The sequence below is a fragment of the Homo sapiens genome, chromosome 4 (genome assembly GCF_000001405.40).
Source record: "Homo sapiens chromosome 4, GRCh38.p14 Primary Assembly".
Lineage (NCBI taxonomy): Eukaryota > Metazoa > Chordata > Mammalia > Primates > Hominidae > Homo > Homo sapiens.
The window spans coordinates 155,170,773-155,242,861 of NC_000004.12; the positions used below are offsets into that span (position 1 = coordinate 155,170,773).

The following is a 72,089-nucleotide window of genomic DNA, read 5'->3' on the forward strand; positions in this document are numbered from 1 at the left end:
ACAGGGTTCACGAGTGACTTTTTAATCATGTTCAGCACAAGAAGCGGCAGCATGATGAGGCTGCTGAGGCCACTCAGATGAGCACTTTCAGAGATCTCAGTGACTTGTGGATCAGGCAGCTGCACCATGCCCCACTGTTTTGAAGCACTGTGGAACCCGACTCCCTCCTGTCTGAGGTAAACAGAAGCAAGGCTCTTCTCTATGACAGAGATCAATCACCAGAGCAGATATTTTCCATACATTTCCCAAAGCATAGCCTGTAGAGCACAACTTTCACAACATTTTAATAGATGTTCCATAAAATAAAGGGTTTTATGGTCAAATGTGTTTGGGGAATATGAGAATGACTGTAATTCATAAGTTTTTACATGGGGTTTCCCTGGAGATTTATACCATCCTGTACTGTAATAAAAGGGATGTACTATAAAAAAAATTCCTACAGTTCTTCAATCATTGAATGTGGCCAGAGGTTTCCTCTAAACACAGTTGGGAGAAATGATCCTGGAATTAGAACCCTTTTATTGTAATAAGTAATAAATATTTTATATAATGTTTTAACATTCATTTGAACATTTACTAGAAGTGTTTCTAGAGAAGAGATTTCAGAAAGTCACAGTGTTGACTCAGCACTGACAATTGCACAGCATTCCATTAGCGACAATGAACATGATAGGAATAATGATGATTATTATTAACATTAATCAAGAGTTTATTATGGATACTGTCATAGGAATTTACAAAGGTTATCCCATGTGATCGTTTTATAGATAGGAAACTGAGGTTAAGAAACTTGTCAATATCACATAACCGGTAAACCACAGAACCATGATTCAAATCCACACTGCTTGAGTCCAGGCAGAGAAGCTCCAAAGCTACCAGCCATAAGTGGCTAATGGAACATCTTAAACCCTTTATTTTATGGAATATCTATTAAAAGATGTGCCTGGTTTAAAGTGAGATATACTGTGGGATTTTGAAGACCTAGTATTAAAAAAACCCCTAAATATCCCATAAATAATTTTTATATCAGTTACATGCTTTTGAAGCACTTTTTGTGCTATTAGTAACTTTGTTATCCATTATGAGTTCTATGAATCATAAAATAAATGGCATAAAGTGAAGCCTTAGAGGAGTAGATAACACGTTTCAAAACACTCAACCTTACCACAGCACAGCACACTTTTGTGGATAGTTTTTAGTAGTTCGCCCAAATAACCAATAGCAGAGAGTGGTGACCACTGTCTCTAATGCTAGCTTTCATTGCATGAGATTATCCAGTGGCACTCAGAGCATGAGGAAAATATATATTGACAGGGCACAGTAGAAGACTTTCTGTTTAAATATTTATAGTAAAATATTTCATAAATAGGTAGCACTACAAAACGTCAGCTCTATGCCAGGCAGTGAATAATACATTATGTATCATGGAAACTAAATCTTGGATTGGTTAAATAATTTGCTTAAGTATAAACAGCAAGTAAAAAACAGAGCAAGGATTTAAACCTAGGCAATTACACCCAGTAAAATCTTCATCCAGTGCTTCTGATCCCTGGTACTCATTAGAATCGCCTGGATAACTTTGAAAATATATAAATATTTTGGCCGTATATGAGACTAATTAAATCACAATCCCAGGAATTGGGTCTCAGGCTTATTTCTTTCTTTCTTTATTTGTTGTTTTTCACCATTGTCTATATCTCCATGATCAAAATTACCCCAATCACAAAATGATTTATCTGAGGTCCACTGGATTCTAAACATCTCAGTTACCCCTCATCACCAGCCCCAGTGAAAGCCTTCTTTCTGTCAGGATAAGATGTGTAAACCATGATCCCAGCTGGCCTTCTTGAATCTACTCCCTACCTTTTAAACTCCACCCACATTATTTTAAATTTATTTTATCTTTTCATTTTTTTTTCTTTGCTTTTTAAACTTCATTAGGTTTTTGGAGAACAGGTGGTGTTTGGTTACATGAGTAAGTTCTTTAGTGGTGATTTCTGAGATTTTGGTGCATCCTCCCCTGAGCAGTGTACACTGTACCCAAGGTGTAGTCTTTTATCCCCTCCCATCCTTTCTCCCAAGTTTCCAAAGTCCATTGTATCATTCTTATGCCTCTGAGTCCTCACATCTTAGCTCCCACTAATGAGTGAGAACATATGATATTTGGTTTTCTATTCCTGAGTTACTTCACTTAGAATAATGGTCTTCAACTCCATCCAAGTTGCTGCGAATACCATTTTTTTCCTTTTTATGGCTGAGTAGCACTCCATGGTATGTGTGTGTATATATATGTATATATATGTGTGTGTGTGTATATATGTGTGTATATATATGTATATATGTGTGTGTGTGTATATGTGTGTGTGTGTTTATGTGTGTGTGTATATATATGTATATATCACATTTTCTTTATCCACTTGTTGATTGATGGGCGTTTGGACTGATTCCATATTTTTGCAATTGTGAATTGTGCTGCTATAAACATGCATGTGCAAATGTCTTTTTTGTATGATGACTTTTTTTCCTCCGGGTAGATACCTAGTAGTGGGATTGCTGGATCAAATGGTAGATCTACTTTTAGTTCTTTAAGGAAGCACCACACTATTTTCCGTAGTGGTTGTACTAGTTTACATTCCCACTAGCAGTATAAAAGTGTTCCCTTTTTACCACATCCATGACAACATCTATTATTTTTTGATTTTTTGATTATGGTCATCATTGCAGGAGTACGGTGGTATTACACTGTGGTTTTGATTTGCATTTCCTGCAGGCATTTTTAAAGCACTCCAGAGGATACTAATGTGCAATGAAGATGGAAAAGCATGGCTTTATGCCATATATTGTCTCACTTATACCACAAAATTTTGGTACACCTCCAAATTCTCTTAGCTATGCTCCCTTTTCTCTGTTTTTTTTTTTAATTTCATGGTTAAGAAGGCATAAAGATTACGTATTGAGGAACCATATTCATTCAGATAAAGCCACAGACACGAATTCTCATGGAAGCCTATCAAACATAAACAGGTAACTAAATGTGTTTTTCTCTCTTTTAAGCAGTATCTTTTAGTTTTGATTAATTTGGTTTTACTTCCTTTGTGTTGCTTAAAAGAAAGATTTTATTTCTCCTGCAGTCTAAATTCATGCATGAAAATGTTTCTACCTCCAGTGCTTATGTACTTTAATACATGTTTTAATGCTTTAATAAACAGCATTTAAACTGTTTAGGTCATTTTGGGATTAAGTTCAACTTAATCATTTGTTCAAATGTTAGTATGAGCTGCAGTTTTTTGACATCTGTAGGTGATTCATTTACTCCATTTCTGAGCACTAGATAACTGGATTTTTCTGGCTTTCTGATCAGAGTTTTTGCATTGATCTTTTTCAGAAAGACTCTGGGATTATAACATGGAAATAGTGAATTTCTGACTGCAATTGGTGTTGAAAAAGCTAAGAACCAAGTTTCCCTTAAATAATTAGCTCCATACTCAAAAGAATTAAAGTGTATATACCAGGTACTGTTATAGGTATCTAAATGTTGTCTCATTTATTTCTCATAAATATTCTATTCACATTTGCCAAATGCTATGATTTCCATTGCAACAAAATGGGTGAGAAGAAGGTCTCCTAGGCATTAAGTGATAGAGCTCAGATATTTGGACAAGGAAATTTGGCATATCATTGGCTAAGCTTTATATATATATATATATATATATTTTTTTTTTTAAATCTCTACTTTAAAATCTGTTTTAAGTATTTGGATCAGGATATATTTCACTCAGTAAACAGCCTAAGAAGAGAACTTTTACTATATAAGGCATAAAGGAAGACTGTAGATTTAAAAATTACATTTTGGGAACTAAAATTATACATCCCCATTCTGGGAAGATAGTTCTTTTCCATCCCTAATAACTCTGAGACACAGCCATGATAGAAAAGAATTTTGGGAACAAGTGTAAAAAGTCTGAAAGTAGGTTTGAGGAAGTGCAAATTTGGAGAGTTCAGGAAAGAAAGGATGTGAATGTAAATTTTCTGATATTCAGGCATTGCCATGAATCAAATAATTACTTCTGATAACATGAAAATTATTACACAATACTAAATTTGACCATACTCATTTTTATTCATTATGACTCTTTTACTACAAGGATGTAAAATCGCATTTAATAAAACTGAGTTATTCTGAAACTATTCTCTAATGGAGAGAAAATTTTAAAATCTTTAAAAATGGATTTGGATCTTAATCTTCTATATGAAAGGGAAAAGATAATTCATTTGTGAAGCCTTAGGACCCACCTTGCTCTTCTATCATAATTTTCCATAGTTAGTTTGAGAGAGTCTTGCACAAAATATGACTGAAATGTGAAGCAGCAATTTTAGTGTATCATTAAGGCAAATTTCGCCAACCGAGTACCATTTGCAAAAAAACAAGATTCGGTTTTGCCATTATGATTTCAGGGAGTATGAAGAAAGAAAAAGAAATGATGCAAGTTCAGTATAATCTGCTGAAGTATTTGTAAATACACAGGGGAGATACAGTCAGTGAAAACTGCATGTATTTAAAGTTTTTAAAAGTGGAATAGAAAATAAGGTCGACTTACCTGAACATCAGTTAAACCCCAATGAAGAAAGAAAGTTCTATCTGTACTATCTGTATTAAAACCAACCTCACTTCTGCTGTCTGGTCATGCTTTTCAATATCCAAATCTTAGCCTAGTCTTTAGTCCTGTTTTTCTTGGTGTTGCTAAGAAAATGGAAAGATCATTTTATTTTATGTGTAATTAGCAGATTTTAATGTTGGTAAAAGTAGTTAGTTGCAATATGCATATAATAGCGATTTGTCAGTTTTTATGTATAATTTTTGTTAAAAGCCTATTCTCAAGTGTAGTGTCAAACAAAAATGACAAGATACTAATCTACTAGCTCATCTTTGCTCACATGTCTGAGAAAGTGATGTGTACTAATTTTCTGTTTGTTCCAAGTGATAGTGGTTAAACTGATCAGTTCAAGCAAAATATAACAATAAAGAAAAAAGAAAAGAAATAAATAAAGAAAGAAGGAAAGAAAGAAAAGAAAAAAGAGAGGGAGGGAGAGAGAGAAAATTTAATGGGTCACACACACCTGGGAAGGGCCAAAGATCATGCCATTGAAATGGGCCCAATCATCTCATAGAGCTGATATTTATGGGATTTTTTGAATAAACATACAAGTTAACCTTCCTAAGTTTAAAACTTGAAATGTACATCTGTCTCATCTGAGTTCCTACCTCAGGAAAACAAACTTCAGCCAAGGAAATAAAACTTGTCCGATCACCACATCCAGACAATGAGATGTCAGACATCTTATCCATCATGTTTGCTTCCTTACCCCTCTCTAATTCCTGTTTTCCCTGCTATAAAAACCCCCCAATTTTAGTTGGTTGGTGAGATGGGATTTGAGACTGTATATCCCTTCTCTTGGCTGTAGCACCCTATTAAAGCCTTGTCTCAGCGACTGGAAGTCTTTGCAGTGAGCAGCAGGACCTAGTGAAGCTCTGGCATTTCACGAACACCAGCAGCCCTGCCTCTTTCCCTCCATCTCTCAGTCTTGCGTTGAACTCTGTTGGCTTTCTTCTCGGGCGGGGTCTTTCCATGTGGTAGATGGCCACTGGCAGATCAAGGAATATAATGCTCCCATAATGATCATACAGCCTTGTTTGCTCAGGATAGTATGGGTTTGTGCCCAATGTGTTAAACTATTAAAAGGTTCCCTTTCTTCTGTTTACATGATAAATTAGGTGGTTACCCTACCTGATAGCCGGTGCAGCCACCATATTAGGATACATAAACACAACTTCAGCTTTGTGTCCCCACAGATCTTTAACATTTACTCAGTGAGGGTAGTCTCTTCTGCCCTTGTGTAGTAGTCTGTTCATGCTGCTTTGGCAAAACTGCACACACTAGATAATTTATAAAGAATGGGAGTTTATTTCTCACAGTGGTGACGGCTACAAAGTCCAAGATCAGGGCACCGGCAGACTTGGTATCTGGCGGGGACCCAGTGTCCCTTCCAAAATGGTGCCTTGCTGCTGCATCTTCCAGAGGGGTGAGCTGTACCTTCACATGGCAGAAGGGACAAAGCGGGAGGAGGATGAACACTGTGTTCCCATGGCGGAAGAGCAGAAAAGGGCCTAAGCTAGTTCCTTCCAGCCCTTTTTATCACATAATCACTTCCTAGAAGGCCCCACTTCTTAATACCACCAGAAGAGAAATTAAGTGTTAACACATGCATTTTGGAGAGGACACATTCAAACCATAAGATTCTGACACTGGCCCCCCAAATTCATGTCCTTCTCACATACAAAATGCATTCATTCCATCCCAGTAGTCTCCAAAATGTTAATTCATTCCATCTTCCACACAAAAGTGTAAAGTCCGTGTTCTCACCTAACTGTCATCAAGTCAGAGATAGGTTAGACTCAAAGGTGTGTTTCTTTCTTAGGCAAATTGCTCTTTAGCTGTTAACCTGTGAAATCAAACAAGTTATATGCTCCCAAAATACAAATAGCTAGGCAGAAACAGGACCCACACTTCCAATCTAAAAGGGAGAAATAAGCCAGAAGAAAGGGCTAATGGGTACCGAGTAAGTCCCCAACTCAACAAGGCAAACAACATTAACTCTTAAAGCTTGACAATAATCTTTGACTCCATGTCGAACCTCTGGACACACTGGGGTCCCCACCAGTTCAACTTAAATGTTTCAGCTGTCACTCATTTAAGCCCCCTGCCTACAGTTTTCCCAGGCTGGTGCTGCATGCTGGTGGCTCAATAGTTCTGGGAGTGCAGGCATAGCCCTGCTCCCATGGCTCCACTGGATATTGCCCCAGTGGGGTGTCTTTGTGGTAGCCCCAACCCTGTGTTAGTTTTCTGCTTGTGCTTTCTGAGGGATCCTTCAAAATCTAGGTGAAGGCAGTCATACCTCCCCAGCTTGTGCACCCTACACACCCATAGAGTTAGCACCACATGTATGCCATCAAAGTTTACAGCCTGTATCTTCCAGAGCAGCAGCCTTAGCCACACCTAGGTCTGCTTGAGCCACCACACCAAAAACCCCTGCCTTTTATCACCACCACATTGGAGGTTAAGTTTCACCATAAATTTTGGAGAGAACCTACCTTCAAACCATAGCACCTGGTTGGAAACTTACCTCATATGGCATTTCTGCTTACTCTGAAGTTATAAGCAGGTCTATGGTTCTGTGTAGTCACAAAACAGTCTAATTTTAGTTATAAGAATATTTCTAGTCTAAGAATTTAGTTGCTTGCTTTGAGGTTTCTTCAAATATTCTTCCTCCCCTCCCACCAAGCTAAGGCCAGAGGTTGGCAGCTACTTGCCTTTGAAATACTGTGAGATCATCTGCTCTTGTTCCTCATTCACACCTTTCCTTGTATCTTAACTACTGTTTAAAAACTACCAAGATGAATGTCAGGGGAAGATGAAGCTGTGTTAGGTTAACAGCTCTCCTGGAAGAGGCAGTACCCAAAAAGTGTGGGTTTCAAGGCAGCAAAATGTGGCAGTAAATATTTATCTTGTTATCAATTTAACTCCATCTTTGCTCAAGATAATTTTAATTCTTTTAATTTTATTGAGACTCATTTTACTGCTTAGCATGTGCACTAGCTTGACGTATGTTTCATATACTTCTGAAAATATGTACACGAAGTTATAAAGTAAATTTTTATATAAATGTCAATGAGGAGGAATTTGTTGATACTGCTGTTTAAGTCTTCTATAACATTTTGGTTTTCTGTCTACTTGTTCTACAAGTACTGAGAGAAGAGGTTGAAATAGGCAACTATATTTGTGTATTTGTTTCTTTATCATTTTACTATTTCAGTTGTTCATATATTTTGAAACTTATTTGAAGCATATTAAGTGTGCGTGCATTTAAAATTGTCAAATCTGAATAAATAGAATGCTTTATATTTATTAATGAAGTCCCCCTTTGTCTATGCTAAAATTACTTGTTCTGAAGTCTGCTTTGTCTGATATTAGTTTTCATTAAATTTGGAAACCCTGCAGATATTTCTTCAAGTACTTTTGCTGTTTCTCCCCTTCCTCCTTTTGGAACTCCCATTGCCCAAATGTTAGACAACTTGATATTTCTTCACAGGTCACCGAGTTATTGTGTATAATTAGTGCTTTTTTCTCTATATTCTTCATTTTTGCTAGTTTCTATTGCTTTATCTTTAAACTCACTATACTTCTTATTTCCTGCAAAGACCAATTTGCTGGTAATTTCATTTAGTGATATTTTTATTTTTAGTACTGTATTTTTCATATCTAGAAGTTATCTTTTTCATATGTGCCATTTTTTCTCTTAATTATGAACATTAATGTTTCCAATGACAACCCTGAGAATATTCAACATAATTGCAATAGCTTTCTTAATGTTCTTGTGTGCTAATTCTATCATATCTTTATTTCTGTTTATGTCTGTTATCTGACATTTCCTGGTTATGGGCCATATTTTCCTGCTTCATTGTATGTCTACTTATTTTTGACCGGATGCCAGATATTGTGGATTTTTCTTGTGTGTGCCAGATTTTGTTGTATTCCTTTTAAGTGGTGTTGAAATTTTTTGGCAAGCTGTCAAGTTACTTGAGGGACAGTTTGATTCATTTGAGGCTTGCTTTTAAAGCCTTTTAGAAGGCTTGTTTAGAGTAGTCACTACCCTTGGGTTTATTTAGCCCCCACTTCTATGATATGAGCAATTTAGGATCTTCACTGACTGCCCTGTGTATACAGTGAGTCTTTTCAACTCTGGTTAGTGGCAACTCATATATTTTCTGCCCCGGTATGAACTCTTGGGAGTTTTCATCTCTGGCAACTGCTGTTTCCAAGGAATTTGTCTTATGTTGGCTCATGCGAGCTCACTTTCTGCATATATAGTTTGGGTTTTAGTCAAGACCCAACAGGACCCCATGCAGATTTTGTAGCCTTAACTGCAAAGTTTCCTCTTTTTTGATATTCTATCCCACAAATTCTAGATTGCTTGATCTCCCTAAGATCTGGTCTCCATCTCCTCAAGTCAATAAGACCAGTGGAAGAATCTCACTCTCTCTTCCATCATCTTGAAATTTTCTCTTGGAAGAAAGCTGATGAGATCATAGTATTCATTTCAGTGGTTTGCTTTGTCTGAGAGACAAGTCCTATACTTTCTATTGTCTAGTATGTAAACATAGTTTTTTCTATATTTTATTTTGTTTTTTTTTTTTCATTGCTTACAACAGAGGGGTGATTCCAGACACTGTTACTTTCTTTTCCTATTTTTTTCTTTTTCTTTATTTTTTCTTAAGATGGGGTCTTGCCATGTTGTCCAGGCTGTTCTCAAACTCCTAGGCTCAGGCAATCCTCCCACCTCAGCCTCCCAAAGAGCTAGAATTACAGGCATGAGCTGCTGCACCTGGCCTGAAACTGTTACTTTCACATGGAAGCAGAAATGCTGCCATCAGTAATTTTAAAAATAACATTCCTGCTATGAATTTTGTATTTTTTATAAACTTTAGATGTGCAATTAGGAAAAACTTTTTTCCTTTAACACAAAGAGTGCTAACATCCACTTGTCATGAAAATTTGCTTGAATGCAGTTCATTACACAGATGATTTTCTACATCTTCCCTCAACTTGAAACAATATGATTGCTCAGTGGAATAGATTTTTTTACATATTCTTTCATTATTATACTTCTTATACCAGTTGACAAGATAATTTTTACCAACTTGCATGGCTTACACATTTTGTGATTCTGTTATTTTGTGATAAACAATACAGTTTTATCCTTCTGACTATTTTTTTCTAATATTCCAGGGAAAAATTGAGGTTTCCTAAGTCTTCCCTTAAATCTTGGAACTCTAATATATATATTTGATGACTATTTTTTCTTTGCAAAGTCTTCCAATTAGGCTTCATGTTTTTTACAGTTTTTGTATTAGAGTAGGCATGTTAGTAACTGTCTATTTGTATGAGAAATAAGAGCATCCAATTTTAAATATTTTCTTGATTTTAACATTTTTATTTATATTTGACATTTTAAAACATATTTATTTATTATATATAAATAGATTATATGTGATAGTAATGTCTATACATTCGAACTGATGAAATTACGTTTTATTGGTGATTCAAGTAAAATAAATAGTCTGAAAGTCAGTGATGAGACTTTATCAAAATGGTGAGCAACTGTTAGTAAAGTTGAAGACATAAACAAATTATATTTTTCCTTTATTTGTATTACTAGAAAAGTCAGAATGAATAAAACTGTGCAAACATACTTTGTACTTTTTACATGACGTGGAGGTCATTTCCAGGATCAGTTATAGGGTAATTGTAAGCTCTTCACATGCACAATTACCCGGTAGTGCATTCAAAAGTTACACAGCACGTGGATAACTTCTTATAGTGAGGAACTGCCCTGATACTTCAGGATATCTAGACTCTTTTGATCTCATTCACTAAATGATTGTGGTACCCTCCAATCCACCCATCACTGTGGCTTCCAAGAAACCCTCACACATTTCTGAAGCACAGAATTTAGGATGTTATCACCAGTGGTGTGAAATATTCAAAGAGTTAGGGAGAAATAAACGTTGGAATACATATAGAATATGCCAACCATTCACCTATCTCTTTAAGGATCTTCTGTAAAAGAGCATTAAAAAAAAACCTTACTATGGTCTGGATGTTTGTGTCCCCTCAAAATTCATATATGAAACCCTACCTTTAAAGGTGATGGTATTAAGAGGAGGAGACTTTGGGAGAAGATTAGATCATAAATGGGATTAGTATCCTTATAAAACAGGCCTAAGGGAGCTTTTGCCCCTTCCACCAAGTGAAGCCACAATGAGATGTTGTCACTTATGCACCAGAAAGTGGGTCCTCACCAGACACTGAATCTGCTGGCACCTTCATCTTGGACTTCCTAGCCCCTAGAATGGTGAGAAAGTTGTCTACAAACTACCCAGTTTATGGCATTTTGTTTTGGCAACCCAAATGGACTAAGATGTTCCACACCAAGACATTGACAAATACATTGGTGGGACTAGCACAGACTTCCATAACACTCATGGTAGTGGGTCTTTGTAGAGGAAGGATGAACATGAACAGGTTACCATTAAAATGGGCTCTCTGAATTCAATGGGGATGATGGAATGTCCCAGTGGAAGGAATCCAAAAAAATACAACTTGACTGTCAGGTGCAAAGTGAGTGTGGTTTCCCCAATAAGCAGTAGAACTAAAGGAATAAGCAGAATGGTTTGTTTCACAGAGAAAATAACTAAAGGCTAATTAATCATGGGCTCCTCAAGACTAAAAGAGTTATCAACCATCTAAGTTATTATCTAAGTTAAATTATATAACTCCTCGATTCCAACCACATTGCTCCATCCTACCCCTCACACCACCACCAAAAGGAAAAGCGTTTTTAAAACTGGGTATAATTTGAGTCAGCTACCATGTTTCTGGAGTCCACTGGTCTTAGCTGTATATATATTTATCCTTTTCAGAATTTAAGACAAATTGCACTAACTACCCCTAAAAGCAATATGCATCTGTCACTTGTGGGTGTCTTTGGATTTCAGAGGTAACACAAAACTGCATTTGGTCATGTTTCCCAAACTAATTTAGTGATAATTCAGAAATTTGAAATGGGGCCCAGAGAAAGAGAAGTTTTGGTGGCTGCATCATGGAATACTGCAAGCTGATGTCACTTGGTTCTTTAGAGTCAACAGAGCGAATGATGTTTAAAGTGTCAGTGCTATGCAGAGCCTCTCTCAGGCCACAATAGGAGAATCACAATGAAGTTCTCTTGGGTTTTAAACCAAACTCCTCTTGGTCGAAAAATATTATTTTAAAATAATAGATTTTGACCAAGAATTATTATTCTTGGTTTTAAATAGGAACTTGGAAGAGAGTGACCATCTGAACATGGGGCACAGAGAGAACATTCAACCCAAGCTCTCTGTCATGAGCTGTTCTAGGTTTTTGTTTGTTTGTTTGTTTTTTGAGATGGAGTCTCGCTGTTTCACCCAGGCTGGAGTGCAGTGGCGCGATCTTGGCTCACTGCAAACTCCGTCTCCTGGGTTCAAGCAATTCTTGTGCCTCAGCCTCCCGAGTAGCTGGGATTACAGGCGCCCATCACTATGCCCGGCTAATTTTTGCATTTTTGGTAGTGATGGGGTTTCACCATGTTGGCCAGGCTGGTTTCAAACTCCTGACCTCAGGTGATCCACCTGCCTTGGCCTCTCAAAGTGCTGGGATTACAGGCATGAGCCACCATGCCCAGCCGAGCTGTTCTAGTTTTATTAATCTGTTAAACCATAAGTTCGGGTATTCCTCGGAGCACTCCATCATCAAGTAAATGTGTTAAAAGCAATTCTGTGGCCTGACCAAGTAATGAATATACAAGTTGTATAACAAGTTGTATAAGCAATCGACTCACACTCTCTCTGTGCGGTGCCTACTTTGCTAAACAAACGCCTCCATTTCAGTGCACATTTATGACCTCATGGGAGAATTCCTTATGACCTCAGGGCTGAGGAGGAAATATAGGAGTTTTATTTCCAAATGACTTTGCATAATAATCTGGTTCCAACCAGAAATGAAATGCTGTCGTTTTCACCAGCTAAGGAAGACTCCAAGAGACAGCCTGGAAGGAAATACACTCCAAGTTGAGCAGAACTTCAACTGGAACAAATGGTTTTCACTGTTTGTTTGTTTGTTTTTCTGGAAGAAGAGATGGCCAGAGGCATGGATCTACATACATTTATGGGCAATTTTTAATGATTTTTTTAAAAGGATTAGAGAAATGAGGATAAGGAGACTTGCAAGAAGAAGGCATCAACAGATGTTTTACAAAGGGCCTAGAGTGTGAGGAAATGAGTGAACCATTGGAACCACTGGAATGCTTGCTCCAATATTGAAAGCATCCAGCAATTATGTGGACAAGACCTCCTGCTCTGCACAGTGCTTGCTTACTGGGTTCATGAACAAAATGACAATAGTGGTAGGGATTACACATGGACTCAACAACATGGACTGCCCTGCAAAACACTATACCCTCAAAGGCCCTAACCAAACCCCAAACCTATATACTAAGCAAATCAACAAGCCATTTACTTCACAGTGAAAATGACAACTGTAAGTTCCATCCTTAGTAAACTCCATCCCCTCTCTTACCTACAAATGTGTCCATGTCACCCTTCTTCCTCCTGTCTCCGCTTTAGACTCAGAATAGGAGCTGTGCACCCAGTTTAGGGATAATACCTCTCCTTTACTCTTGATGATATCTTGTTCCATTTTATTCAAGGCTTAGCTATTATTCCTTTTACTCTTTCTATAGGTCTTTTTCAGGTACAGTGAAGTTCCATCTTATTTAAGAAGAACCCTCTCTTGACACTGAACCCCACCTCTAGCCTCAAACAATTTCTCCTTTCATGCCCAGATAAGTCCCTTGACAGACTGGCCTACCCTGATTGTCTCTACTTTCCCAAGTTGCTTTTACCCTGAAAATCCAAAGTTAATCTTTGTACCTATTCTTACTAGACTAGAGACATATAATATCAAGTAATTATTAAACCCAGAGAAATAATTTCTACGTGGAGATGTTTTAAGTTATCTCACATTAGACTTTGAGAAGCCCATACTACCTGTATTTATTCCAAGGCTAAAAAACAAAGCTAAGTATACTCTCTCAGCCTATAAGTAAAGTTGGGTGGATTTCTCTGTCCTAGAGATCCTCCAAAGTACACACTCTCTCTACCAGGAATGACCCATGAAGCTGGGGCCCCCTGAGCCATAAAAAAGGTCTGAGACCTATTTTCTTCCATTGGCTTTTCAGGCAGTGGTTTCATATACCAAGTACAGTCATTATTTCTTAGTGTTTTCTTTGTCATATCTGAATAACTGAGAATCATTCTCAAATATTGTGCTGCGCGATAGCCTTTATTGCACAATCTATTAGTCTAATTGTGTCTGGCAAAATGTAATACAAATTATTATTAAACCTATGCAAGTAACTGTATTGTCATGAAAAGTAAGGGAAAGCAGTCAAAATATTTGTTTCTGAATTCTGTCAGTGAAAATCAGATACTATGGAAAAGATATATTTCATTTTATTTTTAAATACATAGTCTGCTAAATTATATATATATTATATATATTTATAAAAAATATTATAAAAACAAAATTGGAATGAGAGAGAGTAAAAATCCTGTTAGGTACAACTATATATATATATATTTTTTTTTTCCTGAGATGGAGTCTCGCTCTGTCACCCAGGTTGGAGTACAGTGGCACAATCTTGGCTCACTGCAAACTCCACCTCCCAGGTTCAAGCGATTCTCCTGCCTCAGCCTCCCGAGTAGATGGGACCACAGGCGCCTGCCACCACGCGTGGCTAAGTTTTGTATTTTTAGTAGAGACGGGGTTTCACCATATTGGCCAGGCTGGTCTCAAATTCCTGACTTTGTGATCTGCCTGCCTCAGCCTCCCAAAGTGATGGGATTACAGGCGTGAGCCACCGCGCCCAGCCAACATATATTTTTAATAAAAATTCCTTCAATATTTCCTCTAAACATAAAGACATATTATGATAGTGAGGTCATTAAAACACCTCCAAGGTCTTCCAGTCTATTCTGTAGTCCCTGAAAAATTTATAGTAGCAACATTTTACCTGTACAAAATTATCATTTGATTTAACATTTCTCCCCATAAAGTTCTTATAATACTGTTAGTAGTAATTAAGAAATATGGAGCATAAAAAAACTAGTTATTTCCATATCCCTTTCTTCATAACGCAAATAAATGATTTTTTGACTCCCTGGAGAAAATCTCTAAGGTAGTTTTAAATATTAAAGAAATGCATTTTTTTTTTTTTGTAAATGGAGGATCTAATTTTGGTACAACAAAAATCAAACAAGTTGTTGAAAGTTTCTTGTCACTTGATTAAGAGAGAATCATGTGTGCCTGGTGGGTGAATAATAACTGCCTATCTATTTAATCAGTGTGTATTATAGTTTTTTAAGAAAGCATAAAAGGCAGTCACACCATCTATTGTAAGAAATATTAACTTTTTCAGGGGTGAGTGAAATGTGTTTTTTTTGGTTTTGTCAGTAATCAAGGACATGATAAAGCATATACATCATGTTTACACGTCTGAAAAGTGACAAGAGCAACAGTACACATTCATTAACAAGACCAGAAAGTATCGCCACTCTGTATCATACTAAGACTAAGAATCAAAGGGACATGTGTTAACAACTATGCCTTATGATCAAGCTGTCAGTGTTCCTTCCTACTTAAAATTTACCCAGGGATCCAAAGATTATTTATTAGTTAGACTTAATATTAGTCCAAGGTTATACAGTTAATTAAGAATCTTGGATGTCATGTTTTAAACTAACACATTAGAAAACATGATTCTGCCTATATAAAACAATTTGTCAGACTTGTGACTCAATTTAGTTTAACACAGCTTTATATTAACCATAATGATAAATCATATTTTAGGTTATTTGATTAGTAAAGCAGTGTAAGAAATTTAGTAAGTTCAGATGAACTAGTGTCAACTAATGTGAAAACAAACACAAATCTGAAAATCACATCAAGAAAAAGCCATATAGCTGTGTTCATTTTTTAATTTTTTGTTTATATTTTTAAATTGACAAATTGAAATTGTATAGATTTACGGTGTACAACATATTTTAATATATGTTTGCATTGTGGATTGGCTAAATCAAGCCAATTAACATATGAATTACCTGATACGCTTGCTAATTTTTTGTGTGTATGGCAAGAGCACTGAAAATCTACTCTCTTAATAATTTTCATGTATACAATATAATGTTAGTAACTATACTCATCATGATACACAGTAGATCTTTAAAATTTATTCCTCCTAACCGAAATTTTGTGTCCTTTGACCAACATCTTCCTGACCACTCCCAGCCTTGGTAACCACTGTTTTACTCCCTGTTTCTATTAGTTCAAATATAGCTGTGTTTTTAAATCAAACTCATTCAAGTAATGTGATTTATCTAAGAATTTACCTGGACTGTATAAACTTGGGTTCTTATATAAAAATATTTCTTGGCTATCAGTTAAAAGAAAAAATTTCCTTAAAAGTCTAACACATATAAGTATGAAAAGTTCAGCTTCTTTATTTTCTACAATTTTGGAGAAATATGAGATTTATGTCAGTCTTATTATTCTCTATGAAGTAATTAGAACAGAGCTCCTTTAATTAGAGGAACTTCAGAATCTAATTAATTGGAACCTAATGGAAGTAGGAAATAGTTTATACTGATGCAACAGATAAAGGTTTTTCTCAGTTACAGATGTGCAGGCACACAGCTTGCAGCTCCACTCTCAGCCGTGGGTAAATTAATCACTGAAACGCACTACATCAGACCTCAGAGAGATGTCCTCCTTTCTAGTGGCCACAAAATGATTCCTTAATTGATTTGTGTGAACAGATAGAATAAAATAATAAGAAAGTAAACTCTCTACTATTTAACATGCAACAGAGAATAGATCCCCATCATCTTGGCAGGAATCACCAAAAGGTCAGATCATAAATCTGGTTTTCTGGTCATTGTCGCCGTTATTGAGGAATAACATTTTGTATGTGCAAATGGAATGAGACTCTAAGAAAGACAAGAACCAAAGACACAAAGAAACAAACCAGTAGATATAAAACCTAGAGAAGTGCAGAGGTAAAATTTGATTGCTACTTCAGGAGCAGCGTGAGAGAGAGAGAGAGAGAGTCTTGCCCTTACACAGTGCAGTTTAATTGGCTTCATTAAGTGAATTCACTTGGACATCTTGGCAGTACCTCCAAAGGATAATTTTCAAAATGTAAAAATAAAATAAACACATGGTTCATACAAATATAAACAGCATGTGTCAAATATTTTCTTCATCTTATTGATGAAAGAGTAAAATGGTAAGGTGAGTTCAGAAACTATTCATGGCTCAGGTCATTTGTAGTTAATTTCATTACAAATAAGATTGTCAATGTAGTTGCAAAAAATGTTTAATGTCGTACAGAAAAATAAGCCACAACCTTTATCTTTTCCATGAAAAGAAATTGCAACTGCAGTGGACAAAAATATGCAAGTTAATATGTAACCTAAGTCTAGGACTTTTAATTTGTTGTCAACAGTGAGCAGAATGAAGAACATTCTCCTAGATAATGCAATAAACCTTTGGTGGGCCTGGCGAACAATGCTTCTGAATATCATTGAAAAGACATGCCATCCACTTTTTTTTGAGGCCCTATTCCACATAACACACCTCATAAGCACTATGAGTACAACAGATCTAAAACTAAATCCATTATTATTTTTCAAAACATGTTTCTCTTTTTTACTTCCTCTTTTGGTTAGTGGCTTCACTATACACTCAATGACCATGTCCAAAGCTTGATAATCAGGCTCTTTCCTCCCTAACCTCATTCCCCATACAAAAGAATCACCTGTTCTATGTACATTATTTTTTCAAAGTTTTTGAGATCTTCTTTCTAAGCTTAATCCTTGCCAAATTTTTGCATCCTAAAGTCTCTGATTCAGTGTTTTCAAACTTGTGTGTTCATCAGAATCACATGAGGTGCATTGTCTGTAGACTCTAAGATGGTTCCTGATTTCCCCTGTCTCCCAGTATTCAAGCCCTTGTATAAATCCCCCATCTTGAGTATGGACACCATGTGAATTGCTTCAAAACAGTCAAAAGCGGCAAAGGTGATGGGAGGTCTCTTCCATGATTATGTTACATATGAGTAAAACTTTCCTCTTGCTAGCAGACTCTTTCCCTTGCTGACTTTAATGAAGTAAACCTCCACTTAGAGAGACCTATGTGACAAGGGACTGAAGAAGCCTCCAGGCAACAGCTAGCAAGGAGATGAAGCTCTCAGTCTGACAACCCACAAGAAACTGAATCCTGCTAGCAGCCATCTGATCTTTGAAGCTGATCCTTTCCCAGTCAAACCTCAGATGGGACCCCATATTTGTCCAAAATATTAACTGTAGCCTTGTGAGATATCCTGAAGTAGAAGACGTGGATAAACCATGTCCTAATTCCAGAAACTCTGAGATAATAAATGCTTGTTTTAGCTGCAAAATTTGTGGTAGTGTTTTACTTAGTAATAAATAACTAATAAGAGAACTTTTAAAAAATACAGGTTCTCAGACCTCTTTAAATGTGGGATGGGGACCAGAGACCTGCAGAGCTTTTTTAAAGCACTTCATGTAATTCTAATATTACGATATGCCTTATTTGTGAATCACTGTTCTAAGTCACATCCCTTCCTCCCATAAAATGTTTACATTGCTACCAGAATGTTCTTACTAAATCTCAGAAATGACCACACTTTTTGTGTGCTTTAAACCTCTCAATGACTGTACATTATCAGTACAATAATGCAACTAGCTGGCCTGGAGTACATCATCTTCAATTATGCAGATATTATGTACCTCCTCAGTATAATCTTTTACCATTTCACCAAAGGCATCCTGCACTATATGGAGCCAGTCCCCTGTGTCAGCAGTAACTACATCTCCATGAATTTGCTAGTGTTTCCTCTGCTTAGAAATTCCTGTCCTCTGTCCTAGCCCCCATCTGTTTGTATCTGGTAGATACAAATAAAATGTTAAATCTTCTGTGAATCATATATGTATTATAGGACTTATCACCTTGTGACATAATTAATTTTTAAAATGTATCTCTTGTCCAGTGGATGGTGGGCTTTTGCATGGGCTAGACTCAAAGTTATGAATCTTTTAAAGTAGCATTTTTATAAGTTATATATCTATTGTATACATAGAGCAAAATTCATGCTACAAAGTTATTGTTCAATATAATATAAAATGAATAAAAAATATATTTGCTCAGCCCTAGTTGCTTATAAAATGCCATACATACCATCTACAACCAAACCAGGAGTAGGGACCCTACTCCTATGTTTCCTAATTCAATTTTTTATAAATCAAATAATATAGGCGGCTTTCATTATTTATAGGAATTCTTCAGTAATTCCATTGGAAAGCAAAAAATCCTTCTGAGAGCATGTTACAATGTTACTTTTGCATATCCTTACTCTTTCTTTTCTTTAAGTTATATTGAGCTATTTGTCTTTTAAAGCAGAGTTCATCCGTATTTAGTGATATCAAATTATACATTTGAACAAATGCTTTTCTCTCTCTGGAAGTCACTGAATGTACATCAGGGCTAATGCTTAGATTTTTAAATCCTGGGAGAAAGAGAAAATGCAGCTCAGGCCCACATGTAGATAGACACTTAAATGTTTTTAAAACCAATGCAATGACTCTGCAAGAATTGCATGGGCAACATTTGAATTCAAGTAAAATTTTAAAAATCCATGTTTCAAGTTAAATAAAAGGTATACCTTTCTGATGCTCCTAACTGCTAGGAAAAATGCTAAGATTAAAGAATGACTCTATTAGTTGAGAGTGAGTTAGATACCTGTTTTCAAGTATTGCATCATTTCCTTGGAAAGGTCACAAATATGGCTATTTAGAGTTTTGAGTTTTTAAGAAGAACAGAATATAGAAAACATATTTTGTAATCAGAGCATAGATTAAATAAATGATCAACCACTCAAAAGAAAACAGGTAACACAGTTTCAAAACCACCTTTCTCTTATTTTTGGCTTTCCCAAGCCTCAACTTCCTGTACTATATTAGTGAGTAAGGGACAGATAGAGTAAAATAAAAGGAGGGTGTTTATTATATATTCTTGTTCTGTTCTCAAGTACTGTCATGTTTTAAATTAAATACTTGAAATGTATAATTTCTGTACAAAATAGCAAATGCAGTTGAAGAACTAGGATAAAATCATGATAATTACTTCAGAAATTCATTCAATGACGTAAACCAGAATTGCCAAATATCAATAGTAATTTACCTGGAATTTACCTGGGTGCACCTTCAGAGCTTTAACGTATGAGGTTATGTCTATATTCGTCAAATGAAAAGGCAGGCGATTCAATATCCAAGCATCTTTCTTACTAAGGGGAAAATAAGCAAATTGGTAGTTTTTCTATGTTGGCTCTCTCATTGTTACACAAAAAGCATTTAAATAATTACTGTTTGTGTTTCTCACTATATGTTTCCAATTCACAAACTTAATTATATTTTCAGAATTTAAATTTCATTTGTCAAAAAATAGCTATTGTTTCTTAATTATCACAGAATTTTATTGCTGGAAGAGAGTTTTGAAGTTATCTATTTCATTGTTTCTCAACTAGATGACTACATGTTCAATTGGAAATGATAAAGCACATTTGCGTTTTTGAAACCCCTAAACTAAGACAGCAGAGAAGAGGCAGAATAGAAAGAGGTGAAGAAGAGAATGGAGATGCATTCTCCCAAATTTTGAAAGAAAAGAAAAAGACACAGGCACTTAATACTTTGCTGAGTGGATCTTTGTTTGGTTAATGCGAACCTAGCTCCACATTTCATTTTCAGGTGAAGTGAGGACCATAAAATCTCACATTCTTTGTCCAATAGGAGGTACAAAAGCACAGGCATTCCCTAGCCAAGCAAGCTTTCCACCTTACCACCTAAATGTAATTCTCATAATCTTGGAACTGTAGCCTAACCAGAAGACTTTTCTTTCTTTCTCTTTGCCCTTTTCTAAACTTATGTGAAAACTTTCCCATTTTTTCAGACATCTGGCAAATGCATAGTGAGGTACACTGAAGTACCATAAATCTAGATGCCAAAACACGTTTCACATTAATGTTTTCTACTTCTAATGGGAAAATAAAATTTATTAGAGGTAGATACTTATGTTTTCTCCTTCTGTAACTAAGTGGCAAACCCTTATTCATCTTTCAAATCCTTGCCTGAATTTCATCTCTACATTCTCAGTTTTCCTATGGAACATTAACCATGCATTTTACTTTGCTGGACTAAATTTATGGCTTGTGGACTTTCTAGTGTACTTATAACATTGCAACTTATTTTTCACATGTCAACACTTTAACTAGACTTTAAGCCCTTTGGAGCGAGAACTGTCACTCTTACTTCAGGGACTGGTAAAGTGGCTGTCACATACTACATACTCCATAAATATTTTATTTTAAAAGGTTGTTTGATTATTTGTAGGGCAATATGGATTCTAAAAATCATTTATGTTTGGTGAATTTTAAAGTCACCACTTTATGCATCATTGTATGCAAAATATTATTTTCTGAGTGAATTTTCTGGCGATACTTTCATCTTATCTTTCTGAGTTCCAGTATTTATAGCATTTTTCTGTAAGGTAGGGGTATCAGTGTTCAAATCCATTTTACCTTAATCATGAAACTGCAAAATAATTCTGGATCACAAGTGCTGTCTTTCAAAACAGGATTATTATAGTGTTCAAGACAGCTGCCAGAGATGAATGCACTTGCTTTGTTTCGTTAGCTGACCTGTTGATGTAACCTGTGGTTTTATATTTAAGAAGGCATAAACAGTTTGCAATTTTGTATCTGTTAGAACCAACTCCAAGAGGCTGGCAAATAGAAAATAATTTCTATTTGAAATTATGTCACTTGTCTGATTTGGGGTGAGAATATATTAGTGAAGACATTGTGAAAAAAAAGGCCTAGTAGCTTGCTTATGACCATTCTAATCATTGCACAGGATAATTTGTAATGCTCAATTTACATTCTTGATCTAGGTATTTATAATAATTTTCTAAAACAAAAAAGAGTCCATTTCAGTCTGCATAATATGCAATTTTCTATAGACATTCCTTGCTCTTAGTAAATATATTTAATATCTCACACACAGTTTTAAAATTTTCAAAATTAATTGCTTAACAGCTTTCAATTTCTATACTCTATCATTGGTTTAAATACCCATCAATGAGTAACCAAGAGTTTCATAAATGTAACTTGAAAATATGCAAGACTTCAAGAGAGGCACAACTCTTACGACTAACATTATTGTGAGAATAAACCATTTTCTCAGCTCCAAACCTCAAGACAGCTAGTGTTTTCTAGACCCAGTCTCTGGAAGTGAGGAAGAGGAGAAGGAATCATTTCTGTGTAGGCTGTAGAAGGACAAGGCCCAGTGCTGCCTGTTGTGGGTAATAACCCATTTAGATTTCCATTCATCTGGAATATCTTTTCTGGTATGAGTGTCCATTTTAAGTAGGCAAGAATGGAGTAGTAAGGGAGGTCACAATAGTTTTAAAAAAATCTGGTGTTTGAGAGTAAAGATGTTATGAGAAGGGATTGTAGGATCAAGCAAAGGTATTTAACTGAAAACTGACGAGTAGAGGAAGGAGGCAAGATGTCCATTCAATAATAATAGCCAATATTTTTTGAGAGCTTACTCTGAGCCAAATGTAGAACTCTTTAATCCTAGAGACTATATATATATACGGTCCCATCGAATCCTTACAACAGCTTTATAGGTTCAATACCATTACCCCTCTTTCACAGATAAGGAATATGAAGCCCAGAGGACTTGTCCAACTAATTTGCCCAGAAGCCTAATGGCTAATGGGTGGCATAACAGGTATTTAAATCCAGGCAGGCTAAGTCCCCAGCCCATTTACACATAATCACGAGGCCACAGCTATCTCTGTTAGATGTGTGAGCCATTATTTATCCAAGGTGCAAGCAGGAATTAACTTCAGAAATAAGGGCTCGCCTGAGAAATGGGATCCAAGGAGAAATGGAAAGATTTGTGTCCTTGAGTCAGAGGGAAATCTACTTTCCTTAGATGGTGGGGTGGATAACTTGTACCTAGAAGAGGAGATGACAGCAAGAAGGAGAGACTTGTTCAGTATTCTCTCTAAGAGATGTGAGGTCCACCTAGGCATGGCACTGAAGGAACAGAGAGTAGGACATTAAGAGGGATGAATAGTTCGTGCATCCATAGTTTTACCTGTTAATAGGAGGAATATTTGGAACACTCACTATCTTTTCCTACCTCTCTAGTACATACAAATGTATGAGAAACATTTATTGACATCTGTGTGTAAGAGGCACTGTGCTAGATGCTGATGATACAGTGGTGGATGAAACAAACATGGAAACAAACACAGATGAAACAAACACAGAACCTGTCTCGTGTTCTCAAGGTCTAGCTGGGAAATAGGTATTCATCAAAGTGTAAAATAATCACATTAAAATGTGAAATTGAAAGTGCTACAAGTGTCAAAGAGAGACACACAGGACTAAGAGCTCTCTGATAAGGAAATTTAACCTGCTTAGCATGTTAATGGACTGTTTCTCTAGGGAAGTGAGTCTCTGACTTTTTAAAAAATATACATACAGTGTTTGTTTGTCAACTGTATCTCGACAAAGCTAGAAAAATGGAAGCAGATGGCACACATTTTCGTTTGTGCAAGATGAATAATTCCTAGAGATCTACTGTACAGCATAGTCTTTATAGGAAATAATAATTGTTTTATATATTTTTTCTTTTTTAAGTTTTATTTTAGGTTCAGGACATACATGTGCAGATTTGTTTCATGGGTAAATTTCATGTTGCTGGGGTTTGGTGTACCAATGATTTCGTCACCCAGGCAGTGAGCATAGTCCCCGACAGGTAGTTTGTTGACTCTCACTCTCCTCTCACCCTCCATCCTCAAGTAGGCCTCAGTGTTTTTTGTCCCCTACTTTGTGTCCATGTGTACTCAATGCTTAGCTCCCACTTATAAGTGAGAACATGCAATATTTGACTTTCTATATCTGCATTAATTTACTTAGGATAATGGACTCTACCTACATTCACTGCTACAAAGGACATGATTTCATTCCTTTTTATGGCTGTGTAGTATTCCATGGTGCATATGTACCATATTTTCTTTATCCACCACTGATGGGCATCTTGGTTGATTCCACATCTTTGCTATTGTGAGTAGTGCTACAATAAACACATAAATGCATGTGTCTTTTTGGTAGACAATTTATATTCCTTTGAGTGTATACCTGGTAATGAGATTGCTGGGTGAATGGCAGTTCTGAGTTCTTTGAGAAATCTCCATACTGCTTTCCACAGTGGCTGAATCAATTTACATTTCCACCAACAGTATATAAGCATTCCCTTTGCTCTGCAACCTCTCCAGCACCTGCTATTTTCTGACTTTTTCATAATAGCCATTCTGACTGGTGTGAGATGGTATCTCATTGTGGTTTTGGTTTGTATTTCTCTAATGATCAGGCATTTTGGGCATTTTTTTCACATGCTTTTTGGTCATGTGTATGTCTTCTAACTACAAAGTTAATTAAGCAAAGAGATGTATCCCCAAGAATTTACAATGGATAACTTATATCTACAAATAATTTTATCAGTGTAAACTAAATGTATTTTAACATTGAATCTGTATGAGCAACAGGAAATAAAGAACTCTGCAGCAGCTTCTGAAGAACATAACATGTCAACCTGAATAATTCAGATGACATTCTCTCTCTCTCTGTCTCTCTCTCTCCTTCATATGTATTTATCCCTTTATTTATTGGCATATTTGCAAGATATTCACCCGTTAAGTGCTTCTTAAAATTAGGTATAAATGAAAAAATATTTGGAGAGTTTGATAATTGCAGATTGCATCTCTCATGCCAAGAGATTCTTTGACCTTAGTGTCCGGGGCAGAGTCTGGGAATCTACATTATTGACAGGAACACCAGACAATTTTGATGAAGGGAACCAAATCCTAGCACCACAGTTAAGAAATATAGCCCTAGTTTTTTAATAATCTATTCCATATTTGTATTTTATCCACTATGCTTATTTAAATATAATCTTAGTATTATAATATAACCTATATTTTATTCCATCTATTAATATTACCATCTTAGTGGCATATAATATAATGTACAATCCACTTAACAGAAGGCTATATTTACATTTTCTGTATGCATTCCCTGTTTCAGGTAAACTCAGTTAGGTAATTGGAATCTCCAAACAAAACGATTTCTTTATCAAATTTAGATGTGCTAGCAGACCAAGAGCAAGATGAATGAACCACTCAGAGGCTTTACTACAGCTATGTTTAAAACTGCCATGAAATACAAGAAATCACAAAAAGATGCCAGAGGACAGAGCTGTTAGAAGATTATAAGATTGTGTAACATTTGCTCTTAGTTATTAGTGTTAAGAAAATAACTCAGTGATGATAAGGAAAGTGTAGAATGGATTCCAGAAAACGAAAGTTTTATTCAAGTGTCATCTACATGTTAAAGGATTAAATTGAAGGTCTTAGTAATTATTTCTAAAATGAAAAAAAATCATAAATGCATTGCCCATGCATGATAATATGGTCTTCAGAAGCTTAGGAGATCTTGCTGCTAAAATCCAAAAATGGAACTAAACCAAAATTACACTCCTTTTACATCCTGGTCGGTGTCTAACATTTTATAGTTTGAGCATTCTTCTGACAGCTTCACTTTTTCTGCTTCTTCTTTTTTTCCCCAATATGGGTTACTGACACCTCAGCATGAATTACCTTAGAGGCTTTCCTGAGAGTAGGTTATCATGGAGGGAAGGAGAGGATAAAGCACCGAAAAGAAAATTCACATAGTTTACCTTTTAAACTTTGAAGGAGTCATCAGTGATGGCAAGAAAGATGCTGAAGAGAATGGCCAAATGCTAATATAATTATCTTGAACATAAATGATATAATCATGGGCTCAACGGGACTGAAATTGAGATTACAGATTGAAGCCAAGGCAGTATGGAATGGCAGGAGTGACTGAAAGTAACTAGGGCTCAGAAAGATGGTCCATGTCTTTTTGTGGATAGGATTTGAATTATGTCTGGAATTGTTTTGAGTAGTAGTTTGAATTAGGGAAGAGAAAAAGGTAGCTGAAGAGCCTTTTAATAAGGGAATAGGGAAGGTGTGCAGGTGCTTGAAGGAGAGAGTCATAGTCAAGAGTGGTGAGGCTGAAGTAACAGAATCACATGTGGCCCTGTGAGTGCCTTCCAGATGTACCAAAGAGGACTCTCTGGGGCCAGAGGGGGGATCTCATCATCTGTATACTTATAAAGCACCTCCGGTGATTCTAATGTGGGCCTTCAGTTCAAAGGAGCTCATCTAGGCTATAGAGTTTGAGGGAAAGAATTGTGTGGATGGGACAGTAAAATTCCTATTTATTTTAAGAGATGTCATGAATTAAATAGCTAATAGGTTGAGTTCCACACTTCACTTTTCCAGAACTATCTCTGTTAAAAGAAATTTTACATAATATATATTATTTTCATTGCTCAAAATACTAAGGTTCATTTGGGAAAATTCAAAAAGAAAGATGAAGAAAGAATTAATATAGTACTCATGCCATAAATATAGTTAACTTTTGTATATATTTACTCTGAGTTTTTTTCACTGTCATGTTTAAAAATATGTGATTATAATTTACATCCAACTTCATATCTTGCAGTTAAAATAAATACTTTTTTTGTGGTAAACATGTTTCATTTTATATAGGTTTTCAGTAATGAGTTTAGTAGTGAGGTCATATATGAATGACTATTAAATTATTTGTAGGTATCATATTTCTGAATAAACCTAAGGTCACAAATGGGAGTGTAAACCTACTTATAATTTATGCTATTGTGTGACTTCTCTACTTTTCCTTATGTGCCTGTATGTCCCCTCTCCCACTTCTTCCTTCCTTCCTTCTTTCCTGCCTGCTTTCCTTCCTTCTTACTTTCTTCCCTTCTTTCCTGACTAGGAGGAGCTCTCTGTCATCCTTGCTAGAGTGGGATGAAGCAGAACAATTCAAAGAACTCCATAAAATACTGACGTATGCATGCCTGCACATATATACAAGCTTTTATTAAACCCTCTCTATAAGTGAAAAAAAATAGATTCCTAATAGTAACTTTCACTGAAAAACATTCTGGGGTAATCATATGTTAAGGAACTAACATGAATAGCTAAATTAAATGGTTTCTCCATAAGTGAGCAAAATATAATATGTATAGACATGGTCTGAGAGCAAAAACTTCATGGTGCCCCCCAGGCCAAAAGAAGCACCTAAGACTACATCTTATCAAGTAGATAGGTCCATTTGAAAAACACACATATAAATTGAAAAAATTGTATTATTTTATTCTTAATAAACACAACTACATACTAATGAGATATATGTGTGCCTGGCGGGCTCTGCACAACTTCTCACGCCACTTCTACTCTCATTTCCTCTTCCTCTCTGACTTTCCACATGATAATTTCTTTGTATCACAGCAACTATTTCTTAAACCAAGCTTCATAAAAATATGTCATCAAAAGGTATGTGGCACAATTTCATACTGACCCTGTGAAATAGCTCAAGCTGTACTTTGTGCAGTGCCTAATAGATATTAAATGTTGGTATCTAACAGGTATTGATCATGTCTGGGCTTTCCTCTAAAATGTCAAATACCCCATGAGCACTCATGTGAATTTGCTGTGGTTATCTGGGTTACATCAGTGCAAAATTGGGAACCATGCACTTAGCATCATCTGAAAATTTTAATTTGTTCTACATGTTTCATAGTTATATGCCTGATGAAAGCATTCAATAGCATGAATATGAATAAATAACCCTTTTTCAGTGGAGTCAAACCAAACACCAAATTGGTAAATTTCACAATTAATTATATATATGTATATAAAATATATATATCTTTAAAAGTTATATATAAAACATTTAAAATTAAGTAATATGCCTATGATATAAAGTACTACATATTTTTATATATCAAATATATTTTATAAATATATATCAAATATCTTATATAAATATAAATATATAATATATTTGATATATATAATATATTATATATAATATATATATTTGATATATATTTTTTTTCTGTTGGGGAAAGCTAAGTGATTTCACTGACTTTCAGTGTCAGATGCCCTTGTCAAATTTAATATATGCCTCTTATTTTACAGTGGAGAAATCTGAAGTTCAGATAGATTAAATGACATTTTCAAATCACATAGCAAGTGAACCACATGTTCAAGACATTGCTCAGATCTTCTAAGACCAACTTCTATGCATTACTCAACAATAAGGCCATGTGTAGAGTACAGGTAGCTCTCCACACTTCCTTCCTCCTGGGCTATACTACCCAGTGAAAGTAGTGTTGAGAATGTGGCAGTTAAATATTGAAATTGGTTACTAGGAAACCTTGCATTGTGTTCTTGCCTAGGGTTTTAACAAGCTTAAATACCATTCAGTTTAAGTAAACCAATACAAGAGTAAATCTACTTAAAACCTACAGTCTGGAAGTAGAAATTGCCTCCTAGTGTAATTTTTCCTTTTTACAAATTGTTTATGTGTACTGAACACCATGTTCATCTAAGTGCACACATTGTAAATACCCCTTCTATTTTCATTGTGTATTCTTACCTATTGGGCTTCTACTGGCAGAGAAATTTTTAGATTTTGCAGTCTCTGGCTCTGCCTTTACTGGAAAATTGCTCTTTAATGTGTGTATTGAACAAACAAACAACATCTAAAATAGAGTATAAGGCCCTAGGAATACAGCTAACAAGGGACATGAAAGACCTCTGCAAGGAGAAATACAAACTACTGCTCAAGGAAATGAGAAGACACAAACAAATGGAAAAACATTTCATCCTCACAGATAGAAAGAATCAATATTGTTAAAATGGCCATACTGCCCAAAGTAATTTATAGATTCGATGCTATTCCCATCAAACTACTATTGCCATTCTTCACAGAATTAGAAAAAAAACTACTTTAAAATTTATATGGAACCAAAAAAGAGCCCATATAGCCAAGACAATCCTAAGCAAAAAGAACAAAACTGGAGGCATCATACTACCTGACTTCAAACTATATACAAGTCTACAGCAACCAAAATAGCATGGTACTTGTACCAAAACAGAAATATAGACCAATGGAACAGAACAGAGACCTCAGAAATAACACCACAAATCTGCAACCATCTGAACTGGACAAAAACAAGCTATGGGGAAAGGTTTCCTTATTTAATAAATGGTGCCAGGAAAACTGGCTAGCCATATGCAGAAAACTGAAACTGGACCCCTTCCTTACACCTTATACAAAAATTTACTTGAGATGGATTAAAGACTTAAACGTAAAACCAAACCCCAAACCATAAAAATCCTAGAGAAAATCTAGGCAATACCGTTAATGACATAGGCATGGGCAAAGACTTCCTGACGACAACAACAAAAGCAACTGCAACAAAAGCCAAAATTGACCATTAAACTAAAGAGCTTCTGCACAGCAAAGTAAACTATCATTGGAATGAACAGACAACCTTATACAATGTGAGACAAGTTTGCAATATACCCATTTGACAAAGGTCTAATATCAAAAATCTACGAAGAACTTAACCAAATTTATAAGAAAAAACAAACAACCCCATAAAGAAGTGGGCAAAGGATCTGAACAGACACTTCTCAAAAGAAGACATTACGTGGTCAACAAACATATGGGGAAAAAAAGCTCAACATCACTGATCATTAGAGAGAGAAATGCAAATCAAAACCACAGTGAGATACCATCTCATGTCAGTCAGAATGGTGATTATTAAAAAGTTAAGAAACAATAGATGCTGAAGAAGCTGTGGAAAATAGGAACACTTTAACACTGTTTGGGATTGTAAATTAGTTCAAACATTGTGGAAGACAGTGTGACGATTCCTCAAGGATCTAGAACCAGAAATACCAATTGACCCAGTGATCCCATTACTGGGTATATACTCAAAGGAATATAGATCATTCTACTTTAAAGACACACGTACATGTATGTTTACTGCAGCACTATTTACAATAGTAAAGACATGGAACCAACCCAAATGTCCATGAATGATAGACTAGATAAAGAAAATGTGGTACATATACATCATGGAATACTATGCAGCCATAAAAAGGAATGAAATCATGTCCTTTGCAGGGACATGGATGAAGCTGGGAGCCATCATCCTCAGCAAACTAATGCAGGAACAGAAAATCAAACACTGCATGTTCTCACCCATAAGTGGGAGTTGAACAATGAGAACACATGGACACAGGGAGGGGAACAACACACACTAGGACCAGTTGGTGGTTTGGGGGTGAGGGGAGGGAGAGCATTAAGACAAACTGCTAATGCACGTGGGGCTTAAAACCTAGATGACGGGTTGATAGGTGCAGCGAATCACCATGGCACAAGTGTACCTACGTAACAAACCTACACGCTCTGCACTTGTATCCTGGAACTTAAAGTAAAATAAAATAAAATAAAATAAAATATAAAACTACAAATGCAAACAATATATATACTGCAAGGCAAAGGGATGGGTAATGATATTTCTCTTAGACTATCATCAATTCCTTCCCTCCATTGTATATACGTGCCATTTTCTCATTCACAGGTAGAGTATATTCCTCTTCTCCCTTTGTATATAGTGTGATCTTAGAGACTTGTTTCCCCCAAAGGATCAGCAGAAGAGATGTTCTGGGCCTTGAGAGGTCATAAGAAGCCTTATAGTTTCTGCCTGGGTCACACAGAACACTCTCTTTTAGAAGCTTTTCTCTTTGGAAAGCTAAAATCCATGTTATAAGTCTAAATACTCTGAGACTGTCATGTGTAAACAGGGGGAAGCATGAGCTTCCAAGTACTATCACCAACTCAGCTCAGGAGCCAGGACATGTGAGTCAAGTTACCATCATTCTTCAGTTGATGCCACATGGATCAGAGATGAACCGCCTAACTGGGCCTTTCCTGAACTTCTGACCCACAAAGAGCAACATAAAATAACTGTTTTAAGCCACTGAGTTTTGGGGTAGTTTGTTAGGTTGCAATAAGAAAGCAGGGTAGGATGATCACATGCCCTTTTAATGTCACGTTGGAGCATCATCTTAAGACCCTAAAGGTCAGTTGACTTGCCAGGTTAAAGTGACTTATTTAGTTTGACTTATTGTGTGCCCTAGATTACAGTCCAGCCCCATAAAGTTTGATGCAAACTTATAGAAAATTGTGAAATTTTATTTTTCCCAGCAGAGATGCAAATAATTTCTGCCTGGTGAGAAATATAAGTCCAAAAGTTATGGCTTTATAGCACAGCAGGATATCTACCACTTTTGCATTAACACATCAGTCTTATCCAGGATTCTTCCTTTCACTGACTATATATGCATTCACATTTGGGATCCTACTTTGAACCAGCTTTGTTGTTGTGCCGGTTCCCTTTAATTTATCAATTAAATAGATCTTTGACATATACTCACTATATATTTTGTTTGAGAATAATGTCTTTAACTTTGGAAATTATACTTTGACATATGTAAAAGATTGTTCTTCACCACTGGGTTCTACATTGACTCAGTATCACATATCCCAGTTAAATGCAATGGAGAAATATATTTCATAAAGAAGATGGTATCCCAATGCTGGCTAAAGCCAAGAAGTATTTCTATCTAGGTTTACAAAGGGTTGGGGTACCTCCTCCATAAAGCATTTCTCTAATTCTTCCCATACACAAGATTCATTTAAAACAAAAACAAAAACAAAAACAAATGACCATTCCTCCTTGGGGTCTCAAAGCTGCTGTCAGAGTCCACTCAGAAATCTCAATCTGTTTAATGTATTTCTTTATTTAAAAGCCTGTGTACCCTTAACAGACTAGAGACAATCAATAGCAGGTCTGTGTACAATTCATCTTTACACGGACAGTGTCTAGCATACAGTCTCAATAAAGATTTCTTTGTAGGAGTGGTGCGTAATAAAATCGTATATGGATTTTATATAATTCCTTTGTATAATAAAAGAGTAATGAGTCATGAATTAAATGCTACTTGCATTATTCATTTCATGTTCTGAAATTTTTATTTTGAATAAAACATTTCACCATCTCCAAAATGCTATGTGAAAACTGTATATAAATCTTTCACTTCCCCTTTCTCAGGAGATATCAATAGTAATTTAGCATGAGAAAGAGCTTTGATTTTACTTGTACTCTTTTTAAAAAAATTAAAACTTAAATTTGTTTTCAGTGTATGATTCAAAAATATATATCAAATTATGTCTCTATATGCTACAAGGATAAACACTTATTAAATAAAATTGAAATTTCTAAAATGGTGCATGTTTCCTCTTTAGCCATGGGTCTTCTGTGCATGTTTCAGATAATCAAATGAAAATTTGCATTGATTAAATTCTGAATTCCACTTAAAAATGTCCCTTCCTTTGTTCTTAGTTAAAATTCAAACTGTGAATCATTTGCATTTAAATACCCTTTTAGATTTGGTTCCTTACTAGTATCAATATCCATTTGGATGATTGCTAAAAAGTAAAAATCTCAGCAACATGCTGCATATGTTGCTTATAATCCTGCTTAATTGCTTTGAATTTGCAATTAAAAACTCAAAACAAAAATAAAAAGCCAAATCCACAGAAATAAAAATCATAGCAAATGATATGCCCAGTTTAGGAAGTAGCATACGTTTTACTTTGAATGACTACTTGCTTTTCTTGAATAAGACACCTGCCTTATTCATATTGCATACAAATATTTTAAGAAATTTAGCCTATGAGATTTGTGAAGTTCACGATTTGATGACCATTTCTTGCCCATTCAAACTTTACTGGACTACTCGCTACAAATGAAGGTCAGAGAAGGAAGTCAATTTTTCATCAGAACAAACTTGATTAGATTGACTAGTTTTTCAAAAAGTGAAGTTTTTTTTAAAAAGACTATTTTAAAGTAGTACACTTATATAGACTTTTTTATATGTGTATTTGATGCAGCCCCAATTATATCTGTTCAGGTATTAACTCCTTCTGCTCCTTCTCCTCCATGAAAGGAAAAGCAGGCATAGATCCAAACAGAAATATCCATATGACCTATTGAGAATCTATATTATAACCAAATGGCCATTAGGATATCTAGGTTCCATAATTTTTGCTACAAGGCAATTATTGAAACTTTAAATACTAGTTCTACAAGAGGGACTTAATAAGCTTAAAAATATTCACTAAACGTATCAAGCATTTAAATAAAGCAAGACAATCAGTTTTCAATATACTAAATACCATAACTACATGTTCAGCTAGTTTGATTATTAATATTTCCTAACTAGGAACTCATTAGTCTTTGTTTGTTTAACCTAAGAAGTTAAGTACATGACTTTATTAGCTTCTCTGAGCTTTTCTTACATTACTGGAGTTAAGATAATTCTTCCACTTCAGCTGGCTGTGCTCACTTTTTGGTCCTGTGCTCTTCCTCCCTTCCTCAAATTTCTTCCTTTTGGCCAGTGGCCTGATTTGTGGGTTTACTTCTTTTCTTTGGGAATCAGCTTCCACATTCCAGCGGAACTGCACCACTTTGTTCTGTCTGTGGCTTAAGTCAGGTTGATATGGCTTACAAGTTACTCAATAATCTCTCAGGGACCGCTGATATTAAGGTGAGGGGAAAAAAAAAAAAACGAAAAAGCTAGCTTTCTGGCAGAGTGAAAACAGGAAACCCTGGAATCCAAAGAAACTTATTCTCTTGTGCTTTTTTTTCCTCCTGATTTAGTTTCCCCACTTCAATCTTCCCCACCTGGGGCCACTGAAATTTTATACTGAACACTTTACGTGGACTCCATGTTACCTGAAGTATTTGCCTTTTCATGGAAGAAGTTTCTTGGTTTTCCCATCATTCAATTTAACCTTTGTGGTTAAGGTTTATGTAATGTGAACTTGGCTTAAGGAAAAAATTTTAAAATACCTCGCTCTTACTCCCTGCTGGATTTATGTGAAAGAAATAACTGGACAAAGGTACTGCAAATATATCCAAGATCATTTCTCACAGTTTTGTCCATAACAACAATAACTCATGAGAATATAATCATACAGTTTATGACTAGGCAACCATTAAAGGAAGGATGTATATTTATTATATTAAGGAAATGGAAATATGTTTTTGACATATTTTTAAGCTTAAAAGTTGAGAAGGCAGGCTACAAGTTAATTAAAAGTAGAGATTTTACACCAATATGCTGATGATGGTCATGCTGGATGATGAAATTTTAGACTTTATACAGTCCACCACTTACGCTCCCTATGTGGTTACAGTTGTCATTCTGTATACTGGGGCGGGGGGCGGGGAGAGCAGCTATTGGTTTCAGGACCCCTGCATATGCCAAAATCCTTGCATATTCATGTCTGGCAGTCGGCCCTGCAGAACCACATATATGAAAAATGGACCTTCTGTAAAGGCCATTTCACATCCGCAAACACTGTATTTTCCATTTGTGTTTGGGTGAAAAAGATCTGAGTTTAAGTGGACCTGTGCAGTTCAAACTGTGCTGTTCAAGGGTCAACTATATTTAGTTTTACATTCAAATTAACTACAACTCAATAAAATTTAAAATTTCAGTTCTTCAGTTGCACTAGCCACACGTCAAGTGCTCAATAACCACATATGTCTAGTGGCTACTGTACTGCACAGCCCAGATACAAAACATTTCCATTATTGCAGAAAGTTCTGTGGGACTGCATTGTTTTAGATAATGCCTATTTCTTCTATGATGTTTTTGTTTATTCTAACTTTTACAATGATTATAATTTTTATAATCAAAATAACAATGAAATTATTTATACCGTGGGGGAAGCATCTTTGCTGTTAAAATGAAATTACAGTGCAGGAAATCTATATCATGATTTTCTTTATCTAATAAGTATGTATCACAAGTGGTCCTCAATACTGATATTATTGAACTTTTTTAATGGAGAGCTTTTCTGAAATTTCATCTAGCTATCTAAAATATTTGGATTGTTCAGTTATTCAACAAATCTCTTACTTCAGAGTCTCCTTGGGAATATCTATTCAACCAGAAATGGAAAAGAAAATTACTTATTTGGCAACTAATCTTTGGCTGTATTCCTTTTGTATTTCTGTGCATTGAGAAATGGTCTATGGGGTAGGGGAAATGGTAGTAGAACTATGTTTTAAATATCTAAGGAGATTTGTCAGACATCAAATACTAATATAACATGTTACAATATTGGAGGCCCATGATGAGTCAGGCTGCTATCTATCTATCTATCTATCTATCTATCTATCTATCTATCTATCTATCTATGATTTCTTATTTATTTTGGCCTGTCCACTAGGAGTTTTGGATTTTTAAAAATTAATTTGGTTTATTTAAAATTCAGAAGATTTTTAACAATATGGATTTTGCTTCTCTTAAAAATCGTATCTGACAATACTGAATCAAGATTTTTGCAGGCCAGCTGAGTGTACTCTGAGAAGCAATCTCCCCATTTAGCTATAGCATGTGTTTTTGTGCTCTTCAAGGTGTTATGGCAATCAACATTTTCCACTCTCTCCTACAACCTAGCATGCTGGTCCATTTATGTCATTGGCCCTAACCATGCAGGCATCTGAGTTTGAGTCTGTTGTCTATTTGAAGAGCAGTCACAGCACATATTCTGGTTAGAAATGGAATTTCCTGAGCAACTAAATGATTTGATACAAAAGAAATCAAGCATCAATAATCTTGTCCTATTTCAATTTGGATTAATCGATATTTCACCACCACTTCCACAAACTCCCAAACTCCTGTCAGTGTCACAACTGGGTTTATGGACATTCATCAGAGTGGTTCATTGTTACTACAATACACAGGATATGTATGCACATTTAAGGATATGAATTAGACTGTGATGCACAAAAGTGTCATAAGCTAATTCCCACAGCTCTCCTTGATAATATGATACACTATGAAGTGACTTTCATTTCAGTTTATCAGTTTCTCATCCAATTCTGAACTTTATTAAAGGACATTAATCATAGAGACCATTTACTCTTTTGAGGTTGCTGACTAGATGTCTGTGGAACTATATGAATCTACTAAGACAAACACACGTCTATAAGAGAGTGAGGCAAATAGTTGGTTATGGCTGCTAATACGCTTCTGAAAGGCAATTTTAAAGAAGATAAAATGTGTTTTGTGCAATCAATGTCAGTGAAATCAGTTGAATTTTCCAAAGCAATTGCTCTAAAAGACAACACTCATCTGTTTTGCTGGATATTTGATTTGTTTTTGTGGTCGTTGTTTAAATCCATTTCTACTCTTTTAAAGTTATAACTTATTGGTATATGGTTCATTCTTCACCAATGCAGATATATTGAGAAGAATGGAACCTGTCACATATAACACATATTTGGGCAAAGAGTACTTTCTTAAGGAAAAAACAAACAAAACAAAACAAAACAAAAACAACTACTAAAAGACTTTAAGTGGAACTGTGTAGAACATGTTAAATATTTCCATTTCTGTTTACCTTTGTTTCTAGGTATTTGAAAAGCCCAGGCTGCTTTGTTTTATAAACAATTCCTATACTCCTGTGGGCATAATTCTATATTAACTGAAGATTAATTTCAGGTTACACTGTAAAAATGCCTTACAAATGCAATACTATTAGGGTGTGGAAAACCCTGAAGGAACTGAAAATCCAATCCATTTGAGGGAAGCCTTTAATTAACATCTTGGAGAATATGTATTACCTTTTTAAACAGATAAATATTTTTTTTCATTTTAGAGTAGCGGAATCTAATCTTAATCTAATCTTTTAGGAGTATATTTCAGAGAAATTCCAAGCACACCAGTATGACCATCCTTATTTCAGAAATGACAATGCATAGAGGAAAAGTAATGTGTGCAAAGCCTCCGAAGAGGATGGTTAAGTAAAGACTTAGGTTACCAGTATCAGGCTTTCGTTTTTGTATGTAGGTAGCTCTACTGCCTCCTCTTAAAACCAACAAAGGAAAGAGAGACTGGCTGCAAACTTTTAGAAGGAATGGCTTCGAATAGGGTTCCTGGGAGGAATCCCGAGGAAATAGACGCTGCTGCTCTGCTGATTGTCTCCACTATCCTGTTTTGCTCCTACCCACTAATCCAGCCTGGGAGGCTCTGGGCATTAGCGGAAGGCTTCACCACAAGGAGACAGGAGCGAGTATTCCATAGGCATGCGCTCCTAGTGGCACGAGTGGCTTGGGTCAGGATCAAAGAGTGAAGGATTCGGAAGTCAGCTATCTGGAGAGAGAGAGAGAGAGATTGTGTTTTATTCGTGTCCCATAGCTTTCCTATCCTATCCCTATCCTAGCTTTTAACCTGAGCCAGAGCTCACTACACAGGTTCCTGGCTATCGAGTCTGAATCTGCACTACTCAACTTATAAACTGTCTGCAGACACCTGTTAGGGAAATTGCTGATCATGGGCAGCAGGATCTGAACTCGCTTTACCTTCTCGTTTGGAGCACAGGGACCGCCCAGCTAGAGGAGCACCAGCGCACTGCGCCCCAGCCCTGGGCGAGGGTGCGGAGGATTTGTTCTCGGTGCAATCCTGCTGGCGCTTTTCCGGGGTTCTGCGCGGATCCAGCTCCCCATCTCTGCTCCTACACACACAAAAGAAAACAACTCTCGATTGGAAGTTGTGGAATTTTCTCAGCCCCTACGAGGCGCGGGGATTCTCCAGCCCCGGCCCTCCTCCCGCCAGCCTGAGGTCTCCTTCGCTCGCCTGCCTTGCTAGGGACCGCAGTCCCTCAGCCGCAGCTGGGTCTGTCCGCCCCGCCTTTGCCCTCGCCTTTTCCCGGGGCGGATTTGGTGAAGTCGGCCTCAAGTCCAGGAGGTCTGTCTTCGCCGGGCCAGCTCTCGCGGAACTGGGGGGTAGAGAGCAAAGGGAGAGATTCGTGGAAGGGAAGGGAGGTAGGGGTGGCGCAAACGCCCAGAGTATCAAACTTGGGGGTGGCACAGTAGGTGACAGCAGCAGCTGCAGGTGGTGGCTGGGGACCCGCGAGGGGGCGCCCCTCTGGGTAGGGTCTGGCTGAGCGGGCTTGCAAGCCCGGGAGGCGGCTGAGAGACCCTGGACACTGTTCCTGCTCCCTCGCCACCAAAACTTCTCCTCCAGTCCCCTCCCCTGCAGGACCATCGCCCGCAGCCTCTGCACCTGTTTTCTTGTGTTTAAGGGTGGGGTTTGCCCCCCTCCCCACGCTCCCATCTCTGATCCTCCCACCTTCACCCGCCCACCCCGCGAGTGAGTGCGGTGCCCAGGCGCGCTTGGCCTGAGAGGTCGGCAGCAGACCCGGCAGCGCCAACCGCCCAGCCGCTCTGACTGCTCCGGCTGCCCGCCCGCGCGGCGCGGGCTGTCCTGGACCCTAGGAGGGGACGGAACCGGACTTGCCTTTGGGCACCTTCCAGGGCCCTCTCCAGGTCGGCTGGCTAATCATCGGACAGACGGACTGCACACATCTTGTTTCCGCGTCTCCGCAAAAACGCGAGGTCCAGGTCAGTAAGTGTAATTCCTAACTCTGATCACCTCCTGGGAACAAGAAAATCCCTAGAGGAGCGCTCGGTTCCTATGAAGAGGGACATGAGGAGGTCCTCATGAGTGTATGGACTTTTTCCTCCTCCTTTAGGCGGGAGGTGGCGATTTGGAGGATGTAATACCATCCCCATTTTCTACTTTCTCTAGATTTTCCCTTTTCTGTTGAAGATTATTTACTATTTCCTTGACCCTTCTTTGAGATAGGTCATTATCTTTCCAGAACAGTAAGTTGTTATTGTTCCTGCCTCTTTAAAAATCAAACACTTGTCTAAAGCAGAAGGTCCTATTGGATTCTCCAAAGCCGTTCAAGAGGAGACACATTCATTTAAGCGTTTGCTCATTTTCCATCAGAAAGGCTCACCCACTGGCAGGAGCTTTTGGTGGCAGGGAAAGAGGCAAAATTAAAAGCTTTGAGACTTTTTGCAATAGGTACACATCATTTAAAATTCAGTGACATGAAATGGAGATGCTGTTTCCAAAGAAAGGCTTCCCACACCCTTTGGTGAATATTTTCAACTTTCTACTGATTAGCCAAACAATCATGTCTTGTATGTAGCATTCTTGAAACTTCCCTTCTTCCCCCTCCCCTGCCCCCATTCCTAGAACTAATTAGTGTAGGCAAATGCAGGGCTTTTGATTTCTGAGACTGATTTCTGAGATATTTTTCCCTGGGAAAAATGTTCTGGAAGACATTGTGCTTGATAAGATGTGTAGGTTTACTAAGGCCAACCTGTGACAATATTGTTGCAAAAAGCCCCCACAGATTTAAACATCTCTCCTCAAAGCATGAACTGGTCTCTGACTCAAATAACTTGAGGTTATTTGAATCTCGGGTGGTGGGCTGCTGGGGGAAGTCCTGAAACTCTTTTCCTATTCTGCAAAGAAATGTTTCTATGACAAAGTTTCTAAGGATTCCCTTATTCAGGAAAATTGTACCAGTAAAAGTTCTCTTTAAATGTCTTAAAGTAATGTAAATATCTCATTTTGCCTTATTTCAAAGAAAGGTTATTCCCTTGTCTGCTTGCTGTTTCCTTTGTGTGCTTTTGATGGCAACTTCCTCTGTGTACCATTTTCCTTTCCCACTTTTCCAGAAGTGCTGTCATGAAATGATGCATTTTCTGCTCTGGGTAATGTTTTGACCTGGCTGAAGGGAGTAACCTGCTTAAGCACAGCTAACACTGTCTATATTCTAAGAGCTTGTAGATCAACAACCATTCCTACAGAGAAGTTGTAAATAAAAGGGCTTCAAAATTTATAAAACAAGACTGAGAAGAAAAAGCAAAGCAAATCAAAAAATCAAGTATACTCTTCCTCCTAGTAACCTTCAATCTCATGCTTCCTCTCAATTTAGTCAGGTATAACCTCCAAACTCCAGCCTCTTGGAGTCTCTTTAATTCTGTAAATGGCTAAATGGCTTGTCAGGATTGAGTAACTGTACTCTAAAACCAGTCTCTTTCTTAGTCTAGGGGATATGGTGTGGGCTATCAAACATACACTCCAAGATATGAATGATTTGTTTCAGATTTCTCTAATTACTAAGGAGTGGAGGCACATGTGAAAAGAGGCTGGGGCTCCTTGGAATGTTCTATGTGAAATTTATGCAGAGGGAGCAGGAATATATCAGTACGGCAAACACCTGAGTACATGGAAACTCTCATGTCTCTCTGTATAGTAAGGCTCCTGTGGAAGGGTGAGTGGTGAGAGACAGAGAGTGAGGGAAAGATGCGGAAAGAGAAAAAAAAGTGAGATAAATGGAGCGGGAGAAAGAGAGTTGGGGGAGCAGAAACCTTTGAAACAGAAAGTTTTCTTTATGGGTTATACTGACAATTTAAAATGTTATAATCAGGAATTAATTTAACAGGGTCTCAGGACAATTTTTTTTTTGTATAAGCAGTTATCTGATTAAGAATAAGAAAATAAGCATATGGATGTTATGTCATAGGGAAGAACCCTACATAGGCAGTTGTCTTCAGTAAAGGAAAGGATCAAAATTATACTTTCCATTTGGCTGACATTGATTATTCAGTATAATTGTGCTTTCCTTTAGCTTTATATTTGTTCTGACAAATTGCTGAGTACCTTTAATATGCTATATAGTGTGCTAGGGATTAAACAATGGAGGAAGAAGGTCTAGGTTCTGTCTTCAAAGAGATTGCTGTGGTGGGTAAACGAAGGAAAACAGTCACAACGTGGCATGTGGTACATGCGGCATTAGAAGTGAGCACAGGGGCTTGGGGTAACTGAGAGGCTTCCCAGTTTAAAACGGGGAGGGCAGAGAGGCATGAAAAAGGCTCAGGTGTTACTGGAATTGGAAGTAAGGCAGTATGACAGAAGTGGACAGTATATATTGGGCTGTCAGCAGAGATGAGGCCAGAGGGATATGCAGGGATGAGTTCAAGAAAAGCCTCGAATGTCAGGCTAAGGAGTTGGGATTTTCTTCTATAGGCCAGTGTTGTCAACCTGTGGGTGCAGATCCTTTGGTGGGAGAGCAAATTAATGAAAGCATACATGTATGTTATTATCAGATCATGCAAAACAGAATCTATTCAAGAATGTAAAAAAGGAGTAATTTAATTCAGATAGTTGATTAAACAAGTGATGGAAGCCAAACAATGGATGTTGAGACTACCTAGGGATTACCAAGAGCAGGAAGTCATTACTGCCTCCAGCTGGATGGATATGAGGAAGAGGTAGTGTGACCAAGGCCCCCGGAACAGGGACACCCTCTGGAATCAGAATCACAATAGGTCTGTCCTATGAAAACCAGAGCTACAGAACTGCTGTAGAGGCACTGCCAAGAGCAGAGAGGGAGGAAGAAGAATATAGTGGCTTCTCCCTTCCTGCTGCCTGCCAGTGCCTCCCACCGACCAAACCCAGCCAGAATCCCAAGGACTTGGAGCTTGAAAATGTATTCTGTGAGAGTCAGCCCTCCTGTGGTACAGAGCAGAACAGAACAGAGGAACAGTGAGGGAAGGAGCTGGGGGGCACATAGGCCCAGCCAAGCATTATCTGTGGGCTGAATAAATATATGACTTTCCTACCAATGGTGTTAGATGCTATTAATTACAAACACATTCATTGAAAGGTTCATAAAAACAAATTCATAAAAGAAGCTCTGAATGAACAGTGGCAGCCTTTTGTGATTATGAGCATATTTGAAAGGTACTACCACCATGGTGTTGGGCTCTGAATGCTTTAACAGACTGAAAAAATGAAACTTATATTAAAAAAATACATCGTAATTGTTTCAAACAATCTGGAGACATTGAGGAAAACAATATGATCACATTTGAATTTCAGAAAAAAAAATTTTAATATCAGAGTAGGCATTGTCCAGTAAAATGTGAGAGCCTTAGAGTAGAGGTACTATCCTCTTGTCTTCACCCGGCAAAAACCCTAGTTCAAGACATAGGTTTTTAAATGCATGATGCATGCAGGTTTGAAGAAGTAAAGGCGCCAGGATGGTAAAGCCACCCCTGGCATTGAGTAGACACTCGATTATTTCTGTTAGGTGAATGAATTAATTAATAAATAAAAGCAAAAGAGGATGGGAGGTAAGTTAGAAGATGATTAGAGTAATCATGATAAGAGATTAAGAAGAATAAAACCAATGTTGTAGAAACGATGAGAAAATAGGTGGAAGAGATATGTAACATACTAGTCTGCGGGTTCTCTTAAATGTAGAGGCTAACAGAGATTTTGAGAAAGCATGAAATGTTATATGTTAGTTCAGAAGTTTATTTAAGATCATTCAAAAAAGCAACTGTTCCAACCCAAGTTTCCTTAGAGCATTGAGTGGATAAAGAAAACGTGGTATGTAATACACCATGGAATACTACTCAGCTGTAAAAAAGAATGATATGATGTCTTTTGCAACAAATTGAATGGAGCTGGAGACCATTATTCTAAGTGAAGTAACTAGGATGGAAAATCAAATACAATAGGTTCTCATTTGTAAGTAGGAGCTAAGCTGTGGGTACACAAAAGCATACAGAGTGGTATAATGGACTTTGGAGACTCATAAAGGAGAGGGTGGGAATGGGAGTGAGGGATAAAAAAACTACATATTGGGTACAAGGTACACTACTTGGGTGACAGATGCACTAAAATCTGATTTTACTACCATACAATCCATCTGTGCAACCAAAAAACATTTGTACCCCAAAAGCTATTGAAATTAAATTTTAAAAAAGTAACTCTTCTATATATTTTAATACTATTTTTAATACTAAATCCTGCACCAAAAACAGAATCTGCTTGGTTTATCTGAGATAATTCATAGTCCCAAGGTTCAGGCACCAGACAAATAGTTTTAATATGTTCCCCTTTCTTATACAATTTGTTGCTGTATATTTATAAATTTGAAACAGTCAAGATAATGAAGGAAACTTTACTTTTTTATCTACCTGAAAATTAATTCAATGAATTCATAGTGGTTATACAATTCATAAAGTTTATAATATTCATTCCACTTAAAATGAAATTAATCCATTTGATAGCATTCACTTTGAAATTATGTCTATACTATCGGTATTATACTTTACCGTCATAGCATATATTTCAGAAACCTGATTTAATTGATCCATATTTGACAATAGACTTATTAAAGGGTCTATTTCATTAAAATGTTTTGCTATGCACAATTTTAGAGAGTAGAGGATATTTTGATCCCTAACCAAAATTAAACCAGTCCATTTGTGAAATTTCTTTGCTTCACCTTTGTGTTTTCCTCGTTCCATTGGTTTTTGTTGTTGTTGTTTTGTTTTATTTTGTTTTTTCTTTTTAGGTTGTAGACTCTTGTGCTGGTTGCAGGCCAAGTGGACCTGTACTGAAAATGGGTCCAATAGGTGCAGAGGCTGATGAGAACCAGACAGTGGAAGAAATGAAGGTGGAACAATACGGGCCACAAACAACTCCTAGAGGTGAACTGGTCCCTGACCCTGAGCCAGAGCTTATAGATAGTACCAAGCTGATTGAGGTACAAGTTGTTCTCATATTGGCCTACTGCTCCATCATCTTGCTTGGGGTAATTGGCAACTCCTTGGTGATCCATGTGGTGATCAAATTCAAGAGCATGCGCACAGTAACCAACTTTTTCATTGCCAATCTGGCTGTGGCAGATCTTTTGGTGAACACTCTGTGTCTACCGTTCACTCTTACCTATACCTTAATGGGGGAGTGGAAAATGGGTCCTGTCCTGTGCCACCTGGTGCCCTATGCCCAGGGCCTGGCAGTACAAGTATCCACAATCACCTTGACAGTAATTGCCCTGGACCGGCACAGGTGCATCGTCTACCACCTAGAGAGCAAGATCTCCAAGCGAATCAGCTTCCTGATTATTGGCTTGGCCTGGGGCATCAGTGCCCTGCTGGCAAGTCCCCTGGCCATCTTCCGGGAGTATTCGCTGATTGAGATCATCCCGGACTTTGAGATTGTGGCCTGTACTGAAAAGTGGCCTGGCGAGGAGAAGAGCATCTATGGCACTGTCTATAGTCTTTCTTCCTTGTTGATCTTGTATGTTTTGCCTCTGGGCATTATATCATTTTCCTACACTCGCATTTGGAGTAAATTGAAGAACCATGTCAGTCCTGGAGCTGCAAATGACCACTACCATCAGCGAAGGCAAAAAACCACCAAAATGCTGGTGTGTGTGGTGGTGGTGTTTGCGGTCAGCTGGCTGCCTCTCCATGCCTTCCAGCTTGCCGTTGACATTGACAGCCAGGTCCTGGACCTGAAGGAGTACAAACTCATCTTCACAGTGTTCCACATCATCGCCATGTGCTCCACTTTTGCCAATCCCCTTCTCTATGGCTGGATGAACAGCAACTACAGAAAGGCTTTCCTCTCGGCCTTCCGCTGTGAGCAGCGGTTGGATGCCATTCACTCTGAGGTGTCCGTGACATTCAAGGCTAAAAAGAACCTGGAGGTCAGAAAGAACAGTGGCCCCAATGACTCTTTCACAGAGGCTACCAATGTCTAAGGAAGCTGTGGTGTGAAAATGTATGGATGAATTCTGACCAGAGCTATGAATCTGGTTGATGGCGGCTCACAAGTGAAAACTGATTTCCCATTTTAAAGAAGAAGTGGATCTAAATGGAAGCATCTGCTGTTTAATTCCTGGAAAACTGGCTGGGCAGAGCCTGTGTGAAAATACTGGAATTCAAAGATAAGGCAACAAAATGGTTTACTTAACAGTTGGTTGGGTAGTAGGTTGCATTATGAGTAAAAGCAGAGAGAAGTACTTTTGATTATTTTCCTGGAGTGAAGAAAACTTGAACAAGAAATTGGTATTATCAAAGCATTGCTGAGAGACGGTGGGAAAATAAGTTGACTTTCAAATCACGTTAGGACCTGGATTGAGGAGGTGTGCAGTTCGCTGCTCCCTGCTTGGCTTATGAAAACACCACTGAACAGAAATTTCTCCAGGGAGCCACAGGCTCTCCTTCATCGCATTTTGATTTTTTTGTTCATTCTCTAGACAAAATCCATCAGGGAATGCTGCAGGAAACGATTGCCAACTATACGAATGGCTTCGAGGAGATAAACTGAAATTTGCTATATAATTAATATTTTGGCAGATGATAGGGGAACTCCTCAACACTCAGTGGGCCAATTGTTCTTAAAACCAATTGCACGTTTGGTGAAAGTTTCTTCAACTCTGAATCAAAAGCTGAAATTCTCAGAATTACAGGAAATGCAAACCATCATTTAATTTCTAATTTCAAGTTACATCCGCTTTATGGAGATACTATTTAGATAACAAGAATACAACTTGATACTTTTATTGTTATACCTTTTTGAACATGTATGATTTCTGTTGTTATTCCTATTGGAGCTAAGTTTGTCTACACTAAAATTTAAATCAGACTAGAGAATAATTTTTGTGGCATGTTGTAACATTTCACAGTATTTACAAGCTATTTTTGCACAGGTACATAGCTCTCATGTATTTAAAGAACACTGCAGTGTTATTTTCTTTGAAATTCATCCTCCACGGACCCATTCATACTAAATAAAACAATGTAATTACATTAAAATGGACCTATCTGTAAGAGGTACTAAAAACACTGGATTCATTTCATCTTGCAAATGTTGTATTTCAAACCAGTTTCACATAAGTTATTTGTCTTCTTTTCAAAATAATTAGCTATATTTTTATATAATATGAATATATACATAAAAATTGTTTCTATAAATTGTAGAACATAGATGCTACAGTATTTTTTATTTAATTATATTATGAATAAAATTGTTATTTCAATAGTACCCAACCAAAGATGCTTAAAAACCTTCTATGTTCATAAAAAATAACAACTGAGATGTTAAAATAGTCATACGTCTTTAGATGCTATTAAAGTTTCATTAGTCATATTTTTGTAAATATGACAGAATTTGTGAATATATTTTTAAAGCAAAAAACTTCAACATGCATATGATATATAGTTACAACATTAATTTTATGAACTGGAGAGCTTTACTTTGTGGATATATTTAAAATTCATATTATAGCTCCTATTAAATTCCTTCCATGATAGATATAAAGGACTGGTTTTTAAGTGCACTGCACTTCTGGAATACTGAAAAAGAATGAAAACAATATGTTAGATTAGGTGTAAGACTTTAAGAAGCGAACAAAAAGTAATGTATATCTGTAATATATAATCAAATGATTCATTTTTCTGTTAGACTAGGCAAATTGTTCAAAAATAACCTTTTTGTCTTTTAAGTAGCAGTCACTTTGCTTAAGATGCTAATAGAAAACTGTGGTTAAAGATTTACCCTCCCTCTTGGTGAATTATTACACTGTAAGAAATGTATATGCTACTGTGTTACATGTTGTATTAGTAAATTATTAGAATCCAATTAATGATTCAATTAACATATATCTTATCCAATTCATTATGTCAATTCATTAATAAAATACCTTTTATGTAGAGGCTTTATGTTGCAATTAAAAAGTTGGGAAAATGAGAGAAATTGTGTGGAATTTTATATCAGAGTGCTTGTCTAAGACAAGGCAGTAAGACTAATGCAACTAAAAAAGAAAAATAAGGGCTGCTGTTCCACAGTTAGTCCAGCTCTCTTTCCATTCTGTACCTGAACCTGAGTCAATGGATCCACTCTTACGACTGCAATTACAATACATAATATGAGGATACGTGGATCTTCATTTTTCAGACAAGACCTTTCTTCTTAACTTCAATTCTGTATCTCTACCGGCCAATAGACCATGTCCACATGGGTGTCTCACCAGCAAATCAAATCTCAAACAGAACCTGCCATTTCAATGCACACCTCATCCCATCTCCCCTCCACGTTGTCTTCCCGTATTCTCTGTCTCAATCATGACACTACTATGTACCTATTTCCCAAAAGCCTTACATTTTGGAATCACCCTTTACAAGTCTCTTTATCGCATGTATCTAATTAATTCCCACATCTTGTTTTAATTCCTACGTGTTTCTTTAATCGACTTACTTTTTTCCATTCCCTTGGTCCAGGCTATGATTGTCTCCCCAGACTGCTATTATGTCTCATCTGGATTAATATAGGTACTTCCTAATTGGTCTCTATATCTTGCTTTCTTCCCATCTAATCTGACTCTAACTCATTAGCCATAGTGATTTTTCAAAAACTCAGATTTTATCAAATCACTCTTCTGATGAAAACACTTTAACGTCTCCTTATATGATAAACTCTGCATCTTTTTATGACATGGAAGGTTGTTTAGAACCTGACTGTGCCTGTGTTTTTTATCTCATATAGATTCTTTTTTTCCACTAATATTTGCTGCTAGATTTTAAGCATCATGAGGGCCAGGACAGGGACTGTCTTAACCATTGTGGTTATCACAGATACTTGCAATTCTTGACATCAAGTTAGTAGTCAATAAATATCCTTCAAGGAAATTGAGTTTATGAAGTGAAGTGTATTTACTAAAGCCAAGACTTGAAGATAGATTTGCAAGGTTGTAAACCATAAATGTTTCCCATTTTAGCATATGTCTTCTAGGAAAAGAAGGTTTTAGCTACACAAGAGTCCAGTAAAGATATATTTGTTCAGAATCAGGTTGGTTTTCTTTCGTTTTTTGGAGGCCATTAAACATAGACACACGCGTAAGTATAAAGGGCTCTATACATAGATTTCATTCATGGCTCACTCAAAATTAGCTAGAACTTTATGACCAGGGAAGAATGGAGGAGGCAGTCATGATTCAGATAGCTAGAAAAGCCATTGCAGGTATTTCTAGCAGAAAGTTATTTAATTCAAGAAATTAAAGTCTTATAAAACCACTGGAAGAGCTAGGGAAGTTAAAGTTAGGAAAAGTATCCACTAGTATTGAAGAAACCAGGAAGTGCAAAATTGCAAGAAACTACTATTAATGTGAACAGTACGAAAGTGGATGATGTACAGGAAAAGTACAGATTTATCTATAAAATCTTATTGTCGCTCGCTAAGCCCACACTCCTGCCCATCTCTACTGTAGATCCATTAATGCCTTTTGCTTCTCTTCTGGTTTCCAAAATTTATACAACTCTAGCCTTACTGGCATGGATCTAGGGAAATGTTCTTAGGTTTCAAATCCCTAAGATACAGGGGAAAGCATGGAGGGGAGGATATGGCACTCAGTTGCTATCAGAGAGTCTGGCAATCTTAGGGTGTAATTTCTAGTTTCAACCTCATCTTCTCCTTAGTACCTGCGTAGGTTCTCCAAAGTTACAGTGATGCAAATTGACTACATCTTTTCCTTTTCTTTTAACAAGGCTCAGGTGTCAAAAATACTCTTTAAAACTGCCCCATTTGTACAGGTAGACTGAGGAGTAAAGTATAAATAAAGGCCATTTTTCCTACAATGGGCTGATTGGAATGGAGGAAGAAAGGATAAATCCGATATAATTATACCAATACTGGAACAATGATCTGAAAACTACAGAAGAATCTAAATTCTGGATTAGCTTCCTAGGATGAGCAAAAGGAAATAATAATGTCTCAGGGAGAGAAGAGTCTTCAAAATTTTCAAATTGATAAGAGATGAAATATTAATATATATGGCAGCAAAAGACAAAAATGTTATTTTTTCTTAAGAAAACAAAAAAATTAAAGAAACAACACAAAGATAGTAGAGAACGCAAACAACTCAATGATTTTATCCCATGATATTAAACTCAGGTAAGAATTTTGTTAAGGAGTTTCTAAGGACTGATTTGAGGATTTACAAAGATAACTGTCTGTTAGACCATTGACCTTTTTCTGCCTTAGTACACTTGAAAGACGTCCACAGACTCCACAAGTTCTCATAGATATGGAAGAGGTTATAAAAAGAATAGTCTGCAGGTTATAACAATTCGCATTCATGTTATCTGTAACTCCAGCTCTTCCTTGCTAACTTGAGATTGTGTAATTGAATGCAAGTAAGTGAAAATGGCTAACCCTGAACCTACTCTCCTTTATAAACAAATAATTGCCAATTTTTCAACACTTTAACAAATTACTTGCAAAACACCACGTGGCTGATCATGACAAAGGATTATGTTATAACAGTAAAATTAAAAAGCACTATAACTTCACAATAAATGAAGGAAAACAATAACAAGTCAATAATTATTTTTAAATTAATTTTGCCCTTGTCATAGAAAATTAACAAACTATAAAAAAATAAGTACATATATGTATATACACACATATATTTAATGACAAATATATCTTCTTGACGTACAGTATTATCTAATATCACATATTATCTGTGTATAGAACATCTAACTATCTAAAAGTGGTGACTAGCCTTTTTCCAAATGACCTATTTATTTCCACCATTGTCCCTACAGGAGTAACTACCACTGGGCTGTGGGTGGAGTGGGGTGAAGAGGAAAGGAGAATGCACTCTGGAATGTAAACAAAATAATTTGAATATATGCAGTTTGAAAAAGCTCCTTGGTGAGTGTGGCCTACTTCCCCCAACCAGTTGATAATCAAAAATGACAGACGTCAAACTGGTGCTTATCATTTTGAACACTGACACGTTTTTAAATGATTAGTATCCATTAGGATACACAAGCTACGATCTGCCTCCAAAGACTTGTGAATTGTTGGAGGGCACCTATTGTGCAATCATTCCTGTTCTCTGGTATAAGCAAATCAGAACTTGTTTCCAGAATGCAACTGAGAAGGGAGAAACAAAAGACTTCGAGGGACATACATAGTGTTAGCACTACTGCATGCATTGTGTATAAGTTGAAGCCAAATACCATCAGTCAAAACGCATCTACAATAATCTCTTGATCCCATCAGACCATATTGAGGGATGTAACAACAGGATCTAGGGCAACATAGATAATGTAATTTTATGTTCACTGAAGCAATAATATAGGTTTGACACTGAAGGATTGTTTCTGCCTTTTTATTCCAGGAAAAATAATTTACTGAAAATAAGAACTTCCTACTTACTTACAAAGATAATTCCATCTAAACAATTGCCTCAATAGTTTTCCCACAAATATGGTGTACTCAGTAACTTATGACCTCAAAAGCTCCACAGGAGTTATACAAATCTGGTTTGTCTCCAAGATACGGATTTTATATTTACTTTCTGATATTTAGCTTAAAAGTCTAAAATTAGATGGAGGCATTCCTTACCTACAAGGACCCTCATGAGAATTGCTTATAATTGTCATTATATCCCAAGACAGCACAAAACAGTTTATTATAGTCATGAGTATTAGAATGTTTTTTAAAGCACAGGCCCCCCAAAAGATAATTTCTTAGTGGATATAACTAGGAAATATGAATGACATTTTGGAACTGTCAATATTGTGATGTGGTGCTAATCTTATTCAAAACATGGTTGAACATGGTTTAGCGATTTTGCTACTAGTGATAATCACTTGTCCTGATATAGTCACCATCTGCTGTGGTTTGTATATTTCCTCCAAAATTCAGGTGATGAAAGTTAATGGCCAATGTGATGGTATTAAGAGGTAGGGCTTTTAAGACGTGACTAAATTATGAGGGCTCCTTCCATCGTGAATGATATTAAATCCCTTATAAAAGGGGCTTCATGCAAATTTGGCTGTTTTGCCTTTCCACCTTTCACCATATAAAAACACAGTGATATCCCCTCCGGAGGTTGCAGCAATAAGGCGCCATCTTGGAAGCAGAGAATAGTCTTCAACAGACCACCAAACCTGCCCCATCCTGATCTTGGACTTCCTAATCTCCAGAATGGTAAGAAATGAATTTTACAAGTTATCCAGTCTCAGGTATTTTGTTATAACAGTACAGACTGTTACTGAATACATTTTATCCACCAACACATTCTTAAAGATAGTTGCATGATGGTGCAACAGAGTTATGTCATCCTCGCAGAAAATTCATGGCTTTAAACAAATTAACATCATCATGCACAGAAAGCAAGTGGGTGAATCTGCTTTAGGCAAGGCTTAAAGCTGAAGCTAGAGAATCCAGAGCAACAGCCAAGTCTAAGGTAACAGACTCTTAAAGGGGACATGGAACTAAGTATCCGCACCTGGGCAGGAACAGGCTCAAATCAGGAACAGATGAGGGGAGAGGGAAAAGGCTGCACCAGTGTGGATATGCAATGCTGAGTGAAGGGTCCTGGGCCAAGGTGGGAAAAATCTTTGATATGCCTCTTCTTCTGTGAACTGAGTAAGCTTATGACACCAACACTATTTTTGTTAAAATCACCTAAAAGCTCTCATAATGCTCCAGAATAACATTTTAATTATTTTTAAAATATAACTTATTAGAGTTCCTTCTTTCAACGGTTATATCATACATTTGTTGAGGCTTAAATAGTAAATTACTGTGTTAATTGGCTCCTGATTTTCACCCAGCTGGGGATGAGGGTATGCTGTAGAAAAGTATGAGGAGTGTGCTGTAGCAAGAGTGTTTATCTTCTGTGGGAAGAGGAAGACATCGAGGGGAAGGTAAGAATGGAAAGGTAAAGGGCAGAAAACAGTCTAAAGAAATGGGTCAGAACATTTCCAGTACTTTTCCATTTGCCTAGATTCAGTAAGTCAAATGGGTATCTACTCACTGGAAGATGATTATTTTGGTCCTCATAATTCACAGAGTGTTGGTGGAGTGCCTAGAAGGGTTCTTGCCTCAGTAATGAGAAATAATTAGACCCAGACAAAATGCTTATCTAATTCTTCTCAACAAATCTTAAAGGCAGCACTGGAAGGAATCAAACTGTTTCTAAGAAATTTAAATGTATTACAAAATATAGCTCAAAACATTTATCAGTAGGCAAAATATATATAGGATGACACAGGAAAACATTTACAAATTCTGTCATCTAATCAAAGATTATCAGGCATAAAAAAGCAAGAAAATAAGACCCACAGTGAAAAGAGAAATAAATCAATCTAAATTGATCCAGAACTGATACATGTGTTCAAATCAGCAAAGAGCTGATTTATGTTATGTGTTAAGCAAAGAGCTTAACACATAAAACTATTCTGTACTTTAAAAAATTTAAGTAGATGTATGGAAATTATAAAAAGTTATCGAGACCAAATATCTGGAGATGAAAATTACAATATCTGTGATAAAAACTATATTGGAGGGGATTCACAGCAGACTAGAAATTTCAGAAGATTAGTAAACTTGAAGACACAGCAATAGAAATTATGCAAAAGGAAACACACAGAGAATTTTAAAAATGTAAAGAGATTCAGTGATTTGTGGGACAACTTCAAATGGCTTTACATATATGTAATTGGAGTCACCAAAGGCATTGTGGTGAGGAAGAAACAATATTTTAAAAACCAAGTTCACTTACTCCTAATGCCATCAGCAATTATGTTGAATGTAAATGTAGAGGCAGAAACTAGTAGCACTTACCTATGTAATACCAGCGACTCCGGAGGCAGGAGGATCACTTAAGTATAGGAATGTGAGAGCAGCCTGGGCAACATAGTGAGACCCCCATCTCTAAAAACATTACAAAATAAAATTAGCCTGGCATGGTGGCATGCACCTGTAGTCCCAGCTTCTTGGGAGGCTGAGGCAGGAGGATTGCTCGAGCCCAGAAGTTTGAGGCTGCAGTGAGCTATGAGCCTGTCACTGCACTCCAGCCTGGGTGACAGAATGATATGCTGTTTCTGAAAACATTTTTAAAATGTAAATAGTCTAAATGCCTTAATTTAGGAGGCAGAAATTGTCGTATCTGATATAGGTTGTTGCAAAAGTATTATGGTTTCTGTCATTACTTTTTTTTTTTTTTTCCGAGATGGAGCCTCCCTCTGTCATCCAGGCTGGAGTGTAGTGGCGCAATCTCAGCTCACTGTGACCTCCACCTCCTGGGTTCAAGCGATTCTCCTGACTCAGCCTCCCGAGTGCTGGGAGTACGGCACGTGCCACCACGCCTGGCTAATTTTTGTATTTTTAGTAGAGACAGCGTTTTACCATGTTGGCCAGGCTGCTCTCGAACTCCTTACCTCAGGTGAGGAGGTAAGCCTCGCAAAGTGCTGGGATTACAAGCGTGAGCCACCGCGCCCAGCCTCTGCCATTACTTTTAAAGGCAGAAACCGCAATTACTTTTGCATCAACCTAAATAAAAGACTCAACTATATATCAATAAATTATTTTAAATACATAAATAATTCTACAAAATATGAAAGTTATGATTAGAATCCAGAATGCACATGTTAATAACTTTGTTAATATAGAAATAATACCATGACACCAAAACTACCAGAGTTTGTGAAGGCAAATTGGGAAAAACTGAAATTGCACATTTTTTAAAAGTAATAATAGCTAAATTGACAATGTCGAAAGCAGCTAAACCAACTTATACATTTTAACTATAAAGATTAAATATATATATATGAGAATGGAACAAACAAGATCAAATTTTAGCATGTATGAAAATCTCTGATACATGTTAAAATGCTTATTCTTAGATCCTATTCTATTCTTACAGATTCTGAATTGAAATTCTCATCTGGGCCCAAGAAACTGCCTGGTAAATAATTACCCTTGGTAATTCCATGTAGATGGTGTCTATGTATCACATAAAGAAATATTCTGGTTTAATAATCAAACCAGCCAAAATGTGATGGTGAGAAAAGATGGAAGGTAAGAGTAAAATTAAGTTCTTTAAAACTACAGATGTATATTCCTCAGAAGCATTATATTAAAAAGAAAATACACCATGACCCAGTGGGATTATTTTGACTTAACATTAGAAAATCTATAAATGTAACTTATTATATTAACAAACTTAATAAAGAAAAAGCATATAGTTATCTCAATAAACATCTGAAAAACATTTATATCAATTTCTGATAAAAATTGATATTACAAAGTCTACAATTTTGATTTTTCCATTTTAATTATTTTTACCCGCTTTATATTTCATAGATTGAGAGACAAGTTAAAATTTTCTGGTGACTATTTTATGATTTATTTTTACCTGTATTCCTTAAATTTCTCATAGAGTTTATTCAAAATTAATTTTGATGTTACCTTACTTGGTGCAAAAGAAAATTCATGACAATTGAATCTTTATTTTTGCCTTGAATTTGACTTTATTTGGTAATAATATTACAAACCTGTTTTCGTTTAATTTTCATTTCTATGTTACATCTATCAATTTTTTTCACTTCAGTATCTGTGTTTTGCTTTATGAGGCATATTTCTTTTGTACAACACATTATCGGGCTTTGATTTTAATCTAAGTCTACATTTTTTAATTGACTCATCTCTTTTATATTGATTGATCTGGTATGAATGTATACTCCTTAATTCTGATATTTTTTTCTATATTGAATATGGACTTTGTTTTTTACTTTAGATATCTAGTCTATGCTTCCCTTGGTTTGGTGGTTGGGGTTACAGTGATGGTTTTAACGGTGATAATGTATGTGTTGTATTTTTGATAGTTTCTGAGACTTACATATAGTTTTTACATCTCCAAATGGTTTTAATATTATTATTTCTTGATTTAGTAATTTTAGAGAATATCTGTTGATATGTTCCCCACCATGAATGATTAAGCAAATAAAATTTAAATAATGTAATATAACTACACACTACCAAATAGCTAAAAGTAAAATGAAAAAAAAACCAATGTTGATGAAGATTTGAAGCAACTAGAACTCTCAAGCACTGCATGAGTAGGAGTATAAATTGGTAAAGTCTCTTCAGAAAGCTCTTTGGAAATGTAGACAATAGATAAATAATTCAGCCTTATTACCAAGGAGTTCCATTTCTAGATGTAGAGCCAACAGAAATGCAAGCATATGTTTGCCAAAACACATGCACTGGAATATTCTTTGCTGCACTATTCATAAGAGCTAAAAATTGGAATACGACTTTAGTGTACATTGACAATACATTGGATAAACAAAGTATCAAATTCTATATTCACAGAGTTAAGTACTATAGAGCAATTAAAAGAAACTATTTTTGCATGCATGCAACAATAGTAATGAATCTTACAAATATTTTGAGGAACATAAGGCAAACACAAAGGATTTCATACTTTATTTAATTACTTTTATACAAATTTAACAAGTGGTCAAAGGCAGGCTATGTTATTAGAAATCATGATAATGGCCACCTGTGCTAGGAGGATCTACAAGGAAGGCTTCTGTAATGCTTTTAACATTCTGTTTAGGTGTGTTCATATTGTTAAAGTTTATTAAGCTGTATATGTATGATTTGTATACTTTTCTGCATAATAATTCTGCAATAAAACATTTAAAAACTAGTAGCATTCGGCCAGGTGTGGTGGCTCAAGCCTGTAATCCCAGCACTTTGGGAGGCCGAGGCGGGCGGATCATGAGGTCAGGAGTTTGAGACCAGCCTGACCAACATGGTGAAACCCCGTCTCTACTAAAAATACAAAAATTAGCTGGGTGTGGTGGCGTGCACCTGTAATCCCAGCTACTTAGGAGGTTGAGGCAGGAGAATCACTTGAACCCGGGAGGTGGAGGTTGCAGTGAGCCAAGATTGTGCCACTGCAGTCCAGCCTGGGTGACAGAGCGAGATTCTGTCTGAAAAAAAAAAACAACAAAAAAAAACCTGGTAGCATTCAGTGCTGGTGAGATTAGGAAAGCTAGGCATATGTTATGCTGCATATGTATGCTGATGGAAATGCCAATTAATATAATAATTTTGGAAAGCAACCATACAATTGCTATTAAAATTTAACATGAATGAATAATTGGAGCCAGCAGTCCACTTTTGGGAAATCTGATTAGTGGAAGAAAAGCAGCAAGAGAGAAGGATACATTAAAGAAAATTGTGAAGAATTTTAATAACTATTATTATGAAAGTATTTAAAATAATTATAGTACAGTCAGTCAGACTGTGATATATTATGCAACTATTAAGTAGAATATGTTTTATACATAACTGATGAACTAGAAGAATTTCTCTGAAGTGTTACTAATTGAGAAATACCTAAAAAATACATAAAACATATTCAAGTATTCATTTAGCTATATAACCAGATTATTAATGTTGTTTAGCTAATGGGAGTAGGGTGGGAAAGGAAAGTAGAGGGGAGAAAACAAAATAATCTATGCATGAAGATCTGTGTTTCTTTTTCTTTTTAAATAAAGGCAAAATCTTGAAAGTAATTCTTTGTTCACATAAAGATTGTAGGAAAACACTTGAACCTGGGAGGCGGAGGTTGCAGTGAGCCAAGATCATGCCATTGCACTCCAGCCTGGGCAACAAGAGTGAAACTCCGTCTCAAAAAAAAAAAAAAAAAAAGATTGTAGGAAAAAATACAGTTATCTGGTGTCACTAACAATATTAGTCATTTTGGTGTGTGTGTACAAGTGTATATATTTTGAACATAAAAGGATATTTGTTATTTAATTTTTAAGAAAAATTTAAATATTGGTTCCATCTACTTATAATTTTAGATAAGTATAAAAATGTATTTGAGTGATATACCTCAAAACAGTAAAAGTTGATATCTATAGTTGTGGGATGAGTGTTTTACTCATTTATCTCATGTATTTTCTAGACTTTTCTGAATTTACTCAAATTAAAAATTGTAAATGCAAACAGTAACAGAAAATAAAAAGAAAATAGAAAACAAATAAAAATAAATAATATAAAAATAACACGTTAAGAAATTGGAAACAAATGTACCCTAAGTTAACAGAATGATAGCTCTTCCAGAACGTGAAGCAAAGCCAGCATGGCCACATTCTTATTTGAGAGCAGAAGGAAGAAGCAATGTGAGTTTTATGTAAACAGTATCATCTGTCTTTTGCTTTTTCTCCCCTTCAGAAAGCTCATGTTCTACAAGAGTAGGCTTTTTGGAAAAAATAGCTTTGCTTGCTGTCTCATTACTTATGCCAAAATATATTTTCACTGAATCAATGTTTTATAAATCAGTAACAATGTAAAAGGAACAGGAGAAAATGTGAGTAATTAGATTAAAAATTTGGGAATAAGACTTTTTGATACAAGAAACAAAATTTTAAAAAGGAATTTCTCTATTAAAATAGAATGGTTTAATTGTTTTGCAAGAGAAAAGTACCATAGAAAAAATGAAAAGACAAATGATAAACTGGGAAAATATTCACAGCACATATGACGGACAAAATGTAAGCCAGTAACACTGGCTAACAACTTGTTGGAGATACAGAGAGAACTGTGCTAATATAAGTACAGACGTTTAAAAATAGTTCCTTGTTAAAGAAATTCATATTCAAACATAAGATTACGATTTTCACCCATTAGAGTAGCAAATTTCCAAAGTTTTATAGTACATACTTGGGTAAACAAAGATTTATACACTGTTTATTATGTTTGTAAATTGGTGTAAATTCTTTGAAATGAAATTTGGCAAGTTTATGTGTGTCAGATTTAAAATGCATAAATCTTTTGATCCATTGATTTAAACTGTAGACATTTTATTTGTAATGTAAACAAAAATGGTATCATTACAGCACTTTTTGGATAAAGGCAGAAAATTGGGAAGAGTCTAAACTTCATCAGATATATGCTTTACTAAATTATGGTAAACCTGTACATTGACATATTCTGCATCTTTCAAAAAAGAGTGTAGTGGCACTAAATATGTTGATTTGAAAAGATTATTAGATATTTAGTTACTTATTTGGTGGAAAAATAGGAAAAATAAGAGGTAAAACTGTTTATAGTATGATCTCATATTATCAAATATTTAAATATCAAGTATTATTTAAATATAATTTATATGTGTAAACATTTCCAAAAGAGTGAATAAAATACTGACTATAGACTCTTCTGGAGAATAATGTTGGGAATTTTGCATAGGAAACTAAGTTTCACTGTATAATCATTCTTAGGTGTTTATGTGCATGCATTGTATGTCAATTAATGATAGGTAAATAACAATACCAGAAATACGGGCATGGCAAGAGCACATGAAAAGTCACAGAAAAGAAGTGAGCAAGAAGATAATAAAGAAAAATTACATGTTTTGAGGGAAAAAATGTCAAGAACAGGGATGGCTAATATTTTATGTGATTTTAGTTCCTGAAATGTAACCATCCTCCCCTGAGCTCTCCCCTAAACCTTTAGGAAAATATGTGGCAAGCAAAAGCCTGTTAAGTTGTTTTATTGTAGTAGCAACCAAGGAACTGAGCTAAGTATAAAACAAATCATAAATACTTAATGAAATGAAAAACTAAAATCTGATGGCACTCAAAATTTGCATTCATTTCAGAAATGGCATTGAAATTTTCCAGAAGATGTGAACTAGGGCATCAAACTAATCATATCTAGATCTTAAGAAGCAGGACTCTCCAATGTGCACTTCAATTACACCTATATTAAAAAGTACATTACTAAATTAATGTCACTTCAATATCAAGGAATATAAAACAGATAAAATTAACTTAAGAGATGGAACTACAAATGGGCAATGAAATAAAGAAGAGCATTTTGGTATTGTAATGGATTGATTTGTCATGGCAACATTACTTTGAAAAGACATCAAAGGGTGTAAGTAGTGTGCCTTATCTCTTCCCTGAGATTATACTCTGCTTGCTGGGAGAAGATTGTGTACAGAGTTTATTTCTTCTTGGAACCAAAGGGTCTATGATAATATTTTATTAGCCTCAGAAGCCCAATGGCCTCTAGAGATGCACAGGGCCATTGGGATAGTGCAGAAACACAGGAGGATCACTGGAGTCAGTCTCTCAGTGCTCGTACATTTGTGTTGGATTATTGCTGCTATTCTGTGACCTCTGCTTCAGGAATGGGTGAAAAGTACTGGTAGGAGCTCTCATGAGACCCTGCTAAGCTTGGTCTCTTGGATAAATACACCAAGCTCAAAGAAGAGACTTAAGCTCTATACCCTTATTGCATTTGTCGTTAATATTCTTAATAACTACTGGGAAATTGAGATAAGTAAACTGAGCTTTTTTATGTGTACTCGGCCTTATGTGATTTGCCTTAACAGATATTTTATTTGGGGATACATAGAGGAAGCATGTTAAATGCATGCAAGTAATTTCTTAACAATTTTTGATGATTTAAATGATGATAATGGTTTTTTGTTGTTGTTGTTGTTGTTGTTTCTGGCAGAGAAGGAAATGCAATTCCTTATTAGAACTCTAAGTTTGTGTCTCCAAACATTTAACAGTAGGGAAAAACAAAAACACACCATTCTTCCTCCAGCTTGTGGGGCAGAAATAGGACCTGGAAGAATCGGGCTTTTGGGGGGATTCCAGTTTAACACCTGACTGCCCTCACTCCAGGCCCTGAGATGCCTTCATAATCTGTTTTGTTTTGTTTTTAAAATGATAGATGTCAGTCATTTATTTCTTCCAAGCTCTTTAGTGTTGCTTCTGTGACAAGTTTCTGCAGTACAGTAGATTTATTTTGTTTATCATCTGTCTCCCTCCACCCCTACTGCAATGTGAGTTCCAAGAGAGCAGGGATTGTTGACTTCTTTTTTTTTTTTTTTTTTTTTTAGAGATGGGGATCTCACTAAATTGCCTAGGCTGGTCTCAAACCCCTGGGCTCAAGTGATCCTCCTGCCTTGGCTTCCCAAAGTGCTGGGATTACAGGCATGAGCCACTGCACCCATATATGGAAAATGGTTATGGTAGACATTTGTCACTGCCATGTTTACTAGTATTTTTTTATACAGCTTAGTTATGTTTGAGTAACATTTCCCAATAGTATAGTAATAAATTAATATACAAATTTAAATTTCATGAAGTATCTCCTTTTTTCTTTAAAAAAATCAGTCAATACATATACATTATAAAAATGCTTACTCCATAATCTAGGTTATACCACAAATACTATGTCAAATAATTTTTAAAATTGTCACAAATTTTTGGCATGATTTTTTTGTATAACATGGTTATTAATAGATATGTTACTCCTGAAGAGTAATGACTTGACATAGGAAACCATATCTAACTTTTTTGACAACTTCCTTGTGAAATGAACATATAATGGTGTTCATTTCATACGGTGAAATGAATTGCACCAGAGTTAAGTAGAGGAATTTTCATAGCATCAACAATATTGTTTGAGATGCTAAATCTTTTCTTAGCTTATGTTAAAACAATAACAATTCTATTATTTTAAAAATTATAATTTGTTGTAATACTACAGAAATTTTTACATATTCTATAACTTTCTGATTAACTGTTTCATAAATAATTTATTGAAGTGACACTTTAGTTGGCATGATGATATTTAATTTCTATTTACTTTTATTCTTTAAAAAGTATTGCAAATATTTGGCTGAGTTTCAGGATTCAAAAGTTGAAAGAAATGATAAGTTCACGATATTTTTCATTTTTGCTCTCCAAAAGCAAAGAAATTTTTTATATAATATTTTCGGTGATCTATTTTTTCTGAGAATAAAAACTCTATTTTTGTCTTAGTTTCACACGGTATAGCCTAGTTTATTTTCCTGTTGGCCCCTACTACTCTCTCAAAGTGTCTGTTTTTTAGTTTTATATGAGTCATTTTTTTCTTGAAAAATAAGGAAGAGATTGACACACTAATGATAATATTGCACATTAAAGCTAAAGGTTTAAAAGAGTTTTCATTTTCAAAATGCTTACACTCATTTCTCAACTTTTATAAAATCAAATGGCTTGAAGTTTTCCAAAGTGTTTTTGCAACTTCAGTAGTAAAGCCACAACTTTGAGGACTATTTATTCTTCCAATTTTCATTATTCAAGTTCATATGGAATCTGATATATGCTTTAATTCTACACTGTTCATGTAATAGACAGTAATAAATATAAAGTTCACCAAGAAAATATTTAATTTATTTACTTTCTTAAGGCAACATCCAAAGATTTAGATTAGTACTAATGTAAAATACAGAACTATTATCTTAAAAATTGGGCTGAAAAAACAGACTTTCTTATTAAAATTACACTAGTACTATTTACATAGAATCAAAAAACAAATAGGATTTTTAAACTTATGTGTTTTCCTTATTGTTCTTTTTCCCTCAGGCATTGATAATAAATTTGATATACAATCTAACTCATATTTATTTTAGCACAATTGAGCTAGAATTTAAGTTTTTAATAAATTATTACAATTTATTTAGGGGAAACCGTTGAATATAAGTTGATAGTAATTGAAGTTTCACTGTCTTAATCACAATATTTTTTAAAATGTTGTTTTCTCATTTCAGTAGGTACATCACTTCTTGCAATAAGATAAACTCTAGGGTGCTGCAGTCCACCAATTTGGTACTTTAAAAATTCTGTTCAATGTATCATAATTTCTAAATATTTTAGATTATTTTCAGTAAATAAAAAAATTTTTTTTAAAGTTAATGGCTCTTTAAAATGATTTTAATCTGTTTTTTGACTAATTATTTTTACAAAAGTTATTGTTTTAATTACATAGATTCATGGTGTTTTAAAAATTTTTCTTGTTGATGATTAAAACTTTTTGGTATTTCAGTCTTAAGCTTTAACAGAATGGAATTACCATTTTGATAAAGTATTTATATGTTCAGCACTTTCAACTTGTAATAATAAAACACCTAAGCATCATTTCCTGTAGATCGCTAGTCACAGCACAAATACACTTTTGTTGAAATTGTCAAGGAGTTTTTCGTTCCAGAAATAGAAATCTTTTTGTTTTGTTTGCACTGATTATCACACAGATTCAAGAGATGCTCCAGGATGTAGTGATTTCTGCAGAACATTAGAAGACTTTACAAACTGTAGTACTTTATTAATACCATTGTTTTATGATATTTGATACTTTAAAAATTCTATTCAATGTATCATAATGTCTAAACATATCCAGACATTGTTTTCTCTTAATTATGGGTGTTCATTTTTAATATAGTGTTTATACATTTTAGAGTTTTTTATATACTGTGTATTTACTACTTACATGAGAATTACCCAGAATGGGTTGTATATTACTAATCAGATTCATTCAAAATTAACCTATTTAGGATAAGAAGCAACTACAGAATTGGCAAATAGTATTATATTTTGCCATGAAAAGTAATGGCAAAAAATTCAATTATTTTTGCACCAATCTAATAATAAACTTAGGACTGCCATAAATCATCCAGTGCTTTTTAAGGAATGTGTATTGCTGCTTTACCATCTGTTGTGACTCATGCTAATTTAGCAGAGATTGCTGAAAGGCTTCTCAGAAGCTCCCATATCAGGAGGCCCAATTATCAATTATTATTATAAAATCTTAAAGCAATTAGCTTGAAACAATTAGTGTATTGACATTAATCAATATTTATACTTATTTCCATTATTATTTATTGACAGCGGTGTAGGAGTTTTACTATTTCTTCTACTGTTGTAGCCACAGCTGATATCAGCTCCAGAAATTGCCAGATTATTTGTACATTCTCCCCAAAACAGAAGCAAGAAACTCACTTTCTGTCCTTCCTTGCAGTTTGACTATAGACACGTGCCTTAGAGTCTACCAATTACACACACTCATGCCAGACTGACTCCAAAGGAAACAATATGAAGAAAAAGATGGCTCAAGTAAATTATTTAGTAGTCCACAGGTCAAATTTTGAGTTTGGTTTTTAGCTCCTTTAACCCTGCAATGGCAATAGACAGGTGTTTCTTTTCCACAGTCAATAGGAAGATGGTACATGAAGGCTCAGAGACTGCCAAATAAAAGCCTTTGAATTCCAGAGGCAAAGTGAGTTTGGTTACTATGATAGGCAACAGACCTGAGCAATAATCAGAAGGTTTTGACCTGTAGATATTTCTGGTGGTGAGATGGATTTGTATAACTGAAATAGATGGGAGCCACCAATATTCTATATGACCTGTATAACCAAAAATATTCTAGGTATAGTAAAGCCATCAGAATATAAAGCATCTATTAATTACACCTTTTAAACATATGTACTCTAGTCTCAATTTCTAATAATCTACCAAAGGAAATCATATGCATATACAAATTATTTTGGCAAAGGGCATACTATGTCAATGTTGTGAGAAAGGTAGATGTGCTACATAAACACAGAAAAGACTGAAATTCTAGGTAGGGAGATTAAAGAAGTTTTTGTGAATAATTTCATTGTCTGTTCTTGGGTGAAATTTGCTGTCCTTCCAGTTACCTACATTTTTCACAATTCATAATGACTCCATTTTCTTCAAAATTATATGTTCCACCCTCATTTTTAAGCTGCTTCTTTGTCTAGTTTAGACATCATGGCCTATCATTTTAATCACTATCTAGCCAACGAGACTAAATTTTATTGTATCCTTGCTCATCTTTTTGGATCTTTTTGGATCCCTCTTCAACTTGTCTACTCCGACACTTGGGTTCTGGAAAGTCTCGTCTACATTAACTGACCCGTCATCTCTATGCAATAATTCATTTAAATGATATAACAATTCTGTCTCATTTTTCACACAGTTAGCTTCCTCCTTTCAGAGGCTGCTTCTTTCTCCACCTCTCACTAACAGAATTAAGAATAAGATGTCCTTCCACCCAGTTTTTTGAAAAAGTCATGATAAATAAATGCACCCAATGTCCTGTTCCCCCAGTTAAAAATATCTACATTCACTTTTTGTGGCTTATTTCCTTCATTAATTTATTAAATGGAGATAATACAGTTGCATAGAGTTGCTATGAAGATTGAATAATCTAAAATATGTGTCATGTGTCCTGCATGTAGTTAGCTAATTTAGATAATAGCTTTCTTTCCACTTTCCCAAATTTAGTTCAATTACCTGCGTTCTGGATTCCATTTTCTCTGAGCCATATTTGCCTCTTCTATACCTGTGAGCCATTTGTTTCCACCCTTTCTATTGACTTCACACACCAATATGAGTCAATTATGAGTCAATTCTCACTTGAAGCAACACCTCCTATGAAATACCATGCCTACATTTCCTTTCCTTCAAGGTTAATTTTTTTGAAAGTCTTATTTATGTTGAAGAATGGTAATATTCATAAAAAACTATTTTAGTTACCCATAATAGGGATTAACAAGAATTAAACTCAGATGGACAGAAAACTTTTTGAGTATCTTATCCAAACAGAAACAGGAAATGATTTCTTGGTATATGTTGTTCTAAGCAAATTGTTTAATAGTAATATAAAGTGATAATTCAGTTCCATTCCTCTGTCATAAATATGCAAAATTCAGGTAATAGAATTTTCAAAAGCCCAATACTGAAGTCATAAGCAATTACTATATTGTGCTTTTTTTGGCCAAAATAGAGGGCAATGGAATTGGGAATAAAGTATATTGTAACATTAAGGCAAAATTATTGTAAATTATGATGACATATACAGTCTGGGGTGTTTTTGTTTTTTTGTTCTTCTCATTGACTTCTTAGCTCTCTTTAACCTGGTGTCCTGTAAAACAACTCATTAAATGCAATGGGCTCTTTGGTATCTTTTTTATTCCTAAGTTCAGTGGCCTCTTAATTTCTTAACTTGCTGGTCCTTCTAGTGTTTGACCTTGCTGACCATGTTTTCCTTGAAAAAAATTCCTCCTTGGCTTCCCCACCAGGACACATTTGTGGTCTCTTTCTACTCATCTGGCAAATTCTTAGTCCTTCAATCCCCCCATTTTTCCTATCTACCTATTCATGGTTTATCATTCCATTCCCACCTCTTCACCAGATTTTAAGATATACTCTGTTTCCTTTAAGTCTTACCATAGAAATAACAGAATATTCTACTAAATGTATCAAAGTCTTGCATTAGTCAATACCTTTACCTTTTTCTCAGGAAACATACACATTTTAAAGCATCTTACATCCATCTAGCCTTTTCTTGACCTTGTCATGTTGTAGTGAATTTTAATTTTATCTTATTTATTTGAAAACCTATAAGATGCTGTTAGTATTGCTATACAGGGCCAACCCTCATTTTTATTTTCATCATTTTTACAATTCATTTTTGTTCATTCTCTCTTACATCTCAGATTTTTCATATAAAACCATTTTACTTCTGAAGTATATTCTTTGATTTGGTGATGTAACCTCTTTAAAATAAATCCAAAATGTTCTTATTTTCTCTTCATTATTGAAGGAATTTTTCTTAGTATATAATTATGACAATTATTTTATTTTAAATTACAATAAAGGCATTCTACTGCTTCCTGATTCTCAATATTGCAGTCCAGTCGACTGCCACTTAACTTCTCTGATAAACCATATTTTCCCCTCACTTCTGACTGCTTTTAGGAGCCTCTCTTTTATTGGTATTATTCTGCTTCTCTCTGATGTGGCCAGTTGAAGATTTATTTTTTTATTTGCTGTGCTTAGGATTTGATGGACCTCTGGCTGTTTCAAGAGTTTTGAAAGTCTTTCAATCTTGGTCTTTTCAAATATTAACCTTCCCCAGATTCTCTCTCTTCCCTTTTTCTGAGACATCAATTAGATACATTTTAGAACCTTTCACTTCTTTTTCTATGTCCCTTAACCTCTTACATGTTTGCAATCTTTTTTTCTGTGTAATACGTTTTGGATAATTTTTTCTATTATATCCTTTCAATTATAATTCCTTCCTCAGCTTTGTCAAAACAGTGTTTAAACCATCGTTTGAATTTTAAATTTGAATCATTGCATCTTCCACACCTATTTTGGTACATCAGGAGGTAATTTTATAGTTAACTTTTAGTTTCTTAATCTCTGCATATATCTGTGCAGATTGTCTATCTAGTTAACATCTACCTATCTATAGCTAGCTATCTATTCAGTGTACTTGATAATTTGCATCTAATAATCCTAAAAACTGTCATATCTATACATTTCCTTTTATGTATGCTTATTCTTTTTTTTTTTTTTTTTTTTTTTTTTTGAGATGGAGTCTTGCTCTGTCTTCCAGGCTGGAGTGCAGTGGCACAATCTTGGCTCACTGCAGCCTCCAACTCCTGGTTTCCAGCGATTCTCCTGCCTCAGCCTCCCAGATAGCTGGGATTACAGGCACATGCCACTGTGTCTGGAATTGGTTCCTTCCGGTGGGTTATTGGTCTCGCTTACTTCAGGAATGAAGCCGTGGACCCTTGCGGTGAGTGTTACAGTTCTTAAAGACAGTGTGTCCAGAGTTTGTTCCTTCAGATGTTCAGATGTGTCCAGAGTTTGTTCCTTCTGGTGGGTTTGTGGTCTTGCTGACTTCAGGAATGAAGCCGCACACCTTCGCCGTGAGTGTTACAGTTCTTAAAGGTGGCGCGTCTGGAGTTGTTTGCTCCTCCTGGTGGGTTCGTGGTCTCACTGATTTCAGGAGTGAAGCCAAAAACCTTCACAGTGAGTGTTACAGCTCTTAAAGGTGGTGCGTCCGGAGTTGTTTGTTCCTCCCTTCCGGAATTGTTTGCTCCTCCTGGTGGATTCGTGGTCTCGCTGACTTCAGCAGTGAAGCCGCAGTCCCTCTTGGTGAGTGTTACAGCTCATAAAGGTAGTGCAGACTCAAAGAGTGAGCAGCAGCAAGAGTTATTGTGAAGAGTGAAAGAACAAAACTTTCACAGCGTGGAAGGGGACCCCAGCGGGTTGCCGCTGCTGGCTGGAGTGGCCAGCTTTTATTCCCTTATTTGTCCCCACCCACGTCCTGCTGATAGGTCCATTTTGCAGACAGCTGATTGGTCCATTTTACGGAGTGCTGATTGGTCCATTTTACAGAGTGCTGATTGGTGCGTTTACAATCCTTTAGCTAGACACAGAGTGCTGATTGGTGTGTTTTTACAGAGTGTGGATTGGTGTGTTTACAATCCTTTAGCTAGACGCAGAGCACTGATTTGTGCCTCCCTCACTTGCTGAACTCTAGTCCCAGGTTAAAAATGAGATCTCTCTCCACAATTCTATAATTTTAAATAATAATGTTTTTACAATGCTTTGACAATATACATCAACTTTTCTAAAATACTTCATCATTTTCCAAATGACATTGACACTGAGGGCGTATATTATTCTCCATTAGTGATGTTGAAAACTATTTGCATATAAAATGATTAGAGCAATTAAACACTTTAACAATGTAATTTTTCTTAAAAATATATCTAAAAATTAACCTCCTGGTATTTTATTATTAGAGAGTCACATAAGGAAGAATGATTTCTGTACAGATCTTTTTCTTTTAGCAGCATAATTCATTTTCCTGCTCTGAAGCTTCCAATGTCTTCTGATTACCTAAAATATTTTAGTTTGGGATTTAATTGCCTCCAGAAACTGGCTATAATCTAATTTGAGCCTATTTTCCTTTGCTCCCTACAGACCCATATGCTCAACTATCTACTGTTTATCTTCAGTGAAATGTCCCACAAGCATTTAAAATTCAACATGTGCAAAATTTAACTTTCTTCTCCCCGATTTATTCTTCTTCCTATTGTTTTGTCTCAGTGGTTTAAATCCCCTGATTAACCAGTTATCCAAAACACCCTAAAATAATAATAGCTTACTTGAGAACCAGGGACATTGTTAACAGTATATCATTTGATTTCTAAAACGTTATCTGTGAATTTCTATTATTCCAAATATATATGTAAGGACTGAGACTTGGCAAGGTAAAGAAATTTGTCTCCCAGCTAGAAAGTACAGCAGGTGGAATTTGATTGAGGTTTGTCTGGCCTGTAAGCCCCTGTTCATAATGGGTATGCTGAACTAGAATCTCTGAATCACTCTTTCCTTTATCTTCACAGAAACACGTCCTGTCACATTGTTTTTTGATACTTTCTTTCCAAATAGCAGTCAGTAACACTGTCAGATGGCTCAAATGCCAGTCTATTCCCCTGTATAATGCAGGGATCTATGTGCCACCAGATAGAGATACAAAGAGAGTCGCTGACTAAAGACTTTCTATGACCTGTCAGGCACAATTATGTTTCTCAAAAGTATTTGAGATGTTCCTACACCCTTATTATAAATATATTTTTATTTGGCTTAATTTGGGTAGTATTTTTGTTTGTGTCTTTCAATTTAATAAATTCCAACTGTTCGAATTACTTATTACTATATAATAAACTATCTCCAAACAGAATGTCTATAGATGACAATTTCTTATTATTGAACCTCACAATTCTTTCCTTGGAACTTTGAGTTCCAAGAGTATAGAGTATAAAGAGTATAAAGAGTGTGGTCCATCTCTGTCTCATAAGGTTTGGGACCTCAGTTGGGTTGACTCAGAGGCTGATGCCGGGAGCAGCTGGGAGCCATCGCATTAGCTGTTCTCTCACTATTCATTCCCTTTGATCTTTATTACTTTCTTTGTCTTATTTTGGATTAATTGAGCTTTGTATGGTTCCATTTTATTTTCTTTACTGATTTATCATTTATGTCCTAGAATTTACAATATACTTCTTTAATTAATCAGGTTCTCCCTTCAAATATCATACATGTAGCACGGGGATCTCAAAATAGTATATTCCCAATCGCTTCCGTCCATGCTTTGTACCACTGATATCATTTGTTTTACTTTTACATGTACTGTAAACACAAACCATATTGCTATTATTTTTTCTTGCAACTGTCTGTTATTTTTCAGACTATTTTACCTAAGAAATAAGAAGTTCTTTTATCTTAATTATACTCCAGCCCTCTACATTTCTTTGAGTGGGTCCAAAATTCTGTTTGTATTATATTTATTCTCCTTTAAGAACCTTAATACAGTTTCTTGTAGTGTCTGTTTACTAGAAATGAATTACTTCAGTTTTTTTTTCTATATCTGCTTTCTTTTTGGAAGATATTTTTTACAGAGTATAAATTATGGATTGACACATTTATTTTTCAGTACATCGAAGATATCATTCTATGGCTCCTAAATACAGGATCAATTATATAGATGAAATTTTTCTGTTGTCATTCAATTTTGGATGGATTTAATTCAGGTCAACAGATTTACTCTATAGTAACATTTAGTTAGTAAGATCTCATTTATATTGGCTTTAGGGAGGGGGGAGGGAAAGCATTAGGAGATATACCTAATGTAACTGACAAGTTAATGGGTGCAGCACACCAACATGGCACATGTATACATATGTAACAAACCTGCACGTTGTGCACATGTACCCTAGAACTTACAGTATAATAAAAAAAACTAAGTATATACTTCATAGGCTTTATGATGACTGTTACGTTTATAAGCAGTCACTATGAAAATTGCAATGGTAATTTTATGTTAGTTTATCAAACATAAATCTTGTTTAATTTTATATTTTGTTACCTATACTTTGGGGGATCAAGGGAAGAGATGGAACTCTTCCTCTGAAAATGCTTCTTGGTACTTAAAGTAGTAAAACTATAAAACAATAAACATCCAGTATTGAGAGATGATATGATAGGGCATTATGAATTCCTGTGGGTGTCTAAATTATGTATGTCAGTTGAACATTGTAGAAGTTATGTAAATCAGCATAGTTATGTATAACTTAACCTTGATTTATAAGGTCTTAACTCAGATTATGACTATTCATTGACATTTCATGAGAAGCTTTAGAAAACTTTCTATTTTTAAACACCATTTGTATGTAGACTTCTGCTGTCACTGACTTTGGGCTTTATATTTTCATAGAGTCTTTATGGAAAAAATAGAATTTATTTTCCACTTTTGTAGCTATAGCTGCTGCACATTTTCACGCTGATTTATTTTTTTGTTTCTTAGCTTTGATGTTTTCAAACCAAGGATTGTGATTTTAGGTTAGAATCACATACTAGAAGCATTAAGACTACGTCTGTGGATCAGAATGCTTTAGTGATAAACCTACTTTGAAGACATACTCTTAAGCAATCTGGATCTTAAATTTATGTGAATACTTTTTTAGAAAATGATAAAGAAAAATGGAATTACTTCAAAGTGTTTCTTGAGTCGTTGACTCTTTTAGTATCTCAAATGTTAATTAGAATAATTGGAATCACTTTTTAGACTTTTCAACTTACCTTCCTTGGGAAGTTTGTGCAGTGTTATAGTTTAGTTTAGCTCTCTTATAGGGTAATGGTTTGCTAGTTTAAAACTGTAACCAAACCAACTGATCGGACAACATTTATCCAAAATACTTAAAATGTTAGAAAGTTTAGGAATGTTATAACCTAAGTGTTTTTGCTGATAACTTTTTGTTATTTATAGATATTTGTGTATTTAACATACTTACTTCTGGAAATATATGCCTTTCCTAAAACGTAACCATGCATTCAATACCATGGCCTATCTATAGAATTGAATATTTTGGACCACGTTATCTGTGGCACAGTCAGTTCTGTGTTTGAGGTAAAAGCAGTAACGGTTAGTTTTCTACTTTGTCTTGTAGAAGGTAGAAACCATGTGTATGTTATGTTTGTCTATAAAAGAAAAAATACTAATATTAAATAAGTTCTTATGACTGAGTCATTCACTTATTTTTCCAATAATTCAGATTGTATGTTCCTAGTGCCATTAGGTATGTATGTATGTAACTTTTATAGTTTTTCAGCTGAAAGTTGTATTTTTTTTATCAGGACTCTTTAATCTCATTTTAATTTCCTTTGAATGAACTGTAGTTATTTTATTTATTCCTATATTTACCATCTAAACCAACTGTAATGACATGTACACTAATAAAGAATTGAACATTTATAAAAAAAAGATAGCATTCTATAGTCTTCAGGCTTTCACAGTTTCATATAAGAATTCTACTGTAATTTTAATCTTTGTTCCTCTGTGTGTAATGTGACTTTTATATCTGCTTGATGTCAGCATTTTCAGTTTGAATTTTAATTTCATCAGTTTGAACATGATACGTCTATGTATATGGTTCTATTTTGTTCTGTTTTCTTTCATTTGTTTTCATCTCTTTTGGTATTTTTCTTATTGGTGTTCTATAAATTTTTGGATCTGTTGTTTGTTATGTGCTATTACTTTTAGGAAATCCTTAGTCATCATTTTTTCATTATTTCAAAAAAAATTCTTCTACCAAATTCTCTCTTTTCCTTCTGCATTTTACCTATGTGTATGTTATGTTGCTCGGTTTTGTACCAATGTTTGCGGATGCTCTGTTTTATTTTTGTTTCACTCTTTCTTCTTTTCGTGTTTCAGTTTGGGTAATTTCTACTGACCTGCCTTCCAGTTCACTGATTATTTCCTTGCCTGTGTTGAGTGTACTCATGAACACATTAGGAGCACTCTTTATCTTTCTTACTGTATTTTTGAACTTCTAGAATTTTCATTTGATTATTTTTAATTGCTTCCATCTCTCTGCTGAAATTACCCACTTGATCTTGCATGTTGTCTACCATCTCCACTAGAGCCTGAACACATTAGTCATAGTTATTTTCAATTTCCTCTCACATAGTTCCAACATCTGTGCTATATCTGAGTTTGGATCTGATGACTGTTTTGTTTCATGGCTGTGGCTTTTCATATATATAATTTAGCCTGGGAATGGTACATCTTTCTATCTGCTAGGCCATTAGTGTAGAGGTTTGAGGCTGTGGTTTCTATAGTTAAAATCAATGCAACCTTTGTATTCCCATAGTGAAACATTATGTGGAGAATGAGGACTGACTTGCCATATTAATATTTGCTTGCCCTCAGCTTTAGATGTTCCTTTCTAATTGCACCCCAGAGAGGATCTCTTTGTACACTGTCATTACTGAAGCTCGTTTGCTTGTGGGTGGTGGGTGGTGGTGAGGGGTTCCCTGTTCTGATTAAGCCTCAACCTTAGACAGGCACAATATCTTTAACCCTCATAGATGTGGCCTTCTCAGTTATCCTGCCCCTGGGCTGACTGTGTGGGCCCAGCCTCTCTAGGAGTTGGTTTTTCCTGGTATTTTTATCAGCAGTACTCTACAGGCAAAAGTGTTTGTTTCCTTTCTTCCCATGGGCTTTTTTCAGTCAGAGGAGATGAGAAAAAAGGTTCAAGTAGAGTTTCTTGCTCCTCGTTTTGGGGTGCTATTCTTCTACCCCAGGTCTGCATGAAATCCAATACTTTCTTCAGGTTCTCTCATTTTTTCTGTGATTACATGGGAGGATTCGTGGAGAAAAATCCTGCAAGAAGATGAGAACTTCCCCACTTTCTACAGGTCTCAAGGGTTCTGCACTGCCCTTCCAGCCTTCCCTGAGCCTTCACCAATTCATTGACTATTGTATCTGAATTCTACTTGTTGGTGCCCAGTGGCATCTGGGAAGCAAGCACACAGTATCCTCTTTCCCTGCAGGTGCCTGCCCCTCGTTAGAGTTTGGCCCATTGGTTGCTCTGCAACCTCAGTTATCTGAAAGATTACAAAAGAATCATGAATTTGAAGTTATTCCAACTCGTTTTTGTTATAAGGGTGGGAGTGATATTCTTCCCTGCTCTTTGCATTCTGGAAAGGATAC

At 35.8% G+C, this 72,089-nt stretch overlaps 1 protein-coding gene and 1 long non-coding RNA gene across 4 annotated transcripts; one reads left to right on the forward strand and one right to left on the reverse strand.

The window, feature by feature from the left end:
• Window positions 1-2,950: 2,950 nt before the first annotated feature.
• Window positions 2,951-46,304, forward strand: NPY2R (neuropeptide Y receptor Y2). Of its 3 annotated transcripts, none has more exons than NM_001375470.1 (2): window positions 2,951-3,024; window positions 43,120-46,304. In NM_001375470.1, the coding sequence occupies exon 2, from the start codon at window positions 43,168-43,170 to the stop codon at window positions 44,311-44,313; it is 1,146 nt and encodes a 381-aa protein (NP_001362399.1). In that variant the 5' UTR covers window positions 2,951-3,024; window positions 43,120-43,167; the 3' UTR covers window positions 44,314-46,304. The 3 variants fall into 3 exon arrangements, with proteins under 3 accessions (NP_001362399.1, NP_000901.1, NP_001357109.1); NM_000910.4 differs by lacking the exon at window positions 2,951-3,024 and adding an exon at window positions 37,864-38,297; NM_001370180.1 differs by lacking the exon at window positions 2,951-3,024 and adding an exon at window positions 37,864-38,293.
• Window positions 31,594-37,400, reverse strand: NPY2R-AS1 (NPY2R antisense RNA 1). Its single transcript, XR_001741894.2, has 2 exons — window positions 37,253-37,400; window positions 31,594-37,043 (listed from the first exon to the last, which is right to left on the reverse strand). It is a non-coding gene; the product is annotated as an NPY2R antisense RNA 1 (long non-coding RNA).
• Window positions 46,305-72,089: the final 25,785 nt, after the last annotated feature.

Excerpts from the sequence above, each read along its gene's own strand:
- NPY2R (NM_001375470.1), top strand. The coding sequence starts at position 43,168 with ATGGGTCCAATAGGTGCAGAGGCTGATGAGAACCAGACAGTGGAAGAA.